Source organism: Physcomitrium patens, chromosome 22 (assembly GCF_059467195.1).
Source record: "Physcomitrium patens ecotype Gransden chromosome 22, ASM5946719v1, whole genome shotgun sequence".
Classification (NCBI taxonomy): Eukaryota; Viridiplantae; Streptophyta; class Bryopsida; order Funariales; family Funariaceae; genus Physcomitrium; species Physcomitrium patens.
Genome location: NC_143431.1, coordinates 14321006 through 14393094, shown reverse-complemented (window position 1 = coordinate 14393094; position 72089 = coordinate 14321006). Strand labels below are relative to the sequence as shown.

Below are 72089 nucleotides of genomic sequence, written 5' to 3'. Positions count from 1 at the left end.
TTAGTAGAATAAATGACATTTGACATTGGTAAGTTTTTAAGTTCTTAATTTCTATCTTACATCTTTATCACTTCAAAAATAATCAATATATAATGGACAAGAATCTTAAAAAGAGCTATCATTGAAACATGGACTAAAAATTGAGCCACATTATTCTTTTGTTTGAAACTATAAGCCATAACCACTACAAATATGAATTTCATGTGGTTTATTTTTTTATTTTTTTATTATTTCTACTAAGCCAATAGATTATTTATCTTTAAAAAAATAAACAATATATATAGATGGAGATATCAAGGACATGGATTACAAATAATCAAAATATCAATATATTCTTGTGTCACAAGAAAAGAGTGAATAAATACTCAAAGATGTTATAGTATTAAAACTAGAATAGCTATTGCCAAAGATATGAAGACTAGAAACTATAAAAATAAGACTAATAACAAAAAATATATTTATAAGAGTGAAGAAGGCCTCAATTTTTCTTCTTTATATACTATCTAACCATGAATTATATAGTAACATTCTATATGACTCTTAATACATATCTAACTTCAGAGACACATGTCTAATTTGCATAACAATATTTTTACATAAATGTCATATAGCCAACTTGTATCACTAATTGCCAATGTAAAAGACGCATGGTCAACTTCTATCACAAGTTATTAGCTTGTGAAACACATGGCTAACTTGTTGTCAAAGTCTCTAATCTATTAATCACCTATAAATACATAAAAAGTCAAATTTACATTCTTATATCACATGAAGTCTTGCTTGAGAATGCATTTGCTATTTGGTTCTAGAAAGTAAATTAAAAATTACAACTTAAAATAATAATATTCTAATTCTAATATAATCCTAAATAAATTCAAATTAAATCTTAATTATCATGATCAAATTTTAATCAAATCCAAAAGAAGTTTTTAAAAAATTATAAAAAAAATATGTTTAAGTCCTAAAGAAAATTTTTAAAATCATAAAGAAATTTACAAAAATTCTAAATCTGAAAGAAATATCAATAAAAAAGAAAAAAGAAAAAAGAAAACCTAAATAAATTTTAATAATAGAAATCCTAAATAAAATTTAAATAAATCTTAAATAAACTTGAATCAAATTTTAATCAAATTTTAATCAAATCTTAAGTCCAAAATTCTAAATCAAATACCAAAAAAAATCTTTAATCCTAAAATAAATTATAATTAAATTCCTAAGTACTAAATCAAATCTTAATAAAATTCTAATTAAACCTTAAATCCTAAATAAACTTTCAATCAATACTAGAATAGATTGAAATCTCAATAATTAATAATCTAACTAAAATTTTTTACTCAAATTTATATACCTTTTAATTACTAAGTTGACAAAAAACACAAAAAAATTAAAAAAAAGATCACACTTGTTAAATAGAAGACAAATCCCTAAATCTCCTCAAATATTAGTCAACATCCTTTTTCAACCTTAATGTTAATTTTTTAGAGCAAATATCTCTTGATTTCACCATCTAATGATTTTTAAGATTTACACAATTGTTAAAAATCAAGTCTACTACTATTATAAAAAACATTATTCAATCCAACCAATGGATTGCTATAAATTTTATAAACCATCACTAGTCCTTCAAATTCCAATTCTTAAGATTCCAATATGTTTTAATTTTTAATAACGTTTAATTGAATAATTAGATCAAGCTTAAACTTGAAATACAAATTTAATATAATATTGATCACTCAATTATAAAATTTCATCTATAGATCATCTATCAATCTTACAAAATTTTTAAAAGTATAAATTTTTTATATTTCTTAAGAATCCAAAATCACCTCAAAATAATCTCAACTTTGCAAAGCTTTTATAAAGTCAATCTAAATTCAATTTACTCAAATTTAATGCTTAAAAAACTTAGATTTAGTTTTCTCTCAAATCTTGGTGTTTAATTAACCAAAAAGCTTTATTTCTAAGGTATTTTGTTATGATATTTATCTTTATTTCTAAGATATTTTGTTATGATATTTTTAATAAATCTCTTTTATAATATAATCTAATCTTTTTTCTTTTACCTAATAGTTTTTTTATAATATGATATTATCTATGAAGCTTTTAAAAAGATTTTTTGCAAGATATTATCAAACTTATTTATTTTTACTCACTTCAATGTAATTCCTTTAATCTAAGTAAATATGCATGTTTGTGATATTATTCTTTCTCCTTCCTTCTTTCTACTTATGAATTAGTTTCTTAAAGAGTGAAAATTACATATTGAAGAAGTTTAAAATGCAGCAAATTATATTTTCTACACACTTTGATTTTCATTCCCTTTAAATGTAATTGTTGTCTCAGCTATTGATAGTGTCTCAAACTATGACATGAAGATCTTTCAATTTTTTATTTTTTTATTTATTTTTTTAGATTTTTATAATTTCCTTCAAATAAAAAATTTGAAACACCATCAAATTTGATCCTTACCTCTAATATTATTACCAAACATTGGAAGTCTCTTCTAAAGTTTTATTACCAAATACATTCAAGGTCATCATCTATTTAACGAAGAATATGTTTTTGAGGATTTTTATATCTATTATGTATGCTTAAAGACTATAATAATTTCAATGATTCATTTGGTAATAAAACAAATAATAGCTTTATTTCATTAGTACCAAAAATATACAAAAAATAAAAAATAAAATAAAGTATAAAAAACTATCATAATTGAACATTACTTCTTTTATAGCAAGAAATTGTATTATTCTTTATCTTAGTTTTGATGGATATTGTTGAAAAAAAATACCAACAATCTTTATTATATTTGTAAGATTTTCAATTGATTCTTTTATTTATTCATTAATATCATATCTATGTCAATGTGTAAAATATTTCAATCTATTACAGCATCACTTTGAGTCAAAGACTTCTTTGACTTCAAACTTTTAATTATTTATCATATTTTTCAAAAATAGAGAAGATTTTCCTTTTTTTAATATATTTATTATTTTATATGATCCAAAAAAAAACTCATAGAATATAAGATAGATTTTTATAGATTTAAATAGATATAATTAATAAAAAATTGAATTAATCTAATTACAAATAGGAAACAATATAAGTCTATAATAATCCAACTACTTAATGAACAATTAGTTTTGCTATTACATCAAAGTAACCATATCTTGTTTCTAAAAAAGAATTAAAATTATACCTTGTAATAGGTATTGTCAAGGATATGAATTTCAAAGAAAGAGAATCCTCAATACACTCTTCTATCACTAAAGAGAACTAGAAAGTCACTCAAAAGGTGATGTAATATTAACTAGAATGGCTATTGCCAAAAACAAAAAGACTAGAAAGTCTTGAAACAAGACTAAGATTAGAAAGGCATTGACAAGAGTGAAGAGGGCTTCACTCTTGCCTCTATATATATACTATCTAACTAAGAGCTACGTGGCGATGTCCTATAGGACCTCCAATATGTATTGACTTTGCTAGCCACATGTCTTATCTTGTAAGGCAAGTTATCTATGTATGCACCACATACTTAGCTTATTCTACAAGCTACTATATGGAGATAACTTCTTCCACAAGCTACTATATGGAGATAACTTCTTCCACAAGCTATTATATGGAGATAACTTCTTCCACAAGCTACCAATATATGATTAGCTTTTTGGCCAAGTTTCTAACCTATAAACATATCTAAAGTCAAAATCGCGTCTATGAAGCTTCTAAGAAGCTTTTCTTAAAGAATTTATGAAATTATTCTATATTTATCTACTTCTACTTAATCATATAAGTAACTATTGAGATAAATGTATATGTCCGTAACAGGTATCTATATTGATTTTTTTGTTAGTTTTAAGCTTCTTTTAATTGTATCTTTATTGTTATATGTAGCTTGATAAATAAGTTTTTAATCCTTCCATTGCAAAATTATCAACTTGTAAAAAGTCAAAAATATCAAATTATAGATAATAACTATAATTAATATTAAAAAATATTTCTTAAATTCAAAAATATTATATTATTATAGACAATCTTTGTTAATGGCAAAAGACTTACTCAATCATCTTTTTGGTAGTTAATAAGACAATATTATACATATATATAGCTCTAAAACTTGATATATCTATTATAATAAGATATAGATAAGTTAATTATAATATTGATACATAAGAATAGATAGTTGGAATTAAATTTGAAAAGTTATGGAAGTTTCTAGAATTGACGCTAGGTTAGTGGATTATATAGAACCCATTGTGGAACCTTCTAAAAATGGCTTAAGATAGTTACCTAGGTAGGGCTTACCATAGAATCTTCTAAAAATGGCTTAGGATAGTTACCTAGGTAGGGCTTACCATAAAACCTTCCAAAAAGAATTTAAGGCAGTTATTTAAGTGAGGCCTACCATCTAGGAACATTCCAAAAAGTCTAAGGTGATAGAATAAAGTATAATAGGACTAGCTAGGGCCTTTTGGGATATTTGATCAGATATGGCTTCAGATCCTTTCTCTTTGTAAAATTTGGTTTTACATCTTTCTATTTTATTTAATTTAGTTCAATTTTTTTCTATTTTTGTTTACTCAATTTTATCTTTTGTGTCCCATTTTGTTTAGTGTTATTCACTTTTGTTCTAATCTACTTTGTGATAAGGCTTTATATTATTATAGATTAGAAGAATCTTGAATTTTTGAGTTAGATTTGCCTTATTTTATTGGTATCAAAGTAGGTGTTAAACTATTCTTTAGTAGTATATTGATAGTCATCATCTAATTCAAGATCAGTTGTTATAATTATACCACATATTATGTTGAGGCTACCATAAGATATTCTTAAAAAGTCAATCGGAGATAAAAAAGGTATTACAATAGTGGAGTCTAATGGAGAAATTACAACATGGGAGATATGACAAAATAATTCTAAATGAAAGCTCAAATACAACACTTCTTAGGGTAGATAGTTACTTTGCCACGGCAAATAGAAGCCTTGAGGACAAGAAAATTGACATCTGCTAGGCTAAAATTGAGTAAACCTAGTACATACTCTGAGACTTCAAGACAAGAAGATATATATCAATGGTTCTTTAATATGCAATAATACCTCCAACTAGTTGGAACAAATATCACTGAAAAAATTGTGTATACAGTTAGCTATTTGAGAGATGTGGCAGCTATTTGGTGGCAATATCAAGTTCAAAGTTGTAGAGCTCAAGGTGGATTTTATGATTGGAAAGAGTTTGAGACTAATTTTAGGAATTAATTTTGATCCATTGATGCGGAGAAGATAGTACGCGATTAGTTAGCAAATCTTATACAATCTAGGTCAATGCAAGATTATATCTCTCGATTCAAGTCCCTTAGTCTCTAAATTGATAATATTTTAGAGGAGGAGATGATAGATTGATTCCTACAAGGTTTGAAACTTAGGATCTAGCAAGAAGTAGAACTAACAAATCCACAAACACTCAAAGAAGCAATTCAGATTGCAAAGACGGTTGATACTATAGATTTTAGAAATCATGAAGCATGACCTATAGTACAAAGTCCTATGCCGCTATCTAATATTATAGTATAATAACCAATGCCAATGGAGATTGATATCCAACAAAGATCATTAACACCACAAAGATGACAAATATTGGTGCTAAAGGGATTGTATTTCTATTGCCAAGAGCAAGACCACTAGATCAGAGGATGTCTAAAATGTCAAAATTCAAGCACGAACAAAACAAGGTAGATTTACAAGCTCAAAACTCACGAAGTTGATAATGAGACAAAGTAGAAAAACATAAGCTCTTTAATAAAGGCGCCGAGAGCTAATATTGAGGATAGCTACTATATCTCAGAGATAAATGGCATAGCATTGGATAGCTATAAAAAAAATTGATTGATGCATCTAACCTAACTACTAAGAAGACAACCGTGTTGAATACTTGTAAATTGTGGCTCTACAAAAAATTACATCTTGAGTGAAATTGTTGACTGATTTGAGATTAAAACTAAGATAATTAAGAAAAGGAATATATACCTTATAGATGACCAAGAAAATGCATTGAGTGAGACATGTGAAGAAGAAACCTTAAGATTGATTGACACTTATGTCTTCAGAGAGAGGTTCAAGATAATGAAGCTAAGATATGATGTTATCCTTAGTATGTCATGGTTAGAGGTTGAAAATAAGCAAGTTGATTGAATAGCAAAGATAATCTCCTTTACAAATGGTGGTTACAAGGTAATTCTTTCTACATCAGCATCAAGTGAACAAGAAAAATAATCTGTAATTAAAGACTTAATTATAGACACAACGTTTATGAAAAAGCAAATATAACATAAGCAATATATATATATATATATATATATATATATATATATATATAGTGGTTCCAAATCTCGCATTAGTAGTGGAAAAGATACCTGAAGGAATAAAATAGGTAGATCAACTTATACAAGAATATCATGATGTCTTTCTAACTGATCTATGTAGTTGCGTGCCTCTTGATTGAGGTACCTCCTTTCAAATAGAACTAATGCTTGGAGCCAAATCAATAAGTTGGTCAATTTATCACCTAATACCAAAAGAACTTGAAGAGCTACGGAAGACATTGAATGAATTCTTGGACAAAGGCCTCATTTGAGAAAGCATATCACCCTGAAAAGAACTTGTACTCTTTGCATCCAAAAATGATGGTAGACTTTGGCTTTGCACCAACTATTGATGCTTCAATAAGTACATTCTCAAGAATGCATATCTACTTCCATATGTGGATGATCTTCTTGACTAACTTTGAAGTGCGATCAACTTTAGTAAATTAGATCTTTGAAGCCACTATTCGTAGATACCTATTGCAAGAAAGAATATAGAGAAGACGATATTTTGTATGCATTATGGACATTTCAAATGACTTGTTTTATTTTTTGGTCTTACTAATACTCTAGTCTCTTTCATAAATCACATAAATAGATTTTTTTTAGATCTTTTGAACAAGTATATAGTTGTCTTCATTAATGATATTCTCATATATAATAAAATCCGTAAGGAGTATAAGTAACACCTACGGGAAGTGTTGTACTGACTATGACATACTCATTTCTATTACAAGCAATCAAAATATGAACTTTGAAAGTCAAAAGTCATCTTTTTGGAACATGTGGTGTCCTCAAAAGATATACATATGGAGCAGGATAAGATGAAAGCAGTGGAGGATTGGCCAACTACCAAAAATGCTTTTGAAGTCCACTCATTTTTAGGCCTTGCTGGATATCATTATTGTTTTGTTTGCCAATTTATGCATATTACTACCTCATTGATGAATTCATTAAAGAGAGTGTACCATTTGAATGGAAACTAGAGCAATAAAGCACCTTTCATAAGTTGAAGGATGCACTCATTATTACTCCAATATTGTAATTGAATAATTTCAACCTTCTTTATACACTTGACATTGATGCTTCCAACTTTGTTATTAAAACGGTCTTTCAACAAGACTTTGGTAGGGACCTTCAACATATGGCATATGAATCACATAAGCTCATAAAGACAAAATGTAATTACTCTGTACATGATCGAGAGCAATTAGTGATTCTACATGCCACAAAGATATGGAAATACTATTTATTGGAGAAGCTAGTGGTTGTTCAGATTGATCATTGATCCTTACTATACAATTTGCATCTAAAAAATATGAAATCATAATATCATCATTGAAAAGAATAGTTGTAGCTTTTTGATATCCAACTTGAGTAGAAGCAAGGGCGACAACATATTATGCTAGACAATTTATTGCGGACACCATGCTTGAAGGTGAAATTAGGAGACAAGATAGAAGTCACTACCATTACTAGTGTTGTTTCAAACCTAACCAAAAAAAAAAAATGAAATGAAGCTATGCATTAGGATACTTATCTCAAGATGATTAGCAATTGATTGAAATTGGACAATATACAATATCAAGATTACAATCTTAGTGATGGCTTGTTCTATTTCAAGAAGCAAATTTATGTACTTAATAATATTATATTCCAGATACACATATTTCAAGAAGAACATGGCATCCCACAATTTGGACATCTAAAGTGAGAAAAGACTCTAGAATAAATCTCAAAGACATGATTTTATGTAAGTTTGGATCTAGATGTTTGAGCTTTGGTACGCTCTTATAAGTCATGTCAATGTAATAAAGCATGTAATGCAGCATCTCCAGGACTATTACAACCAATTCTACTACCGATAGCATGTTGGGAGCAAGTCATTATGGATCTCATTATGTATTTTTTGTAGACACTTCATAATCACATTGCAATTGCCATCTTTGTAGATCTATTCTTAAAGCAACTGCACTTGGCTACAATGCACTAAAATATTGATGTTCCAACACTTACACAAATCTTCTTTGATACTATCTTTTGTCACCATGGATTACCTCATGTCATCATTTCAAATCAGGATTCAAGCTTCACAGGAAGTTTTTGGTGAGTCTTATTTAAGCTACTAGGCATATAACTTATCATATCTATAATCTTCTATCTCCAAACAAATGGACAAATAGAGCATGCAAATTAGACTTTAAAAAATATGCTATACATATTTGTAGTAGTTCGTCATAATGATTGGGATGAATACTTGACATCTTTGGAGTTTGCTTATAATGATAGTATTCAAGCAAGTACTAGTCATTCACCATTTTTTCTTAATACTAGTTAGTATCCGATTATACCAACTCTCCATTGTCCGATCAATACCAACAATCCAATATCAAAAGAGTTTATACAACAACTTACAATAGCCTTACAAGTGACACGGCACTGCCTCCCTATCACATAAAATTGACAGAAGTAATATGCGGATAATCACCAATAACACAAGATCTTCCAAGAAGATGATTAAGTATTATTCTCTAATGCCAACTTGCCACTTGCTACATCAATCCAAATCCATAAAGTACTACCTTGGTGGCTTGGACCTTTCCACATTTTTGTAGTGATTTTTGATATCACATATTACCTCAAGCTTCTGCAACATATTTCGGTCCATCCAATCTTTCATATTTTGCAACTAAAGAAATTTCATACTAAGCCAAAGCGCTTTCATGATCAGTACCAACCTCCACCACCACTAGTTGCAGTTGATGATCAACAAAAATATGAAGTGGACAATATTTTGGAATATTGCTATCTTCGCCATAGCAATGGATGTCCACAACTTCAATACAAAGTTCTTTAGAAAGGTTATTTCATCTATGATGCAACATAGAAACTAGCACAAAACCTCACATATAACTAAGAAATAATTTGAAGATACCATTGGGAGCAAAATGAGGATGTTTTGCATTAGTGGATGAGAATTAATTATAATAAGGTATAAATAAAATAATTGTATTGTTGTCACATAGGAATAGATAGTTAGAACTAGGTTTGAGAAGTTATGGAAGTTTCTAGAATTAGAGCTAGGTTAGTAGACTATATAGGATCCATTGTAGAATTTTCTAAAAATAGCTTAGGATAATTACCTAGATAGGATTGACTAAAAAATCTTCTAAAAAGAATTTAAGACTGTTATTTAAGTAAGGCCTACTATCTAAGAACATTCCAAAAAGTCCATGGTGGTAGAACAAAGTATAAATAGGACTGGCCAAGGCCTTTTGGGATATTTGGTCAGGTATGGCTTCAAACCCTTTATCTTAGTAAAATTTGGTTTTGCATCTTTCTATTATGTCTTGTTTAGTTTTATTTTTTTTTATTTCCATTTATTCAATTTTGTCTTTCATGTTCTATTCTGTTTAGTGCTATTCAATTTTGTTCTAGTCTATTTTGTACTACTTTGTGATAAGGCTTTATGTTGCCGTGGATTAGAAGGGTTTTGGATTTTTGAAATAGACTAGTCTTGTTTCATCTATTTTGTTTGTTTATTAGTTTGAGAATAGAAAACTAAAAATAATATTATATCCACATTTAATATCTTCAAAAATGTTTTTCAAAATCTTCATAAAAATTGAATCTTTCTATTTGTTATAATAATCCTCAATAATCTATGGTAGCAATAAATATTATTAAGAAAAAATTTAGTTGTTGATTTATTTATGATAGTTTTTGTACATAATACAAAATATACCATCTTGGTGAAACAATCTACTATATAGAATCATATGAACTCGAGATTGAAAGATCCATAATAAAATATATATAAAAAAAAAAAAAAAAAAAAAAAAAATGTAATTGTATTAGTAATTGGAAAGTCTAAAAAACCAATGTCAAAGAATTTTTGATCTTAAATAAACATCATATGATTGTAATAAGCTTGAAAAAGACATAGTTTTGCTTCACCTTTAGGAATATATAAGCATCTTTAAAATTTGAGAAGATTGTTCTTGAATTCAAACTAAGTAGTATTATGAGATTTAGAAGAATTATTTCTAAGACCATGAATAAGATGATTTGAAGATATGTTTGATTGAACTTGCTTAAGAAATGTTGAATTAATAGTCAATGTTGATTTTATAACTTAAAGATGAAATTGCTTTGGCTTCAAAAGAATAGTTTGTTGTTGATCAAAAGTTATATGTTCTTTTTTTGATCCAAGATAAGAAAAACTAAAAATAAGTAATATTTGTAGCTAAAATTATTTTTGAATTTAATTTGAAGCAATTCATATAATATTATTTTTAAAATATCTTCTAATTCAAATTCAAAAAAAATAGAAGAAATTTTTATTATTTTATTATCAATTTATCCTTTTATATATGTTAAAAAAGTGTTACTTTAAAAATTAGATAGTTATTTTCTAAAGCTTTTGTAAAAGTATGTGAAGTAGATTAGATAAATTATAAACTTATTCAAAAATACAACATAATCATTAAATGTTGTAGCATATTTTGTATTACATGACAACAAATTAATATAAATAATTTCTAAAATTCCATGAACATGTAGTTTCATATTTTGCATGCATATTGATTCAGATAACCAAATTATATATAAACTAAATGAGGTAAAAAAAATTTAAATGTAAAATTTGAAGATTATTGTATGCTATCAGTTGGTAGCTATAATGTCTAGTAGTTAGTCAATATATAAATCAGAACTTTATATTAACAAAAAAAAAAAAAAAAAAAAAAACACCATTAAGATATATCAAACATATTTCACCTCTTATGTATTAAATTGAAAATAGAATGTATTATGCAAAGTCATCATTTACAGAATTTTATAGTGATTGTAAAAATATGTATATGTAAATATATATATATATATATGATTTTCATTTGTGTGTTGTATACAAAAATCAGGAATATACAAAAATCAGGAAGTGTGTAGCATTTTAGGGAATAAAAGAAATAAATAAATAAATATATGATGAGCTTTTATTTTTAATTAGAAGAAATAAACAGAACTTGAAACATCAAATTTTTAAAAGTTGATTGAAACCATGCAATGATGAAGAAAGGAATGGATAAATTGGAGCATAGGGCATGATGAAAATAATTATCCACAAAAAGAAAAACTCAGTGAAGAAGTGAAAGAATAAATGCTCACACGACTGGATGGATGGGTGGATGGATGAAAATATGGATAGCCTTACTCATGTGTGGGAATAGCTTTTCCAACACGTGCCAGTCGTGACGAGGATAGGGAGCGGTAACAGCGTCGGGGTAAGCGGGAGGGGGACAGAGCCAGAGGAACCGGGCAGAACGGACAGCTCGGGCAGGATCTTTGCGTGAGTACATCTCCACGTGGCGGGATGGCAGCACTGGCGCCATCATCTCTACTCATGGCAGACAAGGTGAGGTGTCGTGCAAGGAATGAATCTGGCTGACAGATGGACGTGTGGATGACCATACGGACGGGCGGGCAGACGAGGGTTGGATGATGGATGAAAGAAAGGAAGGAAGGGTGATGAGGAATGTGCGAGTATCCTCGTGGCTCGCTCGCTTTGGCGCTGCTGTATCTGGCTGGGTGTGTTGGGGGTAAAGGAAGGGACGGGTGACGGGAGCTCCCCGCGTCTCCTAGCCTTCCTTCCTGGCCTTTCTTCCTTCCTTCCTTCCTTCCTTTCTGGCCTTTCTTTCTTCATTCCTTTCTTCCTTCCTTTCTGGCCTTTCTTTCTTCCTTCCTTTCTGGCCTTTCTTTCTTCCTTCCTTTCTGGCCTTTCTTTCTTCCTTCCTTTCTGGCCTTTCTTTCTTCCTTTCTTTCTTCCTTCCTTCCTGGCCTTTCTTTCTCCCTTCCTTCCTGGCCTTTCTTTCTCCCTTCCTTCCTGGCCTTTCTTTCTCCCTTCCTTCCTGGCCTTTCTTTCTTTCTTCCTTCCTGGCCTTTCTTTCTCCCTTCCTTCCTGGCCTTTCTTTCTTTCTTCCTTCCTGGCCTTTCTTTCTTTCTTCCTTCCTTCCTTTGTTGAAGCCTTTCATTGCTGTTTCCTTCTTGCTGCTGCCTCTCAGTTAATACCCCTGTGCATTCTTTACACTCCATCCCCTTGCCCCCTGTTTGTTTATTTATTCGTGCCTTGCTCCTCCGCTCCTCCTCCCCTCTCTCACTCACTCACTTCCTGTCTGTGTTCTCCCACTCTCTGACCCACTTCAGCACCACTTGGGCCTGTTGCGGGTATGCCTTCTTTGTCCTCTTTGATGGTCTGCTCTCACGCTTATCTTCCAGGTTTTAAGGATCATCAGGGTGATTGCCTACTTCTCCGTCGCATTGCCCGCATATCTCCTGTTGCACGAGTTGCTGGGTTCTAATTCTTTGTAGTCTTTACCATGCGAAGCTCATGGTGTAGTAATACCCAGCATAATAGGTGATCGTGGAGTTTTCGTCTTGGGTGGTAACATGCTTGTGAAGACGACTTATTTTCCTGTCCGCGATTTCGACACGGGTTTTACGGAACTATTGTTTATGGATTTTCCCAATACGCGGCAATCAGGGTTCTGAGTAGTGCGTTGTTAAAGATTGAACTTCTCCATTAACATCGTGTGGTTAAGAACTTTGTTACGAGAGTTAGGGTTGCGCTATCACTTATTTTTTCGTACTCTATCTGCACTCGTTACAGAGCGAGGAATGCACTCTCGATGATAATGACTGTTGTAGGCATGCGGATTTGTTAGGATTTTTATTTCAATTATCTCGTTGAACGAGTTTAGAGGGCTTGTTGCGGCATATTGCTTCAATCCGAGCACAAAAGCACTACAAGGCATTCATAACCTTCGTAGCCTTTATTCTTTCAGTTGATAATTTTTTAGCATCTTGTTGACGCATGGTCGAAGCAGAAGTAGAATGATGTTTTCAGACGAAAAATCTGATACACTGGGTTGCTGTCGTAATTGGCGTGCCGTCATTGCACAGGTGCCATTAAAGCAATCAGTGCTAAGACATGTTGGATCGCTCGGAGGTCTCTCTGAAATTTGACAGGAGTTTAGATTTTAGGGTATACATTATTCACTTTCCTTTCTGTTGATTACAGATTTCATCTCTGTTCTACACTCCGTTCACACAAGTTCATCTCCTTTTCGAATCATGGGATCCTGCCTTCATCAGCACGATTGCGAGGAATATGAGTGTGCCGGCGATTGGTCTCTGTACAAGAACATTGACATTACTGGGGTAATCTCGCTGTTTCCACCACTAGTTGGATGTGGCATGTTTTGCGTCGTTGCCCATTGCAAGAGGAGATTCAAATATATCAATCATTGTGCCAAGAGTGTTATGCATGCTGCCAACGATCATATGGCAATCATGTAGTGTCTTCGTTTGTGGATTGCAGTTTCCTGCGGATAGCAGTTTAGAGTTTAAATGTACATCGTTGTTTTTTCTGAGCAGCTCTGCACCTGAGGTCTTGTATCATTTTTGAGAAACTATGCATATTAGTACAGCATCGATAATTTCATGAAACTGTTGCAGCATTTCTTTTTAGATCTTTCACATCGTGTTTTCTGTAACCACAGGTTACAGCTTTGAACGAAACAGTGGAAGGAAGTGCAAAAAGTGTTTTTAAACCTTGGGAGCAGCGTTCAGATTTATCAACCGTATTGGCTAGCAATGACGATGATGCTGAGCTTATTGTTTTTATACCGTAAGATAGCATTTTTATTTAATGTGATGCAAAAATTTGGATTGTATCGGCGTGTTGTGTACCCCTAACTCCACTTTTCTAATTCTGTGTAGGTTGCCCCTGTCAGGTTTACCACGGATGTGAAAATCAAGAGCATATGTGTCGTTGGCGGTGTTGATGGTCACAGTCCTTCAAAGATGCGAGCGTAAGTATTCTCTGGTCTGGACCGACTTCTCTCTATGAGCAGCTTTGTATTATCATGTCCTACTCTCAAATCTACATTATATGTAATAAATTGTTCTTACCTTTCTGGTTTCATGCATATGATATCGCTGAGCTATGATTTTCTCCAGTTAGGTCTTGTGTCCTATTGAGTTTGCACTTTTTGGTCGTACTTGCAGCTTTTTGAATAGAGATGATATTGATTTCTCACAAGCGAATGACTTAACACCTGTTCAAGAATGGGAACTGGCTGAAAATATAAGAGGGGAACTTGAATATCCAACCAAGTAAGCCAAGTAATTTCTACGTTTGAATTGGTTCTTGAATTGCTCGAGTTTGGTCGAGAACAGCATATTTGCGTGTAGTTCTGTTTGATCACACACCATGGAATAATTTATTGTTTAATGAACTGTGGGATAAAGACAATATCATGTATTCGACATTCCCATCGGCCCGTGCTGTTTGTGTCCGGATTGAAACTACGTTACTGTTAAGACGTCTTCACTGATATTTAGTGAAATTCAGTTCCATACGCAACGTTTGCTATTTCACTAGCTTAATGAGTTGGATAGGTATGCCAAGTTTCAAGGAGTTGCAAGCCTTACGCTCCACTTTCCGTCAAACTTTGGGGCCGATGCGACGCATGTGCATTATATTGGATTACGTGGAGAAGCTACACAAGTGAGCAGTTTGTGGCCATAATCTTGAAGTACAAACGTGAACTGTCAATGCTTGACTAGGTGTTGAGATTTTGGATCATTTTTTTATTTTTGTAAATAAGTATTTGAGTAACACCACATCAATCAATCGAAACTGATTGATTACTAAGTGTGATATATTTGATGAAAAGCTGGAAACTTTTATGTATAGATGGTTTTTCGAGGGTTTTGTTTGTCCTTCCGTAGTTCATTTGACATTTTTGTCTTTTGCAGCAGTCGCCTTGTTTTCAATTGTTCACTTGAGGAAAATTGAGAGTTGTTTTCTTTGACGATTGACCGATTCGGTGTGTTGAAATTGCAGATGAAAAGAGATGCTATAGCAAACACGGTTTATGAAGCTATGCCAAATCCATCCGAGCATAAGTACACTAAGCTTTTTACTTGTTTAATTTAAATTTATCTTTACTGTGAATTATGCCAAAAAGGTTTATATCTGGATTTTTAGATTAATCTTACGGTTTCTTGAATGCAGGATTTCACAAGAACAAGGGATGCCACAGGTGCTGTAGGCTACTTGGAAACATGATCATGCAATCAGTAAGTAGCGACTCTCCTTGTTGCTGCACACTGTTTTCCTCATCTCCTCATTTTTATCAGTTGCAATAACTTTCTCTCGAGATATTTTTGGAAATTTATGTATTTCATGTCTGTCTTGAACATCAATTGTTGTTATTGTTAACTTTTTCACAGATGACATGTAGATGTAGAGTCTGTTCAGATTGAGTTATACGTATCAAATGTCATGTTAAACTCCCTTAGTGATGCGTAATTTTGGACAATGTAGTGACATGATCTGCTTCAGGCTCCGTCTTGTTGGACTGAATATGTATCAGACTCCTCAGAAGAACCCTTCGAGGTCAAGCCGATCTGTAAAGCTGTCTCAGAGCTTTTGAAGATTTTTCGGAAGTCTTAAATAGTAGGCTCTACTCCAGGTTGATAATGGTTTCAACTAATTTGGCTAAGTGACGTTCCTATTGATCTTTAGGTTACTGTGGATTGGAAGGATTAAATCTTGTCGGATCTTTGCTTCCGATCACTGTACAAGAATAATAGTAAATTTTCATCATGATTAATCCTCGGAAGATAAAATATACTGTGTTGTGATACTCTACTCTTTTACATGGTAAATTTTTGGCATGTTGGGTGTTTATCATCGCTAGCTCTCTAGTTTTTCTAGAACCAGTGCTTCTGTTATTGTCCGTACATCAGATAATAGTTGAATTAAACGAGAGAGTTATCATACCTGTATACCAGGTGTTCAGTGTAGCACGTCGAACTCTGCCACAAATCCTGAGCTGTCTAGAAAATTATCTGTAGGTTCCATTTCTTTATAAATCTTACAAACTACCCTCGTCCAACGTAAAACTGCATGAACTAGCAACAGATTTGCGTCTTCGTGTGGAATATTAGTGGTAGCAGTATTTACCTTATACCTCACCGTATGCATTAAAGTAAATTCTCTGAAGGCATTTATGAAGTATAAATAAAGACCTCAGTCTTGCAGATTTCAGTGCGATAAACTGGCAATTGGTACCCCTGCTGTGTTGAGTAAAGACTCGTTACGATACCTGTTCTATATCGCTTGTGAAACAATAATCAGGATTGGCCATCCTAGACTCTTCTCAATTTTGGAAATTTAAATTAGTTCAAAGCATTTGAGAACTGATTGGAGGAAAAAATCAAAGTATTGGGGTTCATCTATAAAAGTGAAAGATGATTTGCATATGTGAATGCCTAGTTGTATAAAGAGGAAACTTGTTGCTATTAAAACCAAATAATTGTTTTTAGGATATCAAAACATACACTAATGTGTTAGAAAATCAAAAATATCATTGAAAGTGAAGATGTTAAAATTATGATGTTGATTTTATAGAGTATCAATGAGTACTAGAAACTGTTTTCAAAAAATTTAAATAGTAGGTTTCAGTTTACATATTTAAAAAAAAAGAAAGAAAAAAAAAAAAAAAAAAAAAAAAAAGGAAAAAGGTCTTCTAATTACAATAAATTATGTTAATATCACTTTAAATGCCACAAGTAGATAGACTTCATTACTTCTCAAGTCGAGTAATAAGACTCTGAAATTATCTTAAAAAGTCAAAGATGTACAAAAATTGAGGATTACATAATGACCTAGATTTTAGCTTTGTAAGTAACTAAAATCTTCAACTAGTCAAAATATAAGTAAAAAAAGGACCATTAGGATTTGCATTGAGAAATTTTTTTTTTTCAAAATGAAAAACATAATAGAGTTGATATTAGTGCATTGTTAGTTGAAAAAAATTATTACAATACAATCTTTAAGTCAATCTAAAAACATTTTTAGTTGAAAATAATTTACAGTAGACCTTCTCCGGCAATATTAATATCCAAACTCAAAATGTGAATAAAACAATTGAAATAAGTTTAAATAATGAGGGTGACAAAATGCATCAAAAAACATCTATTAAAATTGGCAATCAAAATATCAAATAAACAATGCTAATCAGTAGACGTTATCACATAAATATCAGTTTTTGTGTTAATAGTTATCTTTATCATTTTAAGAAACTTATCTAAATGCACTTTTATTGTCAACATTACAAAATAAACTCTTAAAGTTCCAAAATCAATTATACGTATGTAGAATTCTCTCTTCCCATCGTACATATCATACATGTCCAGGTAACCTACATCAAAGAACATGCTCAATCAAATTTTACCTTTCATTCTATGTCCTCTTATAATGTTTAATATCTTCATCGATGTAGGTGGTATACAAGGGTTGGTAAGGTACTCACGTTACAGAGAACGCATCAAAGACAAGCTCAAAGTCATTCACGTCCAGTAAATGCAACCTTGTAAACGAATTAAATATGTGATTAATTGATCATTTCCACTATTTAGCTTCACACTGCAACAAGCTATTTATGCAAAAACTCCTCTCTGGATTCAAATGCTCTTGTAAAATCTGATTCTTGATTAGGGGACTTTGTTTATGGACTAATTAGATTCAGAGAAACAAGTTTATCTCTAAAAATGAAGTATGGAGTATTCCCCATACTAAAAAGGTCTTTCTGAATATAAACAAATTTGTTGGAAATTTGTTAAGGAAGTAGCAAAACACCTACATCATAAATCATCCCTGTTCAAGAAATGGGACAACTTCTGGATGGCTAAACACGTACTTAATACAAGTACTTAATTCAAGAAACGACAGAATAATTAAATAGAACTCAATGTGGTGATCATACACAAAATTGTAACTAAACTTGCTTTAGAAGTTGCGCCTTGTTCTAGTACTCTTGGCTTCAATTCAGGCACATGGAGTTAGGTAGTTAACTGTACTTTTTCACCTCCGTTAATGCATCAGGTACACCCCGTTTTTGTGTCAAAAAGAAAAAAAGAAAAAAGAACGATACTTCCAGTGCGGATAACAACGACGTTACCAACGTATAGAATAGCAGCAGTTGCACAAAAACAAGGTTGCGAGAGCATCGAGCTACACTAAGAAAGACCAGCAACTCAACTGCCTCATATAACAACCCAATTTCACTTCCAATGACAGTTTCAGTGAAATGTCTGACGCGACACAGAGCAACTCAACCCACTCAAATTTAATACATGATCGAATGGACATGCAGGGTTTACCTTCAGTCTGCATCGAGTGACCTAGTTTCACCAGGAGCACGGATGGTGGTTGGAGTACACTGAAGCACACGTGAATAGTCTGGTATGGGATCCAAAATAACTTGTCATTGAACACTTGCCTTCAGTAGCTCGGACAACCTCTCTAATTGCCCAGAGTCTAGCAAAATCTGTTAATTGATACCCCTAAACTCTACCTTCATATCTAGAATTTTACTCTCCTTTCTTCCTGAAGGAGCAGCCTTCGGTTAGGCGAGCCCTCCCACCAGTGGGCTGGCAGAGAACCGTAGAGCAGCTACCGCACAAGACAACAGTCTGGGAGTGGCTAAAGACGGTCGTACTGCAAATTCAAATATAGCGGACTTAGTAACAGATTTCTAATCAATTCCAAATTTAGGCAATGTAATAGTCGCAGTCTGAAACAGAACAATAATTGTACAACACAACGAGTGGCAACTTCGGGACCAGCAAGGTGGAGAACTTACATGCTGAAGCATCCCTGACACTTGACGTCCTGATCCGAAGTACAACACAATCAAGTAATGTGAGTAGCAGACAACAAGTGCTTAATAATTCAGGAATTATTGTAACATTAGCGGATGGAAATCCCACCAGAAAAGAGAGTGCCTACGATTGATGATTTTTAGGTCCAGAAATCTAATCTTCTTTATCAATCTACCTGCCTTCACTCTATGCTGTACATAAAATACAGGTAGATATCTTCATCAAACCTGATAACAATTACGAGAACTTAAGGCGGTTCCTATCGGCTAGGCAAGCGATAAGGCCTCACAAGAGTGATTTGACTTCAATGATTCAAGCCAATGTCTACTACAAAAGTTTAAGACTTTCGGACTCCCAGGTTCTGTTTTCTGAATAAGACATCGTTACCATGAAAAAAGAATTGGGAGACTGCACAAGCCTCTTCAGCTTATGCTTGGTCTTCTCCAATTCCGCTGGAGGGTGCAACAAGTCGATATCGTTGGAGAGCACCTGTATTCAAATCAACCATAGACCGTTCAATCATCATAGACCGTTCAATCAACCATAGACCGTTCAACACATCATGCCTCTCAAAGGAATGTAACCGCATTTCTCATTAGCAACATCACCCTAAAATCTATCATTTCAGACTAGCTCTTACAAAAGTATACCCCAAAAGAGTCGTCCCATGCTATTGACTACAGCATACTAGACAGAAGGTCCACTCAATTAAGCAGCCGCTGCCAAAACGGAGAAGAAAGATGGAAGTGTCAATCGGCGTCCTCAAGGACTGCAGAGGATCCCTCTGTAGGGCGAGCGGCACAAAACTAGAAGCTCAATAATAAACCAGGGGGGGGGGACCTCGAAACATGGAAAGACCCAAAGTGAAAAGGAAAGCTGTGGCAGCAAGGAAGCGAGGAGCACTAACGCACCATGGTGTCGAGGAGCGCCGGGAGAGGGAAAAGGGCGAGGAACAGAGGAGGAGGAGGAGAAGCGGCGGTAGCCTGATCTCCGAGGAAAGGGAGGGAGAGAAAAGAGCAAAAATAGAGAGAAAGAGAGTGGACACGAGAGGGGTCGGAGCAGTGAGGTAGGCACCGTAAGAGGAGGTGGACGGAGAGAAGAGGGGCGCTAAACCCTAATTCATTCCCCAACCGGGTGGAAGGGGTAGGGGGCTTCATAACCGTGGGGGGCCCTGTATCCGCGTCTCCGTTGCTTTTCCCACCGCTCCAGCTCGTCCTCCTCGTCCTCCACCGCCCTTCTTTCTTTCTCGATGGCATGGCATGGCATGGCCTTGGGCTCCACGTCAACCCCCACCTACTTGGAGCATTATCTCTCTCTCTCTCTCTCTCTCTACCCAGGTACCTAGTTACCTCTACATTATCCTTGCATCACCTAGGATAAGCAACATTTAATATGATTTAAAATTATTAATTTATTAATTTATGTATGTGATTTAGAAATTTTGAAACACAAATTGAATGATTCTATTTCTACCATTATTATTTTTACTTTTGACAACAAGCTAAAATTAAGTATATATATATATATATATATATATAGTCTTTTGTGAAAAGGTAAAAACATTCTGATGGCCTAAAATATTCTTTGAATTAACATGTAAAATAATTCAGATATTTACAAATCACGTTTTTCTCATAATTAATTTTTGAGATATGCAAAGAACACATTGCATAAAATTCATTTACTTTTCTGAAAATAAATCTCTAATTTTTCAAATTTTAATTGCATCGAGATTTATATATATCAAAATTTTACTTCGATTTTTTATTTTTATTATTTTTTATGTGTATAAACTGAAGAGTATTTAATTTTTTATTGTGTATCTACCATCTGTTCTTTAAATCAATTGGTGTGTGCTTTAGAAAAACGCTAATTGGCTACATTTTTTAGTCTGTTCTTAAACTATGAGATTGGATGAACCTTTTAGAAAGTAAATTAATTCTTGATTAATGAAAAGTAATAAATTTGAAATAATTTAGCCAAATTCAATTACGAAATGTATTCTTGTTAGGGAAGTAAAGCTAAAATGCAAAACCAATTTTGAATACGTATTACACATTTGCGAATTTATTGAAATTTATTCTGAATTCTAATTTAGCAGTAATCTCAAACCAAAATTCATAATTATAAATAAATAAATAAATGAATATTATACAAAAAAATTTGCATTTTATTAAAAAAAATTAGGAACATGTTTTGTTATTGTGATAACAAAGGTTTAATATTGAATGAACAATATTTATGTTTCAATTGTACATATTAAATATGTTTCTATTCTTCAATTATATTTTGAATATCAGCCAAAGTTAACAATTATTAATACACTAATAAAAGATATTTGAAACCGAATAGTTTCTATTCTTGTGTAGATATATACTAACATGCTTCAATATTATTTTCTGTTAATTCTATAAATAGACTATAAATAAAATCAAATAGAAAGTATATACATTTTTCAAGATCATTTGAAAAATAGAAGATTTATGTATATACAAGATTTCTTTCAATACATCTTAAAAGTCCTTAAATCATATCACATACAAAATGTATAATTTTTTTTAATAAGAAATTACATTTATTTTAATAAAAAAAAAATAAGTAAAAATAAATAGAAGATTATACAAATAGTTTGAATTGGTGATAATACTCTTGTGAAGTATCAACAAAAGTTTTTAGGTGGAGATTAAAAGAATCAATGTACATAGATGTACTATACAAACATCTTTTAGAAATTCATTCTATATTCAAGAATTTGAAAGTAAAGTTTTAAAACCTTAGATACTTGTGCTACAAGCTTTATGGGCGTTGAAATATTTTAAAAATAATTATTATAATTAGAGACAAGACTAAAAAAATCTTTTATTTTGTCAATATATTATTTAGATTTTAATCTAAATTCAAGATGTTACAATACTTTTCTATTTAATTTTTTATTTTATGATTTTATTATTAAAAAATACAAGCATATTTTATAAATTATATCTATAATTTTTAACAATAATATTAAAAATATATATATATTTAAAGTAGTATTTTTAATAGCTATGATTTAAAATAATTGATTTTTTAATTATATGTATTTTTCACTCTCTCTCTCTCTTTCTAAGACAACTTAGATATAATACGAAGAGACAAAAAGAATTATGATTACTTGTGAAGAAGAAAACATGAGAAACTTGAAAAACTTAGGAAATATAGAAATAAGGGAATATATGAACATGGGAACAAGAAAGCATGGATGAACAAGGAAATAATTGGATGTGCCAAAGATTATAGTGCCTAATAGCACTAGTTTCTACTAATGTAAAAAAAGAGTTGTTAAACCTACTTCTCTCAAACCATGTGATGATTAATTTTGGGAGATAAGAGGCGGGGATAGGGAATGAGGCACAAGGGTTGGAAATGTAGAATTAGAGACATAGAACAAGGGATGGAGATGGAAATAGATGGAATTGATCATGAGTTGGTAATGTGAGATGTGGCTTTAACAACCTCCTATATATATATATATATATATTAAATGAATTGATATTTTTTGAACTTTACCATTGATATATCTAATATTTTTTATGTATAATTTAAGTATAATACTAATGTACAATCAACTTTTATGTATATATAATATGTTGTATTTTTTATCCTTAAGAACTTTACTTTTTAATGCTACTAGTTAGATTATTTTATTTCAATTGTAGATTTCTACATATTTTTTTAAAACTTAAATCACCCTAGTTCATATTATGGTTTAATCTCAATTATTATTCACTACTTTTGCCAAGTACATAACCAATCTTAAATTATTCTATGACTAATTTCAGAACAATCATTGTGTAATAAAGTATGCAATTACTAAAAACTCTTAGAAACTTTTAAGTTTGTCCATTTCATTTCCTTGCTACAATGAAACAACAACTACTAATGAATCCAAAGACAAACCACATAATCCAATGATACTTGAGATATTTCTATATTTATCCACAAAATCAGCAAGAACCACATTTTCCATCAATATTCTAAGTAATTTGATATACATTCTTTTTTATTAATATGAAATACATCAATTTTTTGAAAAAATAAACTTGTATTCATAGGAATATATATATATATATATATATATACATATGTATGAATGTTTTTATGTATATATATATATATATATATATATAACTATAAATCTTTTAATATTTTTAAAAATAATAAAAATAACTCATTACAATTATTATTACTATTAATTACATGTTGTTAAATTCCTACTTGATTTAATCTAATAAGCTATAAGTGAATTTTTCCAACTACATATTTGATTTTTTATTTTTATTTTTAAATATCATATTTAATAACTTTTTCTAACCACTTGATGTTTTGGTGACTAATAAATATGTATCATTTTATCCAATAAAGGAGTGTGTTAAGCATTCCAAACACATATAATTACAATTTATGGAGTATTATTAATGTTTCTATTAAGATACCTCAAAACTTTGATATCTATCTACATTATTTCTTACTTATTTAATGTTGTAAAAACTCTTAGAGGTAATATATATATATATATATATATATACACACACATGTATCAAAAACATAATATATTTTTTATTTTTTAAAAACACTTTAATTCAATTTTTTAATAAAATACATATAAGAAAAATTATTCAAATTATAAAGTTAATAATTACACTACTTAATAGTAAGTAATATATTTTTAAAAAAAAAAGAAGAAAACAACAGAAAATAATTTTAAAAATCTTGCACATTGACTTGTTGCTTGTACCATTTCTAGTTGAAATTTAAAATTCTCTATTGAAGATAAGGATAATAGACCATGAATTAAGTAGTTGTATTAAATGTTATCTAAGATATATATAAACTTATTGGTACATTTTCTCAACAACTATGAGTTGATTATTTTTAATAAAAGATTGGCAAATATTTATATTTTAGAATTAAAAATAGATACATGCTTAAAAATATTAATAATGATGATAATAATAATGAAATCTTACAATAATATTTTTTAGCAAAATACAAATCATTCAGTGGTACTATAATTCTTAGACATATTATTTTGAAAACACATCCTTCAACAAATTTCTCATTGATCAATAATTCTAGTTAAAATAGCACCAACCTATTAAAGTGGGCATATAGTGTCAAGGACAAGAACTCGATGAAAAAAATAATTCAGACAAGTGAGCCTTCACTCAAAGAAAGGTAACAAAATATATATAAATAAGTATATATATTGAAAGAGGAACTGGAATGGCTATTGCCAAAAGACAAGAAAACTAGAGACCTTTGAAACTAGACTAGAAGCAAGAAAAGAGTTGACAAGAGTGAAGAAGCCTTCACTCTTATCTCTATATATACTATCTAACTAAGAGCTACGTGGTGGCGTTCTATAGGACCTCCAATATGTGTTGACTTTGTAGGGCACATGCCTCGACTTACAAGGCAAGTTTTTCTACGTGTGGGCCACATAGTTAGCTTGATCTTCAAGCTAACAACATGTGTGGCACATGGCCAACTTGTTGACCACGTTTCTAATCCAAAAAGTCAATTAAAGACACCTATGAAGTCAAAGCAACGTCTAGGAAGTTTCTAGGAAGCTTTTATATTAAATATTATAGAATTAACTTACTTTTACATACTTTTACTTACTTCTATCTATTTCTATATGTAATTATTAGCTTACATGATTGTGGCCGTGACATTACCCCCCCTTCTAGGGACGATTTCCACGAGGAGCGGTCATCATATGTTGAGGAAATCTATGATGCGACGAATTGTATTCACCACATACTCTGATCTCTGTTCTCTTCGAAGATGATTGATAGGGCCTCTCAACCATCGGTAGTGTCCCATACCAGGGCGGGAAGACCACCCAGTTATTTGATCATTGTTGAGGCCTTTGTAACTTCCTTCGAATAGAATATTTGGAATACCATCAGGAGTTGTTCCTACCTCTAGCAAAATCACCAAACATCGGGAGTCCCTTCACAAATCGTGATACCAATCGCATTGTATCTCACCATCTATTCGAGGAAGAACATGTCGTTCTTGAAGATCTTCATCTCGATTGCGTCATCTTGAAGGTTGTGACAATCGTAATGTCTCGTCCAGTAGGTCAGCAAATGAAGGCTCTTGAGTTGAATCCACTGGTTGTTGGTTCTCCATCTCCTGAGCGCCACTACTACAATGAAGCTACGAATAAGAATTGAAAGTAGAATGTTATCTTGCCTAGATGTTGTTTCTTTTATAAAGAAGGTTTTCATCTTGATTTTGATGGATGTCATTGATGAAAAGCCTCCACCGCCTTTGCTGCATTTGCAAGAATCTTTAATGGCTCCCAAGTGCGTTCACTAATACCATATCCGCGCCAATGGACAAGATATTCTAATTTATTTCGGCACCGCCTTGAATCTAAGATTTCTTCTACTTCAAACTCTTCATTATTGTCCACTTCTATAGGATGAGGTGGAGCTTGTCATCTTCTTGGTATGTCCATTGTCTTGTATGGTTCAAGAAGAAGCACGTGGAATACTGGATGGATTTTCATTGACTCTGGTAGATCTAAACGATATGGAACTAGATTGATTTGTCTAGAAATAGAAAATGGTCCCAGCCTTTGATAGTCCAACTTGTCACAAGGACGAGTGGTCTTGATATTGCGACGAAGTAGCCATACCTTATCACCCAAGATGAATGATGGTTGTTCCTTTCGATAGACATCCGCATTGGCCTTTTGTTGTTCTTGAGCCTCTTTTAACTGCGCCTTCATCGTTGCATGTAGCTCTAATAAATGAATTGCCAAATCTTTCGCAGCAGGATTATCAACTTTTGAAAAGTCAAAAGTATCAAGTCGTGGATGATAACCATAATTAGCATAGAAAGGTATTTGTTTTGTAGAAGAGTGTACCGTGTTATTGTAAGCAAACTCTGCCAATGGCAAAAGAGTTGTCCAATCATCTTGTTGATAATTAATGGTACATCTTAAATATTGCTCCAAAACTTGATTAACACGCTCCGTTTGTCCATCAGTTTGAGGATGGAATGCCGAAGATAGTTTTATATCCACTTTAAGAATCTTGAAAAGAGTCCGCCAAAATCTTGATACAAATTGAGTTCCCCTATCTGATATAATATCCTTGGGTAATCCATGATAGCGATAGATATTGTCAAGAAAGAGCTTAGCTGTTTCTTCACCTGTGATAGATTTTGTACATGGTACAAAATGTGCCATCTTGGTAAAATGAGCTACTATCACGAATATAGAGTCATAAGAACCTGAGATTGGAAGATTCGTGATGAAGTCCAAAGAAACAGAAGACCATGGTTGTTCTGGAATGGGTAATGGCTGAAGAAGTCCAAAAGGTCGATGACGAGGAGTTTTTGATCTTGAGCAAATATCACTTGATTGTACAAAATCTTTAACTGCCTTCCACATTTGAGGCCACCAAAAATCTCTAGATATCAGCTCCAAAGTCTTATTATATCCAAAATGTCCTGCTACTGGGAAGTCGTGATGAGCTTGAAGAACACGTAAACGTGCTTCTCCTTCTAGAACATATAGGCGTCTTTCGAAATAGAGTAGGTTGTTCTTGAATTCAAATTTAGATGGATCATGAGATTTAGAAGAATTGTTCTTGATATCATGAAGAAGAAGGTCTGAAGACATACTTAACTGGACTTGCTTAAGGAAAGTTAAATCAATAGTCAATGTTGATTTTATTGCTCGAAGATGAAATTATTCCGGCTTCAAGAGAACCGTTCTTTGTTGCTCAAAAGTTGCATCTCCTTCTTTTGGTGCAAAATAAGAACGTCTAGATAAGGCATCGGATAAACCTTGTTGTTTTCCTAGCCGATAAGTGATGATGAATTTGAATCTTGATAAAGACAGGCTCCAACGAGCTTGGCGACGATTTAATACACATGCTGACATAAAATATTCGAGGTTCTTGTGATCTGTATACACGGTGACTGGACTAGAAGCGCCTTATAGATAATGATGCCATTCTTGAAAAGAATCTACAATTGCAAGAAGTTCTTTGTCATGGATCTCATAATTGATTTCTGCTGCTAAGAATTTTCTTGAATGAAAGGCTACTGGATGAAGTTTGTCATCTGTTTCCATTTGTGATAAAACCGCACCCAGAGCAAAGTTCGATGCATCTGTTTCCATAAAGAATGCTTTGGAAAAATCAACACGATACAAGATTGGTGCAGAAACAAACGCTGTCTTCAAAGATTCAAAAGCAACTTCCGCTTCTTGATTCCATTGGAGTTTGTCTTTACAAGTCAAACGTGTAAGTGGAGCTGCAACTCGAGAGAAGTCTTTGATGAAGATCCGATAATAGTTGGCAAATCTCAAAAAACATTGAACATCTCTTACCGTTTTTGGGATCTTCCAGCCTATAATAGTTTGAACTTTCTTAGGATCCATCATAAGTCCATCATTTGAAATGATATAACCTAAGAAATCGACTTAAGTAGTGTGGAATACACACTTTTCTATCTTGGCATAGAGTCTTGTTGAGAAAAGAACTCTTTAAGTAGTTGCTAATGGTCAATAGAGTACAAGTGTTGTTAGGGATATCCTATAAGGTAAGGTGCTGGTCTATAGTGCACTAGAGTATAAGGGGAGGGCTGGTCCTAGGAGATATCTCATATGGATTGTAGCACTTGGTACCTTGGAACTAGTCTATAAGGAAAGGGTTGGCATGGGAAGAATTATCTCATACCACACTCTATTTGTTAAAGTGCAACCTTGCTGGTCCTAACTTACTTGTGTGGAGTATGCTTTCTATGTTTCAACAGGTTATGGGCCCACATTCTCTTACCAAGTAAGTTGTTCTTACATTATTTCTTTGTTGCTTGTTTTTGGTGGTTGAGATCTTATGGTAGAGTGTTGCTAGTGAATTGTTGAAGTCATTGCTCCTTGATTTGTGAGTATATGAGCTTAGTGCAAGACCTTGATAGTGTCTTTGCTGAAGGAGCACTAGTATTTGAGAGTTTTATGAGAAAGTGAGTCATTTTGAGTGAAGTGACGTTAGAGAGACATTTGAAAGTCATAAAATCACATTACAAACCATTCTCCACCATTTAGACGTAATTTGGACAACTTAGAGGTGACAACTTTTACCACTGGAAGGCCAAAATGGAGCTACTTTTGGCATCATTGGATCTTTGGGAGATAGTAGATGAGGAGGAACTTGCACCTGGGGTAGAGGCAAGTATCAAGGAGCAAAAAGACTTCAAAAGACGAGAGAAGAAGGCTTTTGGTATAATTGCCACCAATTTAGATGAAAGCAACTTTGCTCATGTCATTTCTTGCAAAGGGGCAGCAGATGCATAGAAGACTCTTTGCAATGTCTATGAAAGTAGGAATCTCTCCAATGTGCTATGGTCAAGGTAAAAATTCTTCACCGTGAAGATGGAAGAAGGTGAAGATCTCATGGCTCATATGAATAAGGTAAAAGCACTTGCAAACCAACTTGCTGTTGTTGACAAGCCTTTACTTGAAGAAGATGTTATGATGACATTGCTCTCAAGCCTTCCGGACTCCTATTCCTCCCTCATTGTGGCATTGGAGTCCATTTCAAGGAAAGACCTCACTTTGGACTATGTAATGGCAAGACTAGCCCATGAAGTGACCAAAAGAAAGCAAAAGGAGTCTATTGGGGAGCAATCAGCACTATTTACAAGACTAAGTAAGGCAAGTGCCCCTTTTCAACGTTATCTTCCTAAAACTTGTTACATTTGTGGAAAACCAAGCCATTTTGCTAGAAATTGTTTCAAGGCAAAGAGAGGAGAAAGAGAGAATGCTAATAATGCTTTTCATGACCATGGAGGTGAAGACTTTGCATTCATGGCAAAACAAACTCCTTCTATGCTTGATATGAGCAAATGGATTCTGGATTCTGGATGTACTAAACACATGACTCCATACAAGTGTTCATTTAACACTTATCAACCAATTCAAGCAACCAAGGTTTGGTTAGGTGATAATTGTATGGTACAAGCCATTGGAATAGGCACCATTGTAGTCGAGGTGGTGGTGAAGGGCATAAGTAAGAGAATCACTCTCAAAGATGTGTTGCATGTGCCAAAGATGAAGAAGAACCTCCTTTCGGTGAGTAAACTTGTAACTAATGGGTACAAAGTGCAATTTAATATGAATGGATGTTTTGTGAGAACCATGGAAGGCAAAGAAGTAGCAAAAGAGACTAGGAATGGCAATTTCTATATTATCAATTGCAAGAGGATCAATGAAGTGGAGGTTGCTGCCTTTGCTGAATTTCCATCAAATGAAGAGAAGATGGGCATTTGGCATCAAAGACTTGGGCATTTGAAAGCCAAAAGCATGAAAGGGCTTCAATCCAAGGTAAATGGCATAGACATTGGCCATTCTACCATGAATCTTGCTTGTGAGGGATGCATTCAAGGCAAACAACATAGGACACCATTTCCTAGTGGAGTTGCTGAAAGAACAAACCAATTGCTGGAGCTTGTCCATTCCGATGTTTGTGGACCCATGAGGATACCATCTTTGAGTGGTAGTGAAAAGTGGGAGATGTGTCCAAGTGGGAGTAGTGGTGTGTTTGTGGACACATCTTCAATTCCAGCAAACAAACAAGAAGATGAAGAAGAGCATTCTCAAAGTGAAGAAGAAGAGGAAGATGCCATGATAGAAGAGCCCAATACTATGAAGACCTTAATTCCAGCAAGTTACAACAAGGACCATGAAGAGAATGAAGATGAAGAATACCAACCAATGAGTAAGAGAAAGCACTCTATGAGCCATACAAGGCAGCAAGAGGTACAAGAAGGCTCATCTTCTTTGCATGAAAGAAGATATCCAACACGTGAGAGAAGACCACAAGGTGAATGGTAGAAGAACCACATCTTTCGACAATAATTGGATGTAAGTGGGTGCTTAGAACCAAGAGAGATGCAAACAATTGAAGTTCAACAATGGGCTATGTATTCTTTGTTTGAGTGGGAACCATATCTTCGAATTGCAAGAGACAACCAAACATTGTAAGGTCCACAATAGGGGCGGAGTATTTAGCAGCAAGTCATAAAGCAATGGAGGCAATTTGGTTGAGGTTGTTAGTGGAAGATATTGGACTTGTGCAATTGGAGGCTACTCGATTGAGGTGTGACAATCAAGGATGTCTTGCTTTTGCAAAGAATCCAAAGCATCATGCAAGAAGTAAGTACATTGATATTCAGCATCATTTCATAAGAGAGAAGATAGAGATGGAGGTTATTAATATGATGTATTGTGAAACCAAAGACATGTTGGCTGATTTGTTGACAAAAGCCTTAGTTAGAGAAAGACACAATAAGTTGAGTAAGGCATTAGGATTGATAGCTAATTGACCAATAGCAAAGTAGGAGTGTTGAGAAAAGAACTCTTTAAGTAGTTGCTAATGGTCAATAGAATACAAGTGTTGTTAGGGATATCCCATAAAATAAGGTGCTGGTCTATAGTGCACTAGAGTACAAGGGGAGGGCTAGTCCTAGGAGATATCTCATATGGATTGTAGCACTTGGTACCTTGGTACTAATCTATAAGGAAAGGGTTGGCATAGGAAGAATTATCTCATACCACACTCTATTTGTTAAAGTGCAACCTTGCTGGTCCTAACTTACTTGTGTGGAGTATGCTTTCTATGTTTCAACAAGTCGTACATCTCTTAATTTTTGTAACACACGACGAACATGAAGTTCATGTTCTTTTGGATTCTTAGAATAGATCAAGATGTCGTCTAGATAACATACCACAAAATTGTCAAAAAACTCTCGAAAAACATCATTCATTAGATGTTGAAAAGCGCCTGGTGCATTTGTAAGTCCAAAAGGCATGACGTTGTATTCAAAATGTCCATACTTAGTTCGAAACGCAGTCTTCCATTCATCTCTTTCTTTGATGCGTACTAGATTGTATGCTCCCCGAAGATCTATATTTCTATAGATCTTAGCTTGATTCAGCTGATCAAGAAGTCCGGATATTAAAGGTAGTGGATACCTATTTTTGATGGTAATCTTCTTGAGTCCTCGATAATCAACACACATCCGCAATGATCCATCTTTTTTCTTCACAAATAGAATTGGAGCTCCTGCCGGAGATTTAGAATGGCATATGAAATTCTTGGCTAGATTTTCTTCAATATACTCTTTGAGTTCAGCCAACTCATTTTGTGATAAACTATAGATTGATCCGAATGGCGGTTGTGCTCCTTCTTGAAGGTCAATTGAGCAATCATAGGGACGATGTTCCGGAAGTGTATCCGCATTCTTTTTTTCAAATACATCTTGAAATTCTTGATATTGGCTTGGAATGCCACTTGAAGTCTTTTCACCAGTAGAAACAGGTGTAGCATAAATAATGTATGGTGATTCTTTTATAACAGCATGCAAGAAAGCTTTTGCACCTATAAATACGGGTTTAATTGAATTGGACTTTTGACTCTCTACTTGATTAACTACACTGTTAGTTATACTTTTAGAGAAAGTAAGAGTTCGAGAAATCTAATCTATTTGAGGGTTGTATTTTTCTAACCACGATAAACCTAAAATGACTGGATTAGAGGGAGATCTAATGATATTAAATACTACAAAACTATTACGACCATTGATTATTACTTCTATAGGAAGGATTTCGTGAGTAATATTTCCAGAAGACAATGGACGACCATCTATGACTTCTACATGAACAGGTTTAGTTTTCTTTACTAAAGATATGCTATGTCTTTTAGTAAATTCTTCATCTAAAAAACACGCTGAGGCTCCTGAATCTAACAAGGCAAAGAATTTGTAATGTTTAGGTCCTATAATAATATTTAATGTAAAAGAAGGAGAAGGCACTGAGGAGAGAATAGGATCTTTACTAGAAGTTGTGCAAGGTTCCAGCCGCACGGTCCCTATTGTAGCTGGACAAACTCATTTTCTGACATATTATCTTCTTTCACAGCCATACTCCTCATTTTGTGATTGCGTCGTTTCTTTGGATAATGTTGAGCAGTGTGCTTTGGTTTTCCTTAATATAAACATAATCCTTCTTGACAACGACAAGTCTTTTCTTGCTCAGTAAGAGGTTTGAAACGTACTGCATCAATTTGCATATCTTCTACTTCCGTATGTATTTGTTGAAGAGGTGTTGGTGTTGCCATTGAATTATAGTAACGTTGAGGTCTACTTGTACGGTTCTCAGATCGGAATTCAAAAAGGCGATTGTCTCACTTCACAGCAAAGTCAATTGCTTGAATCAATGTTTGAGGATCAGGTAAGTTGAGCATTAATTTTTTTATCTCATATTGTAATCCATAGAGAAATTGGCTAATAAGTGCAGCATCATCCCACTTGATATGAGTTGCAAGTTGTCAAAATTGTGAAGCATATAACGTTACTGATCGATTGCTTTGTCTTAAAATATGGATCTTATTGGTTGCAACACGAATTGCATCATGTTCTCCATACATGGATCAAAACTCTGCCAAAAAAGCCTCTAGATTATCTAATATTGGATCTCGTCGTTCAAGAAAAGATAAAAACCACGATAGTGCCGAACTTGAAAGAAGCGTATCAATGAATCTAACTTGTGATCCTGGAGTTGGATAGCTTTGGGGTTGAAGTTCAATCACAAGTTGCACTTGATTGATAAATCCTCGAAACTTGTATATGGTGCCATCAAACTTCTCGAATAAGGTAATTCTTGGTTCTCTAACATTTGAAGGGCGTTCCACCATAGGAGAAAGGACATGGTTTGGTGCAGATGTTGAAGCAACTCCAACCATTTCTATATCTTCACTTCCTGTCAATCTTGTTGCTCCTTGTGGTGGTAAATTGAGTTGATGCATTGTAAGCATTTACTCCCTCAATTGCTCTTGCATTTGTGCCATTGCACTCTTCATTTCAAGAAGTTCTGCTATGATAACACTTAGAAGAAAGAAGATGTCTAATATTGCTCAAGACAACTAGAAAAGAGGACTTACGGACAAAGAAAATACTGAGGACAATATCAGTTTAGAAGAGGGTAATCCGCAACTTCTAATACGCTTATATCTTATCAAGAAAAAGGGGTAATCCACTCTTAATCAAGATTAGATAAAGTTCTGATATTTTAGGTGTACTCTTGTGAATCTGTCAAGGACAAGAATTCGATGAAAAAAATAATTCAGACAAGTGAGCCTTCACTCAAAGAAAGGTAACAAAATATATATAAATAAGTATATATATTGAAAGAGGAACTGGAATGGCTATTGCCAAAAGACAAGAAAACTAGAGACCCTTGAAACTAGACTAGAAGCAAGAAAAGAATTAACAAGAGTGAAGAAGCCTTCACTCTTATCTCTATATATACTATCTAACTAAGAGCTACGTGGTGGCGTTCTGTAGGACCTCCAATATGTATTGACTTTGTAGGGCACATGCCTTGACTTACAAGGCAAGTTTTTCTACGTGTGGGCCACATAGTTAGCTTGATCTTCAAGCTAACAACATGTGTGGCACATGGCCAACTTGTTGACCACGTTTCTAATCCAAAAAGTCAATTAAAGACACCTATGAAGTCAAAGCAGCATCTAGGAAGTTTCTAGGAAGCTTTCATATTAAATATTATAGAATTAACTTACTTTTACCTACTTTTACTTACTTCTATCTATTTCTATATGTAATTATTAGCTTACATGATTATGGCCGTGACATATAGTCAAGGAAGAGAGGATTGTCAAATACAAATATTGAACAAAACTATCAGCTTAAAACTCCATTGATTACTTTAGATTTGATCAAGCAGAAAACATGCATGTACGATTTTGATTTCTTCTAGATTATTTTTAGAAGTACAAATATTAAGTAATAATGAACATATTATAAAATGTTTGTCCAATACAATAACTTCACTCATATTCCTAGTGGTCAAGTTAATAAAATCCTAGAATGTATGGTTTTAATTTTTCAAATAGACATGTAAATAAAGAATGATTAAAACGTTTTAATGAGGTGAACATATCACATTAATTTAGTTTATTTGAATATTTATTTATTTTAAAAAGAAGCAATAACTCATATATTCAAATCCTTTTTCAATCTTATCAATACATCCTTTTTTCTTTTCATAGCTTGCCATGTTCCATGTATCCCTATACATTAATTCAAAGATTTTGATTTGGTGTAATAGAGAATACATTTTCTTTGTAAAACATAACATCTAAAATCTATGTGTATATATATTATAATGAATGAATTTGCTATTAGTTAAAACATACTTCAAACAAAGAAGATATTCTTGTTGAGGATGTTTTAAAAGACACAATATTATTAGTAAGTAATACACAAGAGGATTTCTAAGGAGAGAGAGTTTCACACATAAAAATCACTTGATCTGGTTGTGTCTCATATATAAGAGGAGAAGGAGAGAGGATAAATAGTTCCTCTGCACTACATTCTAAATATTATAGCTATAGTATTTACTGTAGACTATAGTAAATATTGTAGAGAGCGTCGACTACATTTAATGCTCTTAACACTCTTCCTCGCTCATCATAATATTTACATAATATGAAATTTGTATAGAATTATGATCTATACTTTCTATAATCTCGCAAGATCAAGAATTGTTGCCTCATTAAAACCTTATCTAGAAAAACCTTATTGTATTTAAAGGTAAAACCATAGATGAAGGAAAAAGAATACAACATCATTTCTTTAATTAATTAAAGATTTCATTAACTTTCTTATTCAAGAAAAGCAAGTCGCCGCATATCAATACCATAAGTAAGTCGACAATGGTTGCATAATGGGAGAGCTTTGGTGAAGTGATAACAAGTTTATTTACAGATTCAATTTTTTTAATTATAAGTACTTGATCAATAATCAAGTCATGGATATAACTAAAATACTTTGGATCAATATGCTTTGTCTTGTCGCCTTTAATGAAACCAACTTATATTTGTACAATACAAGCACTATTGTCTTCATGCAATATAGTTGGAGAATCATCATATGAATATCCACATATTTTTTGTATGAATTTATCAATTGATCGCAACCAAATACATTCTCAAGTTGCTTCACGTAAGGCAATAATTTCTGCATCGTTGGATGAAGTTGCAGTTATTGTTTATTTCACTGATTTCCATGATATTGCAGCTCCATGTCTTAAAAATACATATCTTATTTGAGACTTAGCTGTTGCAATATTAGATTTATATCCCGCATCACAATATCCAACCAATTTTGGATCTATAGATTGTATGTAGTATAATCCCAAGTCTTCAATATCTTTTAAATAACGTAATAAATATTTGATGCCATTCTAATATCGTAGTATTGGATGTGCACTATGTCTTGTAAGAATACTAACTGCAAATGCAATATCTGATCTTGTAGATGTAGCCAAATATACAAGTGCTCCAACTACTGCAAGGTATGGATATTGATCTCCCAATATTTAATCCTCTTCTTCGCATGGACAGTATGGATTATGACCATCACGACCACGTCCAACCATTGGTGTGGACAATGGATAAGCATCAATTATATTCAATCTTTGTAAGATTCATGTAAGATTCTTTGACGACTTCACATATATTATATGTGAGTATTCACCTCTTACTTCCTTGAAAAAGTCAAGTATAATCTCTTCGGCCTTCTTGTCCTCTACAGTACATCCTGCAGCTTCTCCTAGTCTGACTGTATCAGTAATTGACCATCCTCTTCCAGAGCCTGTCTTTATCTTTAACGTCTACTCCAGCAAACCGTTGCTAATCGGAAACTCTATGTGGTCTATTCCTCCCGTTACGAGGGTATTTGCGATGGTGGACTTCCCTTCTCCTATCTTTTTGAATAGTATAATGTTTCCCTTCATCCCGTTTGTGGCCATAGTTGATGTTGCCTTGAGTCCAAGTAAAAATTATATTCTGCAAATAGAATATAATCTGGTGCTGACATACAGTATTTCTTGCATATGTGAATATTCTATCTAGGAAAGTAAAAAAAAATCAAAAAAGATGTTTTTTTTATATATCTTCTTTCTCATCTTTTATCTTCAACAAGCTCATATCTAGTGACGGAGTAGCTCTATCTACCAGCTCCACTATAGCTTCTGAAAGCTTATATTGGAAAGAAGCTCTACTACCAGACTAGAAGTACAAAGAGTCAAAGAGTAAAGCAGGATACATTCGACAATGAACTCCCTCTAGGGATTTAGGATCCACCTTGTTCTGTTTTGTATCGTAGAAGGTAGTCCATACCTTTGAATCTTTGTTGCTTACGATGAGCTTCACATACATTCGCATTGTTGTGATACCATCCTTTGTAAACTCCTTCAATGGATGTTTGAACATATCATCTATTGTATCCTTTGATACTTTGATACCAACTTCCTTGGGATGCTTCATAATGTATTCCTTACAGCGATCGTATATTGCATGCACATTAGCACAGAACGCATTTTCATTGGTATCTTTATTGTCTTCTACACCTATGCTAATGTACATACTCTTACTTCTTTTGTTGCTAGATTTTGAAAAAGAATCATCCTGTATTCCAAAGGAATAGAATATACATCCTTTTGGTGCTAGTATCAAAGGATACTCTACTCCATTTTCTGCTTTGTATGATATACCAACTCTCTTCCCAGCAGATGGAATTGCAGACTTTCTTTTCGATCCAGAAGATTGGAATGCATCTGTTATAGGTGTGGACATTATGTTCAAAGGGTTCAAATCATATATAACTCTTCTTTTAGAGGCCATGACTGGTTGATATTGATAATGTATACTGTAAGGTCGTACTATTTATTAGTTGACTATGTACATATTATTCTCTATTAAGATTTTAATCATGATATCTGCAAGCTTCCTTTTGGTCTTTGTAATTATCCATCCATATAATTTCTGCTTTACATTGCGAGGAAGTAGTAGCAAGCTATCATACTTTGAATTTGTAAATGCTTTTATAGAGTGTGTCTTCTTGATACTTATGAGATTTTCTTGATCTGAAAAATTATAGAATGTAGGTCCTACGATATCCATAATACTTTCCTGCTTAGTTTTATATATAAGCAAGTACAATAGTATGTCCATCATCATAGATCCGCTATGTGAATCTATGCATCTACCTCTATTGATGCTTCTTAGATCCTTAAGCGACCTTTCTTTATTCTCAAATAAAGAGTTACATATTCTAAACCTATTATCTCCATTAGAAAATATAGCATATATCTTATGCTTTGTTTCCATTATCTCTCTAGAGCACTTTGACTTTGATATTATCTTTTGTATTATGTCAAGCTCATCTTCTACGCTTACTGTTGTCCAAGTACCATCTAACACCCTCGTCTTCATACATGCTTTAAAGGATTCTGAAGATAAAGAGTATGAGTAATTATCTTCCGTTGTTCTATACGACAGTATGTGATAGTACTTATCATTGATACAATTGAAGGAATTCTCAAAGAACAAACTAACATTTCTGTTACCACTTAGTATTGCTGATTCAAGTAGATGTACCTTCTGCGACATCGTCATTGATAACACAACGTATATAAGATCTCTCTTGTCTTCATATATTATCTTTGTAAAGTAATTAATATTTACACTGATATATTGTTTGAAACTTGATAGGTGTGTATTTCTATTCAAAGTAGTAACAGAGTCCAAGTATACCATATCTTTTATCTCTTTAATTCTTGTTCCATTGTCAAGACTAATATCTTTTCCAATTAAAGCTTTCACTACACTTTTCTTGGTGTTTAATGATGTGCTTATAGCGCCTATCGGAAGAGCATCTGTTGATCTAGTGACAATCTCTCGTATAGAAGCTTCTATATCATTGCAGTACCATAAGAGATATGTTGATATATCATCACCAAATCCACTTCTTATCGTTGTAGTATCAACATTCAAATAATAATCAATGCCGCAGCTTCTTATAACGTTCTCTACATCTTCTATACGCTTTGATTTCTCTTTCGAGATCAAGTACTTGTACATGTCTATGCTTACAGATGATACTTACTTGTTACTCTTACCTGCGAGAGCCACATGTCTATAAACATGTATTGACCTTTCTTCGATCTTCAAAAGATCATGTGATTGACTTCTTACTGCTCTTCCAATTGCTTATAAGTTACTTAGTAGAAAAAAATACTACCATCTGTGAGATGCATAATCTGAAGATCAATGCAAAAAGTTATTTTTCTTAGCATTTTCATCTCAAATTCACGTATAAGTAGGTTAGTAGCTGCAACACATGTAGATGTAGTGCCCACTAGGTTAAGATCATCAACATATACACCCATGATCACAAAACCAGTTTTATCTCATTTGATAAATAAATAAGAAATTAGTAGATCACTTACAAACTTATGTGTAATTAAATAATTTTGAAGACGTTGATACCACATGTATCCAGATTGTTTTAAACCATATAAGGCCTTACATAATTTAATACCATGATATTGTTCTAGAGTAAGTGCATTTTGAGCGTCATTAATAGGAACTCTTGTAATTTTATGTACATCATTGAAACCATCAAGTGTTTCATCTGTAATCTATTTTAGATGCAAAATCTTAGCAACTTTAGTTCCAACCAAAGATGTCTTAGGATCGGGATTCATTGTAAATATTTCCGGTGCTTGGAATACAAGTACTTTATTTCTTTGTTGATTTGATACTCCTCCTTGAAGAAATGATAATACATTCTCTTCAAAACAGCAATTTTGCAAACGTATACATAATAATGTGCTAGTTGATGGATCAACAATACAAATAATGCTTGATGAATCAAAACCAACATATATGCCTTCTTCTCGATGAGCTCCAATGGTATGCCATTGAGGTTCTAGTATTAGAATTCAAGCACAGCAACCAAATACTCGTAAGTGAGATACATTTGGAACATGACTCGAAATGAGTTCATTTTGTGAAACAACTTCAAGAGAAGAAGGGCAGAGGCATATTAATGCTGTAGCATGTAAAATTGCATGACTCCACATAGATGGAGGTAAATTTGCATGAAGGAAGAGTGGCCGAGTTATGAGCTGTATACGCTTTGTAAATGACTCTGTAAGTCCATTTTGAGCATGTTCATATGGAATACAATATGTCAACTCAATTCCTATTATAGTATAATAGTCTTCAAAAGACTTTGATGCGAATTCTTTTGTATGATCCGTACGCAATGTTTTTATAGGATAATCAGGAAAATGTATCCCAAAACAAATATGTATAGATATTAAATTAGAAAATACCATGTTTTGAATTGATAATAATGAAACATGTGATTGTTTACCTAATGCATCAACAAGGACCAAAAAATAACAAAATGATTTTGATATTGGATTAATAGGACCACAAATATTACCATGCAATCTTTCAAGCATTGGTGGTAATTCTTGTAGGATTTTCCAAATTGAAGGCCGAGTAATCATCTTACCTTGTACGCATACATGACATAATTTCATAGAGTCTACATCCACAGGCTTTAAATTGTGCCCAGTTATACATGAAATGATCTTTCTAACTAATGTAGATCCTTGATGTCCCAATCGTCTATGCCAGAGAGAAGTACGACTCTCTATGATAGATGATGCAAAATTAAATATAATGGATGGCCGAATTGCAATTTAGTATAAACCATTTTTTGTAGCAAAAGCATTTCCAATAACTTTATGGTTCTTCGTAAGAACCAAAACCTCTTTTCTATTTAAAATGGTCGTCGAGAGGTGATAACCATTGATATGCACATCTCAGTAGTTGATCAGACTCTGAGATGCTGAGGGTGTAAACATTGCATGTTTATATTTTATGATGGAACTTGCAAGTAATTTAACCATCGTTGTACCCTCTTGGAAACAAAACACATCTGCTCTAGCCATGGTCATCATATTTTTAGTTTGCCAAATTGAAGATTTTTCAATAAAACATTGTCTATCCCACAGGATAGTATGTGTTATTGTAGAATCAATGAGTGCATCATTTGATTCATCATTAGAAGTTTTGTCATTCATATAAGCCTCTAACTCATCAATACTAATTGAATCCATGGATGCATCCATGGTATGAACTTCACAAGCCTCAGCTCGTAGTTTCTTATTTTTTTGGAACAATTTAATAAAATATTTTGAAGTACAACATACATGTATTAAATGTCCAATCATTCCATACTTATGGCAAGAACACATCTCTGATTTTTGTTTTCTACCATAATTAATAGTAGAATATGTATTCTTTCTATATGGGTAGAAATGGTCATGATTATGACTATTTTGATATTTATGAGCATGTTTTCCATGTTTATATAATTTTTTCTTAGACTTTGAAATATTAAGTGCATGAGATTCTGGAACTGTGGTTCTAATGGGCCGAGCTTCCACATTACGCAAGAGTAGTTCATTTTGCTTCTTTACAGGAAGTAGATAGGACATGAGATCAGAATGACTTTGAAATTTCATGTTTCTATATTATTGTACAAGCACAACAAATACAAGAGGAAATATAGAGAGAGTTTTCTCAATCATTTCTTCTTCAAAGATGCTTTGTCTACATAATTGTAATTGTGAAACAATACTATACATTTCACTATTGAAAGCATTTAAATTTGAAAAATCCAAGATATGTAAATGTGTCCAATTATGACATGCGCGTGGAAGGAAAATGGTCTTTTGATGATCAAACCTGGATTTAAGATTCTCCCAAAGTTTTGTAGGATCTTCCATTTCCAAATATTGATGTTATAATGAACGTACAAGATGACAAAAAAGGAGAAGAAGTGCTTTCCAATAAATAGCAAAAGGAATAAAAATACTTATTATAGGAGATTCTTCAAACATAATGGCATCCAAGAGTTGTTTTGCAAATAAATATGATTTTGCCATTTTTGCCCATAATAGATAATTGTTTCCATCTACAGTCAATGGTAGAAATAAAAGAGCTTAAAAATATTGGGATGCACTGGTATTAGTTGGAACCATAGTAGAAGCAGTTGAAGATGTTGAAGCAATAATTATAAATAAACTTGTAAAGAAAATACAAGATCAAGTAGAAAAGTTAAGTAAAATGTACCTTAAAATATAAAGTCAAATAAAATGATAAACTTGAATTTGAAATTAAAAATCAAAAATATTATTTATTTATTTATTTATTAACAAGGTTGTGGATTGTGGCAGCAAAGCAATAGTAGGACGGCGGCAATAGTCAACGGCAATGACAAGGCAACAATGGTAGGGCAACAGAGCGACGATGGCAAGGCGGTGGCAAAGAGCAGCAATGGCAATACAGCAGCAATCGGATTGGTGGCAGTTGGCAGTCAGCGGGGTCGGCGGCCATTTGGTGGCAGGCATGGGGCGCAGCAAGGAGGTTGGATTGAAACAAGTATTTTAAGCAAGTAGAGCAAAGAATGGAGCAAGTGCTCTAAGCAAGCAGCTAATGTGTGAGGGGCCAGCAAGAAGTGCAGCAAGATCATGAGTTTGACAGGGAGTAGGAGTAGCAACAAGTTTGAAGAGTCAAGATTAGAGCAAAAAAAATTGTAATAGTGTATAGAAGAGAGTCGTATTGATAACGTGTTGAGAATGTTTAAAAAGACATAAGAGTAGTAGTAAGTAATACACACACACTTAAGAGTAATAGTAAGTAATACACACAAGAGGATTTCTAAGGAGAGAGAGCTTCACACATAAAAATCACTTGATCTGGTTGTGTCTCGTATACAAGAGGAGAAGGGAAGAGGATAAATAGTTCTTTTCTACTACATTCCAAATATTGTAGCTATAATATTTACTATAGACTACAATAAATATTATGGAGAGTGCCGGCTACATTTAATGCTCTCAACAATTTTCATGATATTTTGCATGAGTACAATGTCTACCAAAATTATATTTTACAATTTTACTAAATAATCAAAATATAATAATTATATATTGAGATTTCTTCTTATCGATGAAAAATATTACAAAATAATCAATTACATTGTAATAAAATGTTTCTATGAGTTGAATTATGTATATTACAAATAAATTATCTATAGTTGATTTTATTCGTGAAAATCTAGATAACAATAAATGTAAATGTGGACCTAGTATGAGACTATTTGCAAAATAGAGTGCAGTCTGACCAGAATTCAAAATTTGCCCAACCTTGTTGATAGGCCTACTTTTTTTGAACTTATGGCTTTGTGATATGTTGCATTTGGTGTGTTTTCCTCTTTGAAATTGCGTACCAAAAGATAATTCAAACACTTATATTTGAACTCACTGTGTCATGGTTTTGCATTTGCTTCTAAAATCTTTCAATAAATATTTAGAGCAAAGTTGTACTAACAATGATAGTACAAATTTAGTAAACAAAAAAGCATTTGTAAATAAAACAAAAAATTTGTACAAAAGTTTAAACATACATTTGATATATTTAAAACCAAGAAGTATCAAATTTTCAAAATGTGCGTATATATATATCTATATATATATATATATATAATCATGGAAAATAGAAATAATATTGAATAATATAATATTATTTTTATTAAGTCACCCCTTTATTGAGATGTGAATTGATTAATTAATTTAAATAACAAAAAATCAAAAATGATGTTAGTAAATTAAATCAATGTTGCATAAGATTGACTTAATAATTTTAAAGTTTTAGTAAATACAATATTCTTGAAAAAAAAATCCAGATTTTTTTCAAAAGGTAAACGAACTGATATATCATTATGTTTTCAACATTCTGAATGGGATACAAATAAAATGTTTCTTTACATTATTTACATTCAGACAATGCATCTTTCGGAAAAAAGATCATGTGTGACTTGAGTTGTTACAGTTTGATTAGATAACCATTATTAGTCACTATGAAAAGATTTGTGACTGTTTGTTTTGTAGTTGTTTTATACATGTACAAAATACATATATACATTTAATACATACATACATGCATACATACAAAGCATGACTGGGTTTGCTTAACTTGCAATGGGCTCGATGTTTTTTTCATGATGGAGTGAAAAGAACGGTCAAATCCATTATCCAAGGTGGACGAAAAGCGCCGAGGTGGCATGCGAAGCAGTGTGAATGGGGGCCAGGGAAGGGGGAGTTAGGGCATTGGGGGGGGGATTAGGGTTTGGGGGACCGGGCAGAAGCAAGCAAGCAAAGCCAGGGGAGCCCTGTCTCAAGTTCTCTCTTTCCGTCTCACGTCCCTGCTCTGCTCTCCGTCTTGCCAGCCGCTGCTTCTGCCTCGTCCTCTGCAGCCATGGCGGTCGGGAAGAACAAGCGGATTTCCAAGGGGAAAAAGGGCGGGAAGAAGAAAATGTACGTCTAAATTCAACATGGCGTTGTGAGGTTTTTGGTGGGTTTTTGTGGGTTGTGAGCATTTAAAACTGTCATATTGATTTTTTTTGTGCGTCTTGTGCAGTGTCGATCCTTTCTCCAAGAAGGACTGGTATGATATCAAGGCACCCAATATCTTCACGCAAAAGGCGTTGGGAAAGACTCTTGTGACAAGGACTGCCGGCACCAAGGTTATTGCCATTTTTTTTCTATTTTTTCCGTTTTTTACTTTATTTTTTATTTTATCTTTGAGGATTTTCGATGATTTTTGTTGTGTGTCTCGCATTCGTACTTGTCCTATTACCCACGATATGTATCTGTTTCAATTTGCTATTTATGAATTTATCCAGTTATCTATCTTTCAGCACCTTGCCTTCTAAAAACGGTAGTTGTTGACATGTTGTTCTTGAATGGTGGTATCAGATTGCCTCCGATGGTTTGAAGGGCCGTGTGTTTGAGGTCTCCTTGGCTGATTTGCAAAATGACGAGGACCAGGCTTTCCGCAAGATTAAGCTGAGGGCTGAGGACGTGCAGGGCAAGAATGTTCTCACCAACTTCTGGGTATATTTCGTACCCTTTCATTTAGGGTGTTTCATAGATGTCTTGACTACTCTTCGAAACCAGAAGTAGCGGGTGATTTTGCGCCGCATTCTTGATGTAGGTTGTGTGACTAGATTCAAACGGAAGCTTCAGATAGCTGCGGAGGATTTAAATGTTCTATCATGTGTCCTGACTTTATGAGGATTCCAGAAGATATCAATTGGGCTGAAAACTACCTGCTTTGAATATCTACAGGGTATGGATTTAACAACCGACAAGCTGCGGTCCCTTGTGCGCAAGTGGCAGAGTCTTATCGAGGCTCATGTAGATGTTAAGACCACGGATAACTACCAGCTTCGCATTTTCTGCATTGCATTCACGAAAAAGAGGCCGAACCAGATTAAGAAGACTTGCTACGCTCAAAGCAGCCAGATCCGTCAGGTTTGCACTCATCGCACTTCGTTTTCGTCTCAATTTCATAGTGATTTTATTTTGATACTGGAATCGTCAGTGCCGTACAAGGCGTTCATGCAACTTCGAAACTTTCAATTACTGTTGTTGATATAGAACGGCGACCAACAACCCCTTAGACTAGGAGTAAAACGTAACTATCTGTACGAGATACTTTCGTTGTTGAAGAAATGAATTCATTCATCTAGGAGTCATCTTATTGGAAATTTCAGATTTTACAGTTCACTCCTTGCTCAGTTACTGGCTTCTGATATTGTTGTATTACGATCGAATTTAGATTAGGCGCAAGATGAGGGAAATTATGACCAAGGAAGCCCAGAGTTGCGACTTAAAGGAGTTGGTTGGCAAGTTTATTCCCGAAGCCATTGGAAAGGAAATTGAAAAGGCAACTCAAGGAATCTACCCTCTGCAGAATACATTCATCAGAAAAGTGAAGATTCTGAAGGCTCCAAAGTTCGATCTGATGAAGCTCATGGAGGTGAGTGTTGGTTGAAACGTTACATGCTCTTTTGTTGCTGTCTAAGATTATCCATCAGCATACCATCACTCTGTATAAACTGCCTAATTATTGATAACATTTAGTGAAGCTCACGGCTGCCAGATAATTAAGAATTCGTTGTCTCTGGGATTCTAAGTCCAGAGTGTCCACTTTTGTTCGATCTCTTGGTTTCATAGGTTCACGGCGACTACAGCGAGGAAGTCGGTGCCAAGATCGAGAGGCCTGTCGGAGATGATGCCGAGACTGAAGCTGTCACCGAGCCAGTTCCTGGGGCTTAGGCTGGATTTACATACTCTGCTCAGTTTTACACAATGTAATGAATCGCTAATGGCCTCAATCTGTCTTTTAATTGTACGAGTGGATTAGCACCAAATCTTTTCCGTGTGGAGACGAGTCTGAATGTTTCATGTCTTTCACTGAGCTACACATTGTATTTATAGCTTCTGCGAAAGCACTTGAAAGTCCCTGCTCTTCCGTCGAAATGGCACAACCCATTGCGCTAGCTGTGTTCTGGCTAGGTATTTCTCCTTAAGCACATCCACAAAATTCTTGTTACTGTGCTGTGTGTGGTTTTCTTAGACCTGTCTCCTTCGTGCAAGATCATCGAAGTGGAATCCAAGTCAGCTGGAAGGCCTATTGGAGTGTGTAAAATTGTACTTCCTTCGCATGTTGTGGCCCACTTCGCCTCAGGGCAGTGACTCTGAGCCACAATCATCGAGTGTCAGGGCTTATGTGTAGCACGAACTTGTCGTAAGAAGGGATGGGAAATAAGTGTGAACAGGCGTCCATGAACTGTTCGGGTTGTGAAGCAGGGGTAAAAGGTTGGAATCCGGGAGCATGCTCCTTGGAACCCTTGCGCGAGACCATTCAAGGTTTTGAAGACCTGAATTCATTATTCAACTACACTTTTCTTAATTGTGTGACATGCTTGACCTCTCATAATCGACTCCAGCAGCTCTGGTGTAGGTCGAAGGGTTGATGGGTTCATGTGCATGTGATGACACTTGCCGTCCTTCTTAAGCTCAACACTTTATGGCTAGACTCTATGGAATGATGATTAGTAGCGACGTTTGATGGGGAGCATAGGTTGAAGTCAGATCTGAATATTTGTAGAAGATTGATGTTGTTGATGGTGCCGAACTTCTTAATTTACTCCTGTTGTAACTTCTTAAATTTATTGCCTTCAATCCAAAATTATGTTTTTAACCAATTGCAAAAAAACAGAAAAGCAAAGTATGTATATTATTAAAATTTTAGACTAATATGATTTCATAAAAATATAAATTTCTATACAAATACATATGTATATGTTAAATTCAAACGAATACAATAATCTCAATAAGTCTCATCCAAATGTACAATATACAATCTCTTAATTGAGATAAGTTCGTCTGGAAAATATTATTATTTTGCTTCGAAATTAGTATTTAATTTGATTTATTTATATGTACGTTTTCTTATACGATAGTTTCTAAATATTAAGAATAATGAAAATATTATGTGTGAAATTTTCTATTCTTTTTAATATTCAATTTTATAATATAGATCTCCAAGGCACAAAATTGATTGTGTACCTATATTGGTAGCAAGACCTCTTCCAATATTAATAACTTTGATATATAAAAGCTCTTAAAGAGTTTCTTTTTTTGTCAAATACATATCTAATCGGCTAAGTTTGTCATGTCTACCTACACCACTCTCATTTCCAAGTGCCATTGCTAATATCATCTATTGAGTCTAGATTTTGCATACCAATATTATCCATTGAATTTTTCATACTTTCTATAGCAGATCTATAAATAAGGCACATTAAAATATTGTGGGTAACAACTTGGTTACAACCTCCACACCTTTTGCACTTTGGATTGTTGTCCTTATCTATCTATTCAAATTCAAAGGGTTTCTATCAGTTGAACTTTCAGAGTTGTCCACAAGTGTGGATCTATGTCAAACTCACAATTTTGTCCATAATATTATAATCTAGTACAACAATTTTTTGTTTCAAATTAATATAATGGTGAAGGATCAAGTTCTTATGACTTTTTGCAATTTTGCCAAGAAGCTCTTCTAGAACTATATTAGTTGTTTTTGGTTGTCTTTATTTGATAGAGTTGGAGACATCAAAAGATCCTTTGAATTTGAATGGAGAGAAATGGAAGCTTGAGGTGATGGACTTTTACTAGCACTGACAGCTATTCAAAACTTCTTAGGTGATGGCACATTTTTATTCAAAATTTGCAAGTTCTAGTTTTCTATAGACAATAATAAGATTCCACATTAAGACCTTTATTCATGTTTTGCCTATTGCATGCCTTCTCTCAATGTAAGATTTGTTAGGACCATGAAAAAAACAAGCTGAATCTCACATCTCTTTCTTACTCATAGCAAGAATTGAAGATGTTCTAGCAAGGTAAATAAGTATTCAAAATAAGACCATGATGGACATGCTTGGAATTTACATCACTTGTTGTGGCTTATTGGGAATAGATATTGAAATTCTTTATTGAAGAGTTAAGTGATTCTTCAATTTGGCAGTAGTTAGTATTTTAGTTTAGTGATTGTTGCTTATCTTCATGTGCATATGGCTCATGGTGCAGCCATCTTTTAGATTTGTTTATTGATTTATTGTTATTACTATTTAGTTCAAGGCACTTTCTCTCTATAAAGTTAAGATAGTATTGATATAGTTTAGTGACATTTCACAACATAGTATTAGAGCTTGATTTTTTATTAGAGTGAAAGTTCTCCAAGTTGTACAACTTGTAGATAGAGCCTCTAATAGAGAATGAATTGAATCACATGTTTAATGAAATGTTGAATCCTTTAAAGAGTATAAATTGTTATAAACTTAATAGAACTTTGAGTTTTCTATAGGAAGAATACTACTAAATCTAAGATGGACCTTATCAAATACTTTGGCAAAATTGGCAAGCTTAATGAAGAGTTATGTGTCATGGGCCCACTTTATCAAAACATTATTTTAACAAGATAAATTCCAATGAAAATTAGAATTTGATTCTAAAACAACAACCACAAATAAATAAATGAAGCAATTAAAGATGTAAAAAATTGTAGAGAAGTTAAACTTACTATAAGAGCAACTAAATCAAATGATGTTGTAATTGCCTTGACTATCCAAGCTTGAATTATTGCAACTTCCAACAATAGAGTGGATCTACTATTTTAATTTTTTTTGAGATATTTATGCATTAAGATTAAATCCATTTTCAATGCCATAAGCAAGAAATATATTTTTCTACCATTTTTTGTTTTAATATAGATGTGATTGATTATTAGAACTTTTCAAAGAAACAATTAGTAGGGACATTCTTCAAAATTTTCTTTTGCTTGACATCTAGGTCAAAAATATAAAAATAAGAGAAAGTCAAAAGATAGAAAATTCCCTATATCCTATTGATAATCAAGAATCATATCTTAATAAGCTTATGATGCCATCTCTTAAGGCAAAATAATGCATATTGTACTAAAAAACTTTATTTTAAATTTTTTGTAAATTTATCTTTAAATTTGGTCAAGATATGATCAAACAACTATATCTAATGTATTATGATCTTTGTCAATTACTACTTGTTGAGGAATACTAACACAAAGTCAATACCAATATTATTTCTATAATATATTTTTTTTATTGTGCCAAGACACTTGGTTGATTGATTGGACATATCATTGATTGCAATTGTACACAAGCATTTATGTTTTGTTTATTTTTTCTTGAATAAGATTATAAGACCTTTCATGGACATAAATATAAAGTCTTATGTAATTTAGAGACTCCATTCCAATATATATATATATATATATATATATATATATATATATATATATATATATATATGTATTCTAATTGTGTCATTTGTAATTATTGTAGAAGGAACAATCATATATCTTTAGACTACAATTTGTAGCTCAATTCTAAGTCCATTTCATAGAAATGTCCAAAGAGGATGTTGCAAAGGATGAATTTAATAAGATGCATAATATTGACTAGCCTTAAGATACTAATACAAGCTAGATCAATCTTATTAAAATAAATTTGATTAAACACTCTAATTTTAAATAAGTTTTATTTATAGATTTTGTAACTAATATATATATTATTACAAATAAGATATATCTTTCTTACTAAATTATAATTATTACAAATGGCATTGATTTATCCATTATTAGAAAGAGATCTTTCTTAGAAGCAATAAAATTTTAAATAATTTTTTATATTTTCTTAGTATAAAAAAATATAAAAATTCATAGTAGTAGAAAAATTGACTAGCAATGAAAATTTTCTTGTTTTTAATAGCCAATTGTACTTCATTTATAATTAATATCTTCTTTAACATGTATACTTATTAGCTTCTTGAAATTATTTAAACAAGTTGTAAAAATTATGTTTTAAGATTCATAGTTCTTTACCACTATATATAATTATTACAAATACATTCATTTCTTCTTTGATTTTTACTACATCCACATACATTATTTTTTTTAAGATGGAATCTCTACATTGTAATGTTATCCTTATTTTTTTGGCAAAAGAAGCTTACTTACATTCATCATCAACAAATATACTACATATTCCAAATGCAACTTATTGGCAGTCTTTCTAAAATGACATCATTCAAACATTTATGCAAAGTTTGTATTTAAGTCAAGCATCACATAGAGAAAATTCATAAGTTTTTCTCTTCTTCTACAATTCATTTATTAAAACTTTTATATGTTGAATCCTAAGAGCCTATCTCAACTAACATTGTAGCTAAATATATATTGATTAATACTACTACTTTTCTTTTTTTTCAATAATTTTCTTCTTTAATACTAAAGATGATATTTTTTTGCCTTGAAAATTTTATAACTTTAATAGATTCTAAATTCTTATCCAATTTGTTTTAAATTTTCACTAACTAAAGAGAAAAATTTACTTCATTGTATTTTTTAAAATTTTGTAAAAACTAAGAAATTAAAAATTTTATTTAAATTTTATTTTCTTGAAAAAATCAAAGCCATTCAAAAAATAATAGCAAACATCTTTAAGCAACTTGTAGTGTATTCTTGGAATCAAAATTTTGACTACATGTTTGACAAGAAAAAATCTAAGCAGAAAATTACATCCTCAATTAATGATTCACATAATCTCTTTACCTTTGTATTTGAATGCTTCTAGACAAGAAGCTTTTTTTTGTCTTATCTCCAGATACTTGGCTACAAAACCTATGTATTACTAAAATCCAATGTCCACATCAAGTCGGATGCAAAAATGTTTAAAATTATACTCATAGGCTATGATGAACAAAGGAAAGCTTATCACTATTATAATACCTTCAAAAGACCAATTATTCTTAATCATAATGTAGTTTTTTTTAAAGGATTTGTAAATCAACTCTCCATAAAGTCTCTTTTTATTCTTGATTTCTTTTGACAATTCTTATTCAGTATAGATACCACTATTGATTTGCTTAATCTAGGTTTTGATATAAAAAATAAAATTTTTAAAAAAATTCAAAAAATTCAAGAATCAAAGAATATTTATTTAACTATTAAAGATAATGATGGTCTTTCAATCTAAAGAAAAAATATTAAAAAAAATAGAATATGACTTGCAATAATTCTACTTAAAAACCTTTTATTGGATAAACTTGTATCATTTGATCCTATTAGAAAATCATATAGAATTTAATCAATTTATATTTATCTCAAAAAATATTATCTTTACTTAATACAAGATAACAAAGTAGTTGTAATCAATATAATTGGGAGGACTTCTGATAATTTAACTTTTAAAAATGTTATTAGTGATCTCAAATGGAAGGAGTCTATAAAGAAAAATTTTGATTCTCTTATTTGAAACAAAAGTTGAGAACTTATTGTATTTTTTATAAATTACAAAGCATTATTTGCCAAATAGATTTTCAAAGAAAACTAGTTATAAGCTTTATACATAAAATGTTAAGACATAATCTTGTAGCAATAGATTTTGAACAATTATAAGGTCTTAATTGAAATAAGACGTTTGCACATATAGTCAAATGGACTACACTCTCAACTATCATTATATTAAAAGTATTATAAGGGTCAAAGTTTAATGACTTAGATGTTGTTATTGCATTATCTCATATAGATGAGGTCATCTCAAAGAATTCATCTATATGAAATAACCTCATGGATTTGAACAACCAAAAAAAAAAAAAAAAAAAATCTTATATATAAATAATCTACATCAATTTAAGGTTTGAAGCAATTATCTAGGATATGATATGAAGATATAGATTAATTTTGTAAGCAATATAGATAGACTAATAATATCAACAACCATAATATCTATTCTTTTAAAGAAGCTGACATTATTATTATTATTATTATTTTATATGTAGATTATTCTTAGTAATTAGAAATTACATAGAATTACTTATTTCTATCAAATCCAAGAACATGAAGAAGTATTTCATAAAGGACCTTAGATAGACTCAATATCACTTTGGCATTGAATTTACTAGAGTTTCAAATAGATTGTTACTTCATCAAAACAATTTTACAAAAAATATTTATCTAAAATAAGAATCAAAAATCGCAAAGATGCTAAAATTCTTCTTCCTAAATTATATGTTTTAAAAAGAGAAACTAATATTTTAAAATTTGATTTAACTCTATAATTGCTTATAATTGAAAAACTTATTTTTTTTACTTATACAAGATTTGATTTCTCATATGCTATTAAAATCATGAATTGATTTGTAAATAAATCTCAAAAAAAAAATATTAAAAATATATGAAATTTATTATTAGGTGTATAGGTAATATTTCTTATATAGGTATTTTTAATGATAAAATATAACTTTATCTATTAATTATACTTATTTTGATTTTTTTGGCTATTTAGATACATGTCATTTTATTGGACTATATATCTTTTAATTAGATTTAGGGCCTATTTTTTAATCAAGCAAAAGAAAATAAAAAAATTTAGACTCCAAAATTAATAAGTAGTACAAAGCACTTTAAGAAAAGACCAAAGAAATTATATATATTTTTTAATTTTTAGTTGAGGTTGCTATATTTTTATCCAATAAGGTCTTTATTCACTAATAGGATTTGAATATTAAAAAAATATGACTTTTTCCATCATTCCTATTAAAGTTGACTTCCAATCAAAATGAAACTATTAAGGCTCAATTACTTTGGCTTACAATACTACTTATTCTATTAGAATTAAGCTTATTAATACTCAATACTATTTTATTTGTAAAAAGACTCTTAAAAATTCTAATACAATATGTTACTTTTAAATTCCAATTAATTAATTTTTTTGTGTATTTAGTGAATAAATCTACTTTTCATTAATTTTAAGATTCCATTGGTCTCGAAATGCTATCATCTTTCAACATCTAGAATTTTATTTTTACTGTTTTTACCATTATTACTTTTGACTTAGATTTACAATTTTCGTTAGCTTTTATCTCAAACATCTGATATATTTAGTTTATTATTTAGATTTTTATAACCACTCCTAGCAACATATGTAATTTTTTATATCACTTCAAAAAATTTTGATACTTCATATAGCAACTCCTAAATAATCTATTCTTTTGTTTCAATGACTCTACTATATTTTATTTTTTTACTTTTCATCTGCATCTATTTTTGACTTTGTTGTAAGTGTGGTGTTTTTTTATTCAAGTTTTTTTTAGCTTTTAATTTTTCTACTCTAAAAGGCAATGTTGAAGTTTACCTCAATTATTGTGGCTTATTAGGATAGATATGAAGATCCTCTATTAAAGAGTCAAGTGGCTCTTTAATTTAGTTGTAGTTAATATCTTCATTTAATGATATTTTCTTGTTATAATTTTCCTATAGCTTATATTGCGCCTACCTTCTTGTTTCTCTACTAGTTTATTGTTCTTACTAATAGAGATACTTTTTTTCAATAAAGCTTAGCTAATTAGGATTAATAATTTAGTGTTATTTTAAAATAGAAGTTATTATATTAATTTTTATTTATAAAGCAAAGAATATGTATTATACCTCTTATTTCTTTTTCCTTCTAATAATAGTTGCTTTATAATCCATAATTATATTTTATATTTATATGTCGAAGATTATTATTAGATTGAAATATTTTCAATATTAAAACGTATTTTATTATTATTGATTGAAATATCTTTTTAACCTTTTAATTTTTTTATTAAGTTTACACTTTCAAATATCTATAAAAATCCTTTATATGGTTTAAAATTTAACTTAGAATTTATTGACATATTATAAATATATGCTATTATTTATTAATCTAGATAAGAGACTCATCTTTTGGTGTGTAGCAAGTATTTCAATACGTATTATCTAATCTTTAATTCATCACATTCCTTATGAATATATGATTTTTTTATGATCTTTGATGTCATTAGCACATACCTATTCCTATATATTTAATTAGCTACAGTTTTTTTATTTTAATAGAAAGAAAAATCTTTATATAAAGAATTATATAAAATATTGATTGATTCTTATATTTTAAGTTAGAGCTATAAAGTCACCAGCCAATTCAATGCCTAATGTAGATATGTGTATATATATATATATATATATATATTTTTTTTTTGATATCTAGTTGAGCAATTAGATTAAAAGCCATGTGCTTCTTAAAATGATTCTATATCAGATTTATTTTTGTAATAAAATTTAGAAGTATATGCTATATTGCTTAGAAATTTGAGAAATAGTTTGTATTCTTAATACCAAATAAAGAAACAAAAGAAGATTTCAAGGATCACTTATGTCTAACAAAAGAAACTTTGAGTATGTAAAAGTTAATATTAAAATAAATCAACCTCAATAAATTTTTTTTATAATTAATTTCTTTTAGAATAGTAATCCAAGTAAATTTTTTAATCAATTAAAATTTGTTGAAGTAGCTCTTATCTTGTTGCATACTAAATTATATATTAAATATTTACATACATTCTTTTTATATGGTACTAACATGACAACAAAAGAGTATATGGTTTAGAAAGAAAAATTTGTAGATGAAAAATTAAAAAGAATAGACTTTGTTTGCATGCATAATAAAAAGCTTGCAATATGAAAATAAATAATGAAGAATATAACTAATGAAAGAAATGATTTTTTTAAAAATTAATTCTTTAGAAAAATTAGAAAACAAATTATAATTGCAATGGAATCATTTACAATGTTTGTTACTTCTACAATCTGGTTGAGAATATTATAGCTTATGTTATAGTAAGGACAATGAATGTCAATCAAAAGCACATAACATCTATATTGTTGAAAGTTGGTGTTGTCTCCAAGTTCATTACAAGAATCTTATACTTCAAGAGTTACCTAACAATGTATTAAAACATCTATAACTAAAAATTTAAATTAATGGCAAAAACTCTTGTGGGTAGGCAACCAATCAAAGATTTGTTGGACATCTTCATTGATCTAGAGATAAAACATGACATCAAAATTGATAAAAATAGTAGACTTACATAACTCTTCTTTATACCAAAAACTATTTGGGAGATTGCCAAAGAGCATTCATTAAACTCCATCATAAGATATCTTATATCATAAGTTGCACTTACAAGATAAACAAGTAATCCTCTTGATTCTAAAAGATAGTCACATTTTGTTGTGTCTAATATGTTGGTATTCACTTCTAATCATTATTGTGTTGAACATGCATTAAATGATATTGATGCATAGAATGATATTTTCTTCCACCAACTAGTTTGTCTCGTTTTATTGATATATGAGTGGTGAGGAAGTGTACTGTAGAGATACTTTCCAAAGCTATCATTTACTAATGGGATTTCGTATAGAGAATTCAGATTATACTAATGGGATTTCGTATAGAGAATTCAGATGGAGCATATGTGACAAACATAAGTATAATGCGAGTAGTATCTAGTTTTGGGTCACTCAAACCAGCTCTTAAGTGTAGAAGAGCAGGTCTCAATGTGATAAAATATGAACAACGCTAATTTTAATTTATGGAAATTAAAGTAAAATCTTTTTACAAAAAGATAATGGGAAGAGACCTTGAAATGTTTATCGGGCTAATTCATCTATAGGTAAGGTCGGAAGTCAATTCTTTTCGAGTCGGAAAATGCTCGTACCCGAAAATGTCAACTGAGACTATAGCTCACAGATTTCCACCTATCAGTATTTTTCAAGTGTTAAACTAGTCTTCGGAACGACCTTTTGGCTGAAAAAGAACTCTTTTCACACCTTCCACTGTGCAAAAAAATGGACTTAAAATGCATCCACACGTCTCATAATCTGCACATTTCTCCTGGAAAAAGCTCTTTACCTCACTCTGATAGTTTCCTGATGAATCATTCAAAAGTTTGTAAGGATCTTTCCATATTAGATCTTCTTTAACAGCTGCTTTCCACCGTTTCAAGAATGAGATCATCTCAGTGTTTGACCGTTTCCTCGCCTGATGCACCAAACAATTGTCCACATTCAGCAGGTGAAGATCGAAGGGCATAAACCGGGCTAATACAGATGGTTTCAGAGACCGAAAGTACCCAGTTTAATATCAAAGTGCTGGATGAAAAGAAAACCGAAGCATGAACGAAGAAAGGATGCAAGGTGCACAAAGGTATTTTGCAAAATAAGCTCAAACGAGCAACTAGACATGAGCTACTCACTTCTTGACGAGAATTGATCTGCTCCTGTAGGATCCGATTGTCCAAGCAAAATTCATCCAAGCAAAACTCATCCTAGCAAAATGTCAGGAAATCGATACGCCGCATAGAATCCAAGAAACCCAGTTCACCAAGAAAAAATGTTGGAACACAAGTATATTAGATCACAGCACTGATAAATTTCTGCTTTTAAAAACGATTGTGATTACCTTGGAAATTCCGAGTTATAACCATCAGACCCACACATCTACCCAATACCGCTGCTTATATAGGTGATCAATGATGAACAATTCCTGATCCGACTCTTCATCCTCAGAAGGCATGAAGTTCATGAACACCATTGTTGACATTGACACCATTCTCACTAGCGAAGCCACTATACGAAAGGATTGCTACACTATTTTACCTCTATAGATCGTTTCTTGCGTTTCCCAAAGATATATTTTTTGTACTCTCGTCCGAATGTCTGTAACAAGAGGTGTTTGAAGCCAGTTAAAATCAAATCAGTCCAAAGACTTTTCCGTTAAAGCAATCCCTGTTCGTGGAAGCTCCTGACCAGTATCATGTGTGGAGGGAACATCGGGAGTGACAATCTCACGCATCAAGATTGTTAAATTCTGGATCGATGAATTTTGATTTTCGAGGAACTCACTTTATTTCGACCAGGACCTCCAAGGGATGGGATGCCTTTATGTATTAAGTATTCAGCATCAATAATTCCCACTTTTTCAGAGCGGATCCCCTGGTACCAAGGACACACATAAATATGTCAAATTCGCAACCTTCATGAAATCAAGTCTAAATCCACGTTGAAGCCAGATAAAGGAACTAAGTGATACTTGGTGGACGTGTCATTCAGTGTAGAAACGTGAAAAAAATTAAAAAGTACATTGGAAACAACAATTTCAGAATCTGATGAAACGCAACAAGAGAAACTGCTCAGTACACACCTGTGAGCAATAAACAATTTTGAAGTCGATGCCCCATCCGTGAACAAGATCATTCTGTCGATGCAGCCACATTCACAATTTTGAAAATTCAAGAAGCTATTACACATTCTGTCTGCAGTTACTTGCACTAGAAAACAAAACTAGATGTTTTCGCGTAAGCTAGCAGCAAAATTCGCCACAAATATTCCAAGGGGCAACAGCCGTCTCAAGTGTGATCATGGACAGACCCAAACATGGGTAATTCAGAAGGATAAATGAAAACTAAATAATCAGTTTAATCGGCACTTTCATCTTTGAATCTAAGGAACCATTAGAAAATAAGAACAGCAGCTGATTTGTAGTGACAGAAACACAAAATAAGGCATTTTCGCCAACGATATGTTATGAGTACCTGGATCATATACCAAACGCAACGCCAGGCGGCCTTGGAAAAGACGGGTGCCATCACTTCGACAAATCTGGATACAACGATCAAGATTTTATAAAATGTTCGATACTGCATACTAATCATGTGCTGGTCAAATACAATGCCACGTCAAAATGGAAAAGGGACTGCTCCGAAAAGCCCTAAAGACAATAAAGATATCAGTATGCCTGACAATGTTCATTGAGGAGCAGCCTAGGATCTCTAAGGAGACTCACGCCACTGAAATAGAGTACTCTTCATCAGGAACTTCATGTAGGAAGAGCTTACCTCGTACATGGAGGACCGTTACTTTCTGTTGTGCAAATGGTTGACCCACGATTCCTCAAAATATTTCTGTATCATATAGACAAATAAATTTATAAGTAATGACCATGGATAAAAAAATCTAAGGTTAATTACAAATGTCATATACGAACAACTTAGGAAAAAATAGCTCATACTTGTGTGCTCTGGCAGAAGCCACTCGTCGAGTGAGTGCATGGTGTATGTCCAAAGAAGAGGAATCCAGGGCGGGTTGAGAAATCTCCAGTCCCTCCGCCTTCATAATCTCTAGATATCTGGATCAAACACTTCGATGTAAATTATTGAATAGATCCAGCTCCGAACAGATAATAGATCTTTCAGGTACCAGCACTCTTTTCAAAAGCAACCAATTCAAACACAAGTCTCAGAATAAGAGAAGAAGTCCCACTTGTCAGCATGAAAGTTCTCCACTCCCAAATCTTAGTCCCAAAGAAAGACGAAGTTGTATTGTACTGTAATGTCTGGATGCATGAATCGCTTTGCAAACCACCTTAAACATTGCAAGAATGTAAGCTACGACAGGCTTCACCGATGAAATCTGGAATTTTCATAGATTGGAAGGTGGCATGGAAGAAATACCATTCTCGATAAAAGACCTGAACAGGAAGACAAGAGAACAGAAGCACGGAACACGAAGAGTATGACCGGAGGACCGTGCAAGCTCCAGAGATATGTTGACAGGAAAATGTAAGAGTTGGGATAGAGGCATGTACCATTTGGTTTGATGCAAGCCAACAATGTGTATGGATTGATTACTCCAGGAGAGATCATGCCACTGATCAACTACACCATCATAGTGGAAGAGAATGATTGTGAAGTTACTCAACGGAAACTATACCAAAGAAGTGAGCTGGGTTAGGCTTCCATAATGCTGAATTATAAAACCACGACCGAAAGTAAATAAAAGCTGAATTTAAAGAAAATAGTTACATTTTTATTCACATGATGGACAAGGAAAAACATACTTTTTGAATAATTTCGTTGACGATATTTTTTTGTTTGATGCCAACTGCCAAGGCAAGCAGATTCGTGGGCATCACTCTCTCAACCTGAAGTCATAACACGAAAGCCTCGGTTAGGATGCACTTGTTAATGCAAAGAGCAACCACATACATTCGAATTATCAAGCCTTCCCACAATCACCGCTTGTATTGAAGGAAAAAAGTCAGCATCAAGGTACATGTAACTGCACACAGACAGCTCTTAACATAATTACAGCAATCAGAGCGTAACAAAGCCAAAAGAAAGTTTTTCCACCACACAATGGCGTAAGTTGTGAGAACCGCTACCACATTCTCTTCTACCTTGCCAAGGGAACGAAAATGTAAGTCACTCGTCTCCACGACGATCCCACCTCTGCTACAGTGCGTTTTTGTAATGTGACAAGACTCATTACCCTTTGCAAGAAAACACACAAGCAATCAGCTATGAAATGTGAAGGAAATCATATTGATCTGAAGTAGGATAAGTTTGATTTGTTCAATGAGTTACAAGCTGAGTATAAAGTATCTCAACTTGGAAACCATCCCGTCCCCCCGAGTGAGAGAGCGGGTCACACTTATTTGCGCAGATGTCGATAACCTTTGCACGAATGGATTCTTAACCAGCAACAAACCACTTGAGTTCACTAAGCATCCAGGCCTAACGCATCAATAACGGTTATTGAAGCATGAATCCTTCTATGGTGGCCATCCAAAACTGTATCGAAATGTGTCACTCGTTTCAATAATAGCCATGACTTGTTTACACAAGAGACAGTCGAACTCAAATAACTTGAAGAATTGTTAGAGCATACTTTGGAGTTTCGCTCATTGACAAACTTTCCGCTGAAAAAAAGTTTGAATCCGATCAAGACTGCAACTAAGTAAAACACTGTCGGCTTATTTAAACACTTTATCAGCCTGCCGCTTATTGTATAATTCCTAAATGACGTCTGCATAACCAAATTGTCATGATCGTCAGCAGAGGCATCACAACATGCATCCAAATTATTAAAATTATAAAAATTGTACGGCAGCAACAAGCAACTTAAAAATGGTTTAGTTTCAATTCAACGACCAGACTTCCTTGGCAGGCTATATTGTGAATGAAAATAGCAGAACTGATTAAGTACTTGCACGGAAAGTATTAGATCCTGAAGTGGTCTTCGTAATATCCACATTTAGAATGCTTCAATTGAATCGTACAAAAATACGGTCACAGAGTACAGAAACAGCGCAAGTTTCAGCGATGGTGAAATCCGATACTGATGGCCTTATGCTCTGTGGACCAAGGGCAGTGGTCAAAGCCAGCAGTAGGTCACTAAACCGTATCAAAAGAAATCACAAAATATCAATGAAATAACTTTGATTACTGTACCGTTCCATGGTAGAAAGGAGAAACAAACTATCTGAATGTTTACGGTATTCACATAGTGTATTTTAATCAACAAGCTAAAATCTATCAATCAAACACCAAGTTTAGTAGAAAGATTGTATTTTTGGCCAGAGATCAGTAATGACCAAATAACATAAATAATTAACAAAAGTATAGGACAACTTGTTAAACCAAATTTGGTTCTAAGGGTCATCTTTAAAATCCAGTTGCAAGATCTAACAAATCGTGAAGTATTTCTCCACTGAAATACATACATACATACATACATACATACAACTCTGTCATTTAGGGTCACTCATGACTACCCACTTTTATTCTTTATTCGAAACATTAGTGAAATGCAAAGTGAATAACATCACTATTTTAACAGAATCAAAATATTGGAAAGGAAAGGATAAAGAGTTCAATGAGACAGTCCATAGTTTCAAAAGAGCATTGATTGAGACTGTAAACCCTGAAGATCTCAAAGTCGAAATAAAACTCAGGCTCAAGATCTTTCAATTGAATTTAGATGCTACAAAAACTCCGAAAAATACGAGATGAAATAGTCTAACTCATAATATCATCTAGAACCTTGAGTACAGGTTATAACTTCTGTCGTAAACAAAAGTGGCTATGATGAATTTGCACTAAAGAGGAGGTGAGGGCGAAAGAGAATTCGGAGGATATGCAAGAGCTTACAGAATCTGTACATGGACTGGCAACAGGCAACTGCTTGAACCATATCCAAAACCCCTTCATTGTGCGAACTTTCAGAAGTCAAACTGTCGAGGACAACCTCTTACAACCCAGACACTAACTCCAGTTGCACTCTAAACACTTTCGGACTAAGATTACTCATGACCACTTTGCATTTCCAGCGCCTGGTATTTCTCAGAGCCAAAATTTGAATCTGTCGCTCCTTGATGCAGGTCAACCAAGGACAAAGAAAGACACTTGCTAATAATGTTTCTTTGAGCTGACATAATTAGTTGTGAGGATACATTTCTTGTAAATATACTCCACAGTCCAATACTAACGAGGCCCACTCACACACTCGCCCATAACCGCTCCTTTGCCAGATGCCAAAACCTCACAACTTGAAAATTAGAGCTCCTCCTCACTCTTCAACTTCACTGTATATACAGTCTAGGCTAAAGCCTTCAATCGATAACACGATGCGTGCGCCACATCACATGCAATGGAAGATCAAGAGCCCCAATAACGAACTTGCGAGAAAAGCAAGCTCCAATTCGGCAGCTATGGCAGCTGCAATCCTCACTTCAAAACCAAGAACGTCGAGGGGCTCTACTGATATCCAGACCCTGCACTCAGGGAGGAGGAACTACAACGACGCACCAGCAGCGCAACAAGGAGATCGAAGGCGAATGAGCTGGCTGCATAACAAGTCAGATGAGCCCCAGGAATCGCGTCTGAAATTGTAGACACTCGGAACAAAAGGTTAGGGGGGGCGGGGGTTAGGGGAGAGCGGGCCGAACAGGACACCACACACCAACAGAACAGTGCAGTGCTGTAACGGGATCTTCCTGTTGCCACCCTGTTTCACCCTGAAACACAACCACCGGAAAACCTCGTTAGTACTAGTCTCATGAACTGGTGCCTCCTCCGGCAGTCAGACACAGTCTGAATTCCGCAACCCAGACTCACGACACTAACTTACTGTACTCTCGGGGTCGTCGGGGTCTCCAGAACCCTTCCGAATCACCCGGGACTCGACTTCGGGACTACACAGACTTTCCCTCGCACCGCAAGCTGCCCCCGCATCGTGTTGTCCCTTGGTGAGAGGGAGGTGGCCCGCCCAACCGCTCCTTGTGCCACCTCGCCACGGCACTCCCATGGGCTTGGGGATCGCCGAGGCTCTCAAACTTTTTAACTTACAAGTGCAAGAGTCTGATCCTTTCGACCCACACCCTCCTCCACTTTGGAGAGTCAATGTCCTCATTGACATAAAGAGTGTAAGTTTTATTCCCATTCTCAGAGAATGTTTACAAATAGATGTCTTGCACTACATCCTAAGTAGTTTGAAGGCTCTTTTTCCTACTTAGCCTCCTTTCATGCTTTTAGTCCTTCAAAAGCCTTTTGGGGTAGAGGAGGATTTATTGATTCCTTGTTGAGATGGGATGCTACCTCCTTGCGTTTTTTGTGCAATTTCCTTCGCCTTCAATTTTCTCAATTTTTCTCAATTTTTTGAATCTTAAAAGTTTACATCTTCCAATGTAAATAGTAGAAATGTTACTCCCTACTTAAACTTAGCCTAGGCCATGGAACTCCTTAACTAAGATCCGCATCACCTCAGTACCCTTCCCTATCTTATGGAAGTGACTTGCAATCACTCAATGTGAAACCCATATAGGAAAGGCCAACCATTTAGGCTTGGTTGCTTAGAGCCTTGTATTCGCCTCATACAAGCTTCTTAAGGTTTCCCTCTACAAAGTCCCTTCGGGTTGGAATCCTTTCAAAATCTTCTATCTCTTGAAAACTTCTATCACCTCTTATTCCAAGTTTTTTGTATCTCTCTTTATACTTTAACTCAAGAACACTCTTTTTCCTTATAAGTCACATAGGCTTGTGATCCTCCTCCCCTTTGGAGTGAAGATGTCCTCATCTTCTTGGTCACTCCCTTTATTACTCCCTCCTAGTTTTCAATTAACCAACTTACCCTTTAGTAGTTTTTGATTTGTTTTCTTGTAGTCTTAGGTCTTCTATAGTCACCAATTTTTTTATTGAAAGCTGTAACTAATCCCTGTACATGTCGCAAGTTCCTTTCATTTATCCATTGAAACTCATGTGGAGGGTATTCCTTGATAGTACAGAAGTATTGAATTCTCCTAACATCCATCCATTTTTTTATCAAGTATGGCTTCTACTTGATCCATGGTTTGATCCCATACCTCTTCTTGAGGTGGAATTCTTGCCTTCTCTTTGTGAAAGCCTTTTTCATCCTCCACAAATTTCTTAAGGACACTTACATGGAAAATTGGATGCCACTTCAATCTCTTTGGTATGTCTAATACATAGACATTCTTATGTAACACTCTTTCAATTTCATAAGGACCTGCCCATTTCTAGGTCCATTTGGGAGTAAGATGTATTGGACAAGTGAGGTTGCTTATATTCAACCACACTTTGTTTCCCTTTTCAAATTACACATCTCTTCTATGCCTATGTGCTTGTTTCTTATATCTTCTTTGGGCCAATTCTAGTCTAGCTTTAGCGGTTTGCAATATGGCTTTTCTTTTTGCCATCCATTGTGCTCCTTCAACTGAATAAAAATCCAAAGTTGTTTCATCACTTTGCTTGATTTCCACTAAGTCAATAGGTCGAAGTGCATTAAAACCATGAACTATTTGGAATGGTGTATTTCCTAAGGACACATTTTGAGTTGTATTATAACTGAACTCAGCTATGGGCAGCCATTTGACCCAATCCTTGTGGTCACTTGCCACATAGTGCCTTAGATACATTGAGAGAATTCCATTGAGTCTCTCAGTTTGGCCATCCCCTTGTGGATGCCAAGCAATACTTAATATTATCTTAGAACCTAATTTCTTCATAACATGCTGCCAAAACTATGTTGTAAATTTTACATCTCTATCACTCACAATTGAGGTTGGCACTCCATACAAAGAGATCCAATTATCAAAGAACACATTCGCTGTTAACTTTGGGGCAGTTTCTGTTGCCTCCTTGGAATCCTTTGGAAACATTGTCATTGATATAAATCTAGCAGTTTTGCTGAATCTATCAACAACTATCATTATGGAGTTAGCTTCACCACACTTTGGTAAGCTAGTTATGAAATCCATTGAAATATCTCTATAAGGTAGAGATGGAATAGGTAATGGTTGTAAGAGCCCAGTTTTTGCTTGAGTAGAGTATTTATTCCTTTGACACACAAGACAACTTTTCACATATTGGTCCACATCTTCCTTTACAAAGGGCCAATAATAAGATCTTGTCACTTCTTTCAATGTGACTTTTCCACCTCTATGTCTTCCACATGGAGAATCATGTACTTTATACATTAATTTTCTTCTCCATTTACCTTGTGGTACGTAGAGTCTGTTTTACTTAAACCAAATAAGTCCATCTTTTATAGAAGACACCCCTTGTAGTTTTGGTTTGAGCAAAGGTTTCTTTAATTTCAAGTGCATCATTATCTTGTTCATAATATTTTTTAATACCTTGTATTAAGAGAGAGTCATCACTATACATTATAGTCTTTAATGACAAGGTATCATAGAACTTTTCTCCCATGAACTCCTCTCTTCTACTTAGTGCAACAGGCACCAAGTTATCTTTGTCCGATTTGTGAATTAGTTCAACATCCATTGAGACTATTACATCATACCACCTCAATTCTTTAGATGAGGTTTGGACTTTAGAAGTAAAATACTTCAAAGAAATTTTGTCAATGTATACTTTGGTTTTTCTACTTCCTAAATAGTGTCTCCAAGCTTTCAAACAATGTACCACTGCAAACAATTCTTTTTCATGTGTTAGCCATCTTAGTTGGCTTCTACTTAATTTCTTACTTTCAAAAGCCACCGGTCTCTTTTCTTGCATCAAGACTTCACCTATTGCAAAATCACTTGTATCTGTATGGATTTCAAATTCCATATCAAATTTAGGATAAAACAAGACATGACTTGATACGAAGGCATCCTTGATTTCTTGGAAAGATGTACTACAATCATCATTCCATTTGATAACTCTGTTATCCTTTTTTAAGAGATTAATAAGAGGGCTAGCAATTTTTGAAAAGTTCTTTATGAACTTTCTATAATAATTTGCTAGACCTAGGAAGGACTTCATATCCCTTTGAGTTTTTGGTACCTCCCAATGTCTTATTGCTTCAATTTTCTTCGGGTCGAGTTTTATTCCATCTCCATTGATGATATGACTAAGAAACTCCAACTCTTCTAAAAAGAACATGCTCTTTTCTAAGTTAGCATACAATTGATTGTCTCTTGGTTTTTGCAAAACTATCCTTAAGTGCAGTTCATGGTCTTTCTCATTTCTAGAAAAAACCAAAATATTATCAATGTAAATCACTACAAACTCATCACTTTCCTTATGAAAGATAGAGTTCATTAAAGTGGTGAAGGTAGTAGGAGCATTACACAATCCAAAAGGCATTACTATAAACTCATAAGAACCATAGCTGGTTCTACAAGCAGTTTTCTCAATGTCTTCTTGAGCAATCCTTATTTGATAGTACCCACTTTTAAGATCAATCTTACTAAAACATTTGCTATAACTTAGTCTATCCAATAAGTCATCAACTCTTGAAAGTGGGTAGTTTTTTTTTATAGTGATCTTATTCAAGGCTCTATAGTCAATGCACATCCTCATTTTCCCATCCTTTTTACTTACAAAAAGGATCGGAGCTCCAAATGGAGATTCTCTTGGTCTTATATAGCCCTTTTCAAGCAACTCATTAAGTTGTTCTTTGAGTTCATTTAACTCTTTTTGGGTTAATCTATTAGGTGCTTTACTTGGAGGTTGTGACCCTGATGCCAAATCTATCTTATGATCTACCAACTTGTTTGGTGGGAGTTTCTTTGGAAGTTCCTTTGTCAAAACATCTCCATATTCATACATAAGATCAGTAATTAAGTTTGCACAATGAGGGATTGTTTTTAACAACTCATTCTTATTAGAAAAAGAAATACTTTATACATCACAAACATCATCAAAATCACTATTTTTCAAGTAGAAGAGAAATTGTTCTCCTTCTAACTCACTTTGAAATACTATAGAAATTCTAGATTGATATAACATGGAGAGGTTTGTGAATGGCATGTCTACTACTTTTCCATTCTCTCCAACCATGACTACTCTTATTTTGGGCTTCTATCGGAGTTTAATTCCATAGAAATCCAAAAAAGTATTTTCTAATACTACATCTATTCCATTAACGTTGCAGATAGTGAAGTCTTCTTGAAACCTCTTGTTTCCACACTTAAACTTAACATCCTTAACAACTAAGTTGGTCACTTCTTCGCCTTGTGTAAAAGAAATTTTTACCCTCCTAGTTTCTTCTTGAATCAACTTCAGCCTTTAGGCACAAGTTAGAACGAGTTTCATAAACGAGTTGGTGTCATGGCCATAATCATGTAAGCTAATAATTACATATAGAAATAGATAGAAGTAAGTAAAAGTAGATAAAAGTAAGTTAATTCTATAATATTTAATATAGAAGCTTCCTAGAAACTTCCTAGATGCTGCTTTAACTTCATAGGTGTCTTTAATTGACTTTTTGGATTAGAAACGTGGTCAACAAGTTGGCCATGTGCCACACATGTTGTTAGCTTGAAGATCAAGCTAATTATGTGGCCCACACGTAGAAAAACTTGCCTTGTAAGTCAAGACATGTGTCCTACAAAGTCAACACATATTGGAGGTCCTATAGAACGTCGCCACGTAGCCCCTAGTTAGATAGTATATATAGAGACAAGAGTGAAGGCTTCTTCACTCTTGTCAACTCCTTTCTTGCTTCTAGTCCAGGTTCAAGAGTCTTTAGTTTCTTGTCTTGTGACAATAGCCATTCCAGTTTCCTTTTAATATACCTACTTGTTTATATTTTGACTTATTATATCGAGATAGTCTTTTTGTATATATTTTCCCTCATTGAGTCTTTGTCCTTGACAGATTCACAAGAGTACACTTACAATATCAGAGCTTTGTTTTTCTTGAGTAAGAGTGGATTACCCCTTTCTCTTGACAAGACATAAGCGTATTAGAAGTTTGCGGATTACCCACTTCTAAACTGATATTGTTCTTAGTATCTTCTTTGTTATCAAGTCGTTCTTTTCTTTTGTCTTGAGCAGTATCAAACAAATTTTTCTTACTGACATTATGGCAGAGCTTGTTGAAATGAAGAGTCCAATGGCACAAATGCAAGAGCAAATGAGAGAGTTAATGCTTGCGATGCATCAACTCAATTCACCAACACATGAAAGAACAAGAATAGCAGAAAGTGGGGATATAGAGATGATCGGAGCTGCTTCAACATCTACAACAAATCACGTTCCTTCTCCAATTGTACAACACCTTGTAAGCACTAGAGAACCCACAATTGCCTTACCCGAGAAATTTGATGGTACGAGATCTAAGTTTCGAGGGTTCATCAATCAAGTACAATTGGCAATTGAACTTCAACCGCAAAGCTATCCAACTCCAGGATCACAAGTCAGGTTTATTGGCACTCTACTTTCTTGTTCTGCATTATCATGATTTTCGTCTTTTCTTGAACAACGAAATCCAATATTGGACAATTTGGAAGCTTTTTTGGTGAAGTTTCGATCTATGTATGGTGAACACGATGCAACTCGTGTTGCAACAAATAAGATCCAAATTCTGCGACAAAAAAATCGCTCAGTAACAGTGTATGCTTCACAATTTTGACAACTTGCAATTGACATCAAGTGGGATGATGCTGCACTCATTAGTCAATTTCTTTATGGATTGCAATACGAAGTAAAGAAATTGATGCTCAACTTACCTGATCCTCAAACTTTGAGTCAAGCAATCGATTTTGTGGTAAAATGTGATAATCGACTTTTCGAATTTCGATTTGAGAATCATTCACGGGAACCTCAACGTTATTACTCAATGGCAACATCAACATCTTTGTTAAACGTACATTCGGAAGTAGAAGACATGTAAATTGACGCGGTACGTTTTAAACCCTTAATTGAGCAAGAAAAGATTTGTCGTCGTCAAGAAGGATTATGTTTATATTGCGGAGAACCTAAGCACACTGCTCAACATTGTCCAAAGAAGCGACGCAACTATAAAATGAGGGGTACGACGGTCAAAGAAAACAACATGTCGGAAAACGGATTCGTCCAGCTACAATAGGGACCATGCAGCTGGAACCTTGTACAATTCCTAATGAAGGTCCTATCCTCTCCTCAGAACCCTCTCCTTGTTTTATAATAGACTTATATTTAGGACCTAAGAATTACAAAGCCTCTGCTTTATTAGATTCAGGAGCCTCAGCATGTTTTTTAGATGAACAATTTGTTAAAAGTCGTAAAATACCTTTTGTACAGAAACCTAAACCAGTACATGTAGAAGTCATAGATGGTCGTCCCTTGTCTTCTGGAGATGTCACTCATGAAACTCATCCTATAAAAGTAACAATAGACGGTCATGATAGCTACAAAGCTTTTAACATAATTAAATCCCCGTCCAATCCAGTTATTTTAGGTTTATCCTGGCTAGAAAAATATAATCCTCGAATAGATTGGAATTCACGTAAACTTGACTTTTCCCAAAGCGTTATTAATAGTTCTACCAACCAAGTAAAAAATTATAAGTCTAGTATAGTAAAACCCGTACTGATAGGTGCAAAAGCATTTATACACGCAGCAAAAGAAGGATCAACTTTTGCTATTTATGCTGCACCTATTTCTGAAAACATAAAGACTTCAAGTGGCATTCCAAGTCAATATCAGGAGTATCAAGACGTTTTTGAGAAAAAGAATGCAGATATTCTTCCTAAGCATCGTTCATATGATTGTTCAATCGACCTCAAGGAAGGAACTCAGCCACCATTTGGACCAATTTACAGTTTATCGCAAGATGAGATGGCTGAACTCAAGACATATATTGACGAGAATTTAGCGAAGAATTTCATACGCCATTCAAAATCTCCAGCAGGAGCTCCAATTCTATTCGTAAAGAAAAAAGATGGATCATTACGAATGTGTGTTGATTACTGAGGACTCAACAAGATCACAATCAAGAACAGGTATCCATTACCTTTGATATCAGGACTCCTTGACCAGTTGAATCAAGCTAAGATCTATACAAAAATAGATCTAAGAGGAGCATATAATCTAGTACGGATCAAAGAAGGAGATGAATGGAAGACTGCGTTTCGAACCAGGTATGGACATTTCGAATATAATGTCATGCCCTTTGGACTCACGAATGCACCAGCTACTTTTCAACATCTCATGAATGATGTATTTTGTGAATTCTTAGACAATTTTGTTGTCTGCTATCTAGTCGATATCTTGATCTATTCTAAGAACGTCGAAGAACATGAAATACATGTTCGTCAAGTATTACAAAAACTTAGAGATGCAGGATTGTACGCCAAGATAGAAAAGTGTGTATTTCACACTACTCAAGTTGATTTTTTAGGATACATCATTTCAAATGATGGTCTCATGATGGATTCTAAGAAAGTCCAAACAATCATGGATTGGAAGATTCCAAGGACAGTAAGAGATGTCCAATGTTTCTTGGGATTTGCCAATTACTATCGGATCTTCATCAAAGATTTTTCACGAGTTGCAGCTCCACTTACACGCTTGACTAGTAAAGATAAATTTCAATGGAATCAAGAAGCGGAAGCAGCATTTGAAGCCTTGAAGACATCGTTTGTCTCTGCACCAGTCTTATATCATGTTGACTTTTCCAAGGCATTTTTTATGGAAACAGATGCATTAGATTTTGCCTTGGGTGCAGTTTTATCACAAATGGGAACAGATGACAAACTTCATCCGATAGCTTTTCATTCAAGAAAATTCTCAGCAGTCGAGATCAATTATGAGATCCACGATAAAGAACTTCTTGCGATCGTGGATTCCTTTCAAGAATGGCGTCATTATCTAGAAGGCGCTTCTAGTCCAGTCACTGTGTATATAGATCACAAGAACCTCGAGTATTTCATGTCAGCACGCGTGTTGAATCGTCGTCAAGCTCGTTGGAGTATGTCTTTGTCAAGATTCGAGTTTACTATCACCTATCGGCCAAGAAAAAAACAAGGTTTGTCCGATGCCCTATCTAGACGTTCTTATTTTGCACCAAAAGAAGGAGATGCAGCTTTTGAGCAACAAAGAACGGTCCTCTTGAAACCGGAGCAATTTCATCTCCGAGCAATGAAATCAACATTGACTGTTGATTCAACTTTTCTCAAGCAAATCCAGTCCAGTATGTCCTCAGACCCTCTTGTTCATGATATCGAGAATAATTCTTCTAAGTCTCATGATCCTTCTAAGTTCGAGTTCAAGAATAATCTATTATATTTTGAAGGACGCCTATATATTCCAGAAGGAGAAGCACATTTACGTGTTCTTCAAGCACTTCATGACTTTCTAGCAGCAGGGCACTTTGGATATAATAAGACTTTGGAACTCATATCAAGAGATTTTTGGTGGCCACAAATGTGGAAGTCAGTCAAAGACTTTGTACAATCATGTGATATTTGTTCAAGATCAAAAATTCCTCGTCATCGACCTTACGGACTTCTTCAGCCATTACCTATACCAAAACAACCATGGTCTTCTGTTTCTATGGATTTCATCACAGATCTTCCAAGCTCAAGATCTTATGATTCTATATTTGTGATAGTAGATCGTTTCACCAAGATGGCACACTTTGTGCCATGTACAAAATCTATCACAGGTGAAGAAACAGCTAAGCTTTTCATTGATAATATCTATCGCTATCATGGATTACCTAAAGATATCATATCAAGTAGGGGAACTCAATTTGTATCAAGATTCTGGAGGACCCTTTTCAAGATTTTAAAAGTGGACATAAAGCTATCTTCGGCTTTCCATCCTCAAACTGATGGACAAACAGAGCGTGTAAACCAAGTCTTGGAGCAGTATTTAAGGTGTACTATCAACTACCAACAAGATGATTGGATAACCCTTCTGCCATTGGCAGAGTTTGCTTATAATAATACGATACATTCTTCCACGTAACAAACACCTTTCTTTGCCAATTATGGCTATCATCTACGACTTGATACTTTTGATTTTTCAAAAGTTGATAATCCTGCAGCAGAAGATATGGCAAATTGGTTGTCAGAGTTACATGCAATAATGAAGACACAATTGAAGGAAGCTCAAGAACGACAAAAGATAAACGCAGATCTATATCATAAGGAGCAACCACAACTCAACGTAGGTAATAAGGTATGGCTACTTCGTCGCAATATCAAGACTACTCGACCTTGTGACAAGTTGGACTATCGTAGGCTTGGCCCCTTTTCTGTTTCTGAACAGATCAACCCAGTTGCATATCGGTTACATCTACCGGAGTCAATGAAGATCCATCCTGTATTTCACGTGTCTCTTTTTGAACCATATAAGAAAGTGGATATACAAGGAAGAAGACAAATGCCACCGCCTCCTATAGAAGTAGATAATAATGAAGAATTTGAGGTGGAAGAGATATTAGACTCAAGACGGCGCCAAAATAAGCTGGAATATCTTGTTCATTGGCGCGGATATGATATTAGTGAACGCACATGGGAGCCATCCAGGAATCTAGCAAATGCATCAGCTAAAGTCAAAGTTTTTCATCAACGACATCTATCGAAACCAAGATGAAAATCTCTTTTATAAAAGAGACAAGATTGAGGCAAGATAACATTCAATTTCCTATCTTTGTTTGTAACTTCTTTGCATTTGTGACGCTAATTAGATGGAGAGCCAACAACCAGCGGATTCAACTCAAGAACCTTCGTTTGCTGACCTACCGGACGAGACATTACGATTGTCACAACCTTCAAGACGATGCAATCGAGATGAACATCTTCAAGAACGACATGTTCTTCTTCGAATAGATGGTGAGATACAACGCGTTTGGTATCACGATTTGGGAAGGGATTCCCAATGTTTGGTGATTTTGCTAGAGGTAGGAACAACTCCTGATGGTGTTCCAAATATTCTATTCGAAGGAAGTTACGAAGGCCTCAACAATGATCAAATAACTGGGTGGTCTTTCCGCCCTGGTATGAGACACTACCGATGGTTGAGAGGCCCTATCAATCATCTTCGAAGAGAACAGAGATCAGAGTATGTGGCGAATATAATTCGTCGCATCATAGATTTTCTCAACATATGATGACCGCTCCTCGTGGAACTCGTCTCTAGAAGGGGGGGTAATGTCACGGCCATAATCATGTAAGCTAATAATTACATATAGAAATAGGTAGAAGTAAGTAAAAGTAGATAAAAGTAAGTTAATTCTATAATATTTAATATAGAAGCTTCTTAGAAACTTCCTAGATGCTGCTTTAACTTCATAGGTGTCTTTAATTGACTTTTTGGATTAGAAACGTGGTCAACAAGTTGGCCATGTGCCACACATGTTGTTAGCTTGAAGATCAAGCTAATTATGTGGTCCACACGTAGAAAAACTTGCCTTGTAAGTCAAGGCATGTGTCCTACAAAGTCAACACATATTGGAGGTCCTATAGAACGTCACCACGTAGCCCCTAGTTAGATAGTATATATAGAGACAAGAGTGAAGGCTTCTTCACTCTTGTCAACTCCTTTCTTGCTTCTAGTCCAGGTTCAAGAGTCTTTAGTTTCTTGTCTTGTGGCAATAGCCATTCCAGTTTCCTTTTAATATACCTACTTGTTTATATTTTGACTTATTATATCGAGATAGTCTTTTTGTGT

General features: G+C 33.5%; 3 protein-coding genes and 1 non-coding gene across 12 annotated transcripts; 2 read left to right on the top strand and 2 right to left on the bottom strand.

Moving 5' to 3' along the window:
- Positions 1-12513: 12513 nt before the first annotated feature.
- On the top strand, positions 12514-16049 carry LOC112275041 (uncharacterized). 8 transcript variants are annotated; one of them, XR_016499975.1, is made up of 9 exons: positions 12514-12647; positions 13432-13571; positions 13913-14040; positions 14147-14224; positions 14421-14528; positions 14814-14981; positions 15262-15323; positions 15433-15497; positions 15763-16049. XR_016499975.1 is itself a non-coding variant. In XM_024504977.3 (9 exons), exons 2-8 carry the CDS (start codon positions 13485-13487, stop codon positions 15467-15469), a joined length of 609 nt encoding a protein of 202 aa, XP_024360745.1. In that variant the 5' UTR covers positions 12514-12578; positions 13432-13484; the 3' UTR covers positions 15470-15497; positions 15763-16049. The 8 variants fall into 8 exon arrangements, 6 of the variants coding, with proteins under 6 accessions (XP_024360745.1, XP_024360744.1, XP_073386330.1 ...); XR_016499976.1 differs by having other exon boundaries at positions 15745-16049; XM_024504977.3 differs by having other exon boundaries at positions 12514-12578; positions 14814-14922.
- A 2564-nt stretch (positions 16050-18613) lies between these two features.
- On the bottom strand, positions 18614-20096 carry LOC112275043 (uncharacterized). The gene is made up of 4 exons (NM_001378506.1): positions 20000-20096; positions 19476-19577; positions 19070-19098; positions 18614-18924 (listed from the first exon to the last, which is right to left on the bottom strand). The coding sequence occupies exons 1-4, from the start codon at positions 20000-20002 to the stop codon at positions 18798-18800; spliced, it is 261 nt and encodes an 86-aa protein (NP_001365435.1). The 5' UTR covers positions 20003-20096; the 3' UTR covers positions 18614-18797.
- Positions 20097-43289: 23193 nt separating this feature from the next.
- Positions 43290-45308, top strand: LOC112275360 (small ribosomal subunit protein eS1y). The gene is made up of 6 exons (XM_024505682.3): positions 43290-43407; positions 43511-43616; positions 43849-43986; positions 44221-44406; positions 44714-44914; positions 45112-45308. Exons 1-6 carry the CDS (start codon positions 43349-43351, stop codon positions 45211-45213), a joined length of 792 nt encoding a protein of 263 aa, XP_024361450.1. The 5' UTR covers positions 43290-43348; the 3' UTR covers positions 45214-45308.
- Positions 45309-54933: 9625 nt separating this feature from the next.
- On the bottom strand, positions 54934-58803 carry LOC112275277 (uncharacterized). 2 transcript variants are annotated; one of them, XR_016500107.1, is made up of 9 exons: positions 58581-58803; positions 58242-58325; positions 57990-58059; positions 57414-57530; positions 57241-57306; positions 56938-57004; positions 56547-56600; positions 55600-56338; positions 54934-55385 (listed from the first exon to the last, which is right to left on the bottom strand). It is a non-coding gene; the product is annotated as an uncharacterized LOC112275277 (transcript). The 2 variants fall into 2 exon arrangements; XR_016500108.1 differs by lacking the exon at positions 58581-58803 and having other exon boundaries at positions 58242-58419.
- Between the last annotated feature and the right edge of the window lie 13286 nt (positions 58804-72089).

Bases quoted from the DNA above. Each gene is read 5' to 3' on its own strand.
- LOC112275360 (XM_024505682.3), top strand. From the start codon at position 43,349: ATGGCGGTCGGGAAGAACAAGCGGATTTCCAAGGGGAAAAAGGGCGGG. The intron at 43,408-43,510 runs GTACGTCTAAAT...CGTCTTGTGCAG, and splicing joins AAGGGCGGGAAGAAGAAAAT to TGTCGATCCTTTCTCCAAGA. The intron at 43,987-44,220 runs GTATATTTCGTA...GAATATCTACAG, and splicing joins ATGTTCTCACCAACTTCTGG to GGTATGGATTTAACAACCGA.
- LOC112275043 (NM_001378506.1), bottom strand. The intron at 19,099-19,475 runs GTAACGATGTCT...ACTTCGGATCAG, and splicing joins CTCCCAATTCTTTTTTCATG to GACGTCAAGTGTCAGGGATG. The intron at 18,925-19,069 runs GTAAGTTCTCCA...TTGAATTTGCAG, and splicing joins TGTCAGGGATGCTTCAGCAT to TACGACCGTCTTTAGCCACT.
- LOC112275041 (XM_024504975.3), top strand. From the start codon at position 12,581: ATGCCTTCTTTGTCCTCTTTGATGGTCTGCTCTCACGCTTATCTTCCA. The intron at 12,648-13,431 runs GTGATTGCCTAC...TGTTGATTACAG, and splicing joins AGGTTTTAAGGATCATCAGG to ATTTCATCTCTGTTCTACAC. The intron at 14,225-14,420 runs GTAAGTATTCTC...TCGTACTTGCAG, and splicing joins AGTCCTTCAAAGATGCGAGC to CTTTTTGAATAGAGATGATA.